The sequence below is a fragment of the Lethenteron reissneri genome, chromosome 49 (assembly GCF_015708825.2).
Source record: "Lethenteron reissneri isolate LAM-NWPU_2019-01 chromosome 49, ASM1570882v1, whole genome shotgun sequence".
In the NCBI taxonomy this organism is placed as follows: Eukaryota; Metazoa; Chordata; class Hyperoartia; order Petromyzontiformes; family Petromyzontidae; genus Lethenteron; species Lethenteron reissneri.
Genome location: NC_083827.1, coordinates 2,315,515 through 2,387,603, shown reverse-complemented (window position 1 = coordinate 2,387,603; position 72,089 = coordinate 2,315,515). Strand labels below are relative to the sequence as shown.

General features: G+C 44.2%; 1 protein-coding gene and 2 long non-coding RNA genes across 3 annotated transcripts; 1 reads left to right on the top strand and 2 right to left on the bottom strand.

The window, feature by feature from the left end:
- Positions 1-24,525: 24,525 nt before the first annotated feature.
- On the bottom strand, positions 24,526-40,011 carry LOC133354828 (uncharacterized). Its single transcript, XR_009756630.1, has 6 exons — positions 39,861-40,011; positions 36,906-36,962; positions 32,855-33,229; positions 30,073-30,297; positions 29,244-29,299; positions 24,526-27,578 (listed from the first exon to the last, which is right to left on the bottom strand). It is a non-coding gene; the product is annotated as an uncharacterized LOC133354828 (long non-coding RNA).
- A 10,627-nt stretch (positions 40,012-50,638) lies between these two features.
- On the bottom strand, positions 50,639-54,817 carry LOC133354885 (uncharacterized). Its single transcript, XR_009756641.1, has 3 exons — positions 54,682-54,817; positions 53,381-53,415; positions 50,639-51,785 (listed from the first exon to the last, which is right to left on the bottom strand). It is a non-coding gene; the product is annotated as an uncharacterized LOC133354885 (long non-coding RNA).
- Positions 54,818-67,461: 12,644 nt separating this feature from the next.
- Positions 67,462-71,817, top strand: LOC133354904 (leucine-rich repeat-containing protein 14-like). Its single transcript, XM_061572088.1, has 3 exons — positions 67,462-68,624; positions 70,356-70,498; positions 70,992-71,817. Exons 1-3 carry the CDS (start codon positions 67,576-67,578, stop codon positions 71,417-71,419), a joined length of 1,620 nt encoding a protein of 539 aa, XP_061428072.1. The 5' UTR covers positions 67,462-67,575; the 3' UTR covers positions 71,420-71,817.
- Positions 71,818-72,089: the final 272 nt, after the last annotated feature.

Here is a 72,089-nt window from a genome sequence, read left to right as displayed (position 1 = left end):
AAAATCACGACGTTTCGGAGGCAACACAAGCTTCTATCTTCAGGTGGAACCGTCACAGCCACGACAGCTGTATCAAGTAAATGAGAGATTGCAAGAGCTACCACTCCGTATATATAATGGTTGGAGAGGGGGGAAGGGCCAAGTACGTCACACTTTTTTATTAATATGGTAAGGTGAGGCTTAAGAGGCTGAGCCTTTGTTATGGAGAGGTACGGTTTGTGACTAAGCCTGGCCTACATAACAATAGTGTGAAAAAAGAAACAACTAAACATGGTTAAACAAGCCTGGCTGTCTATCAATAACCTGTAATAGTTGTCTGTCAAATAGGATGGTCCAAATAAGTGTAGTTAAATCTTTTTTGCATGGTTTATCACATCTTTCCAATGATTACTCAGTTTGTAACCATCCACGAGGTGAGATCTTGCATGGAGCCCCAGGCCAAGGGAGATTGACAGTTCTTTTGTGTTTTTTCCATTTGCGAATAATCGCACCAACTGTTGTCACCTTCTCACCAAGCTGCTTGGCGATGGTCTTGTAGCCCATTCCAGCCTTGTGTAGGTCTACAATCTTGTTCCTGACATCCTTGGAGAGCTCTTTGGTTTTGGCCATGGTGGAGAGTTTGGAATCTGATTGATTGATTGATTTCTTCTGTGAACAGGTGTCTTTTATACAGGTAACAAGCTCGTTACCTGTATAAAAGACACCTGAGAGCCAGAAATCTTTTTAATTGAGAGGGGGTCAAAAACTTATTTCCCTCATTAAAATGCAAATCAATTTATAAAATTTTTGACATGCGTTTTTCTGGATTTTGTTGTTATTCTGTCTCTCACTGTTCAAATAAACCTACCATTAATATTATAGACTGATCATTTTTTGTCAGTGGGCAAACGTACAAAATTAGCAGGGGATCAAATACCCTTTTCCCTCACTATATGTTGCTCGTCATCGGCGACTTCAATGCCAAAGTAAAGGGAAAATGAGCCATGTGCACTCAAAATCATAATGGGCCAATAGGACTAGGAAAGATCGAGGCTGGTGAAAAACTGCAGGAATTCTGTTCAGAACATGGCCTGGTAGTGGCCAATACATTGTTCAAGCATCATCCGAGGTGGCTGTACACCTGGACCTCTCCAGATGGACAAACAAGAAATCTGATTGATATATATTGCAGTAGCACAGCGATGAACTGAAAAACATATCCTTTTCCTGATTTGACTCAGACCATCACTTGTTGGTGGCAACCCTGAAGAAGGAAGAAAGACAAAGTCCGATCCCACCACTGAAGCCGAGGAACTTAAAGAATAGAACGCAGCACAGTGCATGGTAGAAGTGGCTAACGGGTTCAATGCTCTGGAGTTGTTAAAGGAGGAAGAAACATAATAACTTTAGAAAGCACAAAAACAGTACAGTTGAATGTTTCTAAGGAAACTCGGATCCATCAAGACTAGGAGATGGAAAGCCTGGATTTCTGAGACATTAAAGAGAAAAGGGAAGTGAAAAGCAAAGACCTCAAACGATATCAGAAGTTGAAGCCGGAGTATAGCGTAGGCTATTAAAAGATAAGCAAAAGCAGTTGGATGGTATGTGTGAAGAACTGGAAGCAGCAAACCAAAAAGGAAACACTTGTACACTTTTCCAGGCAGCCAAGTCGATCACAATAAAGTTTCAACCTCGATTGAAATGCATCCAAAATGCGATTTGGAGAAAATCTCACAGAAGCTTCACACATTACCAAGCGGTAGCGAGAGTATTGTGAAGACCTATGTGATGACAACAGGGGAAGTCTGGAACGAAATTACCAGGAGCACGAGCCTCCTGCTCTTCATTTAAAAGTTGCTTGAGCCATTCATCAGATTGCAAGTCGTAAGTCTACGGGTCCAGATGACGTCCCTGTGGAATTGTTTAAGGAGATGAGATGATACTTGACAGGATGCACAGAATGTAGGCAATTTGGGAAACTGGTGAATAGCCAGAGGATTGGACACTCTACGTTTATGCCACTTTCGAAGAAGGGCGATTCTAAAGTGTACAAATTACAAGACAAATTTTGGCTTAAAACTTTCGTGACTGCAGGAATTCATATTCTTGGTTCTTTCGGTAAAGTCACGTAAATAGAAAAAAATAATTTAAAATAATAAATTGAATTTATTATTTTATTCCTATTATTTTTTTCGATTTCCATGACTTTACCGAAATAACCAAGGATATAAATTACAGGACAATAGCACTGGTTTCTCATGCTAGCAAAGTCTTTAGGATCATCCTGGAACAGATCCACTTGAAGACAATACGAGAGTGCAGATGAGCAAGCTGGCTTCCGGAAAGGGAGTGGGACCAGAAACCAAATCCCCAATCTCAGAATCATCATGCACAAAACAGTAGAACATCATTAGCCAACTATATATGTGCTTTGTGGACTTCAATAAAGCGTTTGACTCTGACTTACTGGCAACTTTATCAAAACAACTTGCTAGAGTCAAAGTGGCGGGGACACTGTCAGAATGATTTTAAGTCAGAAAGGGAGTTGGACAGGGTTGTGTCCTTCATTCTTATTTAACATCGTCACTTAAACGGTAATGAGATATACTTGATGGTTTCTTTGGAGGAATCCAGATCGGAAGGAGAGGTCACAAATCATCGGTATGCTGATAACATAATTTTGCTTGCTGGTTCCGAGGTGGATCTGCAGGAGTTGACGGATAACTTAGATTGGATTAGTTGCAAGTTTTGACCGCATCAATGTGGACAAGACCAAAGTGATGGGCAGTAATGGAGCAGCCTGCAATATTTTGATGTAAGGCATCCAGCTGGAGCAAGTGGACACCTTTCCATGTCTTGGATGAGTCATTAAAGATGCAAGGTGTTAAAAATAAATTCGAACTAAACTGAGTAAGGGTCAAGCTATTGGGTCATCCCTGAAGAAAATTTGGAAGAGTCACAGCATCCCCATTGGAACGAAAATCTGACTTCTGCATGCCCTTGTGTGGCCTGTTGCTACATGTGGTTGTGGAAGTTGGACAATCAAGAAGAACGACGAGGCACGAATAAACGCCTTTGAAATGAAAGGAACTTGGGCGGATAATGGGTTCTGGAGAAAGCTGATGTTGACAGAAAACTGTTAAGAGGTGATACAATCAAGAAAGCTATCATACTAATGTCATGTCATGAGAAAAATGTAACTTGTTTGGAAAAGCAGATTATGCAAAGCACAATACCTGGTTCACATGCGAGGAAGACCAAGGATTATATAGATGGATAACAAAGCATGGAAGAGGCTCATGTGGGAACAGATAATGAAGTTAGCAGTAGAGCAGAAGTCAGTGGCGAAGGGTTGCCCATGGTGCAGCCAACCCTCTGATCGAGTATGGCTCATGACAAGACTTGATTACACTTTAATTACCAAACCAATATTAGGTACTGCATATTCTCAGATTAAAATGATCTATTGTAACGTATATGACTACATCAACACCCCTCTGTTCTTCACACTTGATAGGCTCACAGTGATGACATCACCTTTACTCGATTTAAGGACCAAAACAGGACGACTTTTTCACAATTATGGCTCATCACTTGATGAGGCTGGTTGTAATTACCAGCGAAACGTCGCACTCAAATTGTAAATGTTGTGGGTTACACTCCAACACACTTAAATAGTAATTGACACGTTTTGTTTACGTGACAATCCTTACCAATTGGCTGTTTCAGGGGGTTGCGGTTTTAATGACCCATGTGTACATGATCTAACCCAAAAAAACATTATGGATTATTTAATAATGAATGATAGGAAATAAAGGCTGTCATCTGTCGGTGACAAAAAAAACCTAAACTGTTATATATCAATTGATGTTGGTACAATATCAAATTATATATGCTGAAAAACCTGCATTGGGCTGCAATAGGTTTGGCATTTCAACAACGGCATTACATTAAATTGGTGCTTCTCTTGATAGCACGATTTTTTACAACGATCAATATTTTTGTGTATGCCTCGACCTTGGCATTTCCTCCCATGGACTCTTTTTTCCAAGTTCATACATTTCTCAATTCAAGAAATGTATTAGTGGTTCTTATGACTCTACACCTTCAAATTGTCCTGTTTGTTACTGGCCGCTTGGCGTCTGGCGACATCATGGTCCCACGCACCGAGAAAGTAGCGTTATGGCTCCCAGGCTGTCCATCTGTGGAACTCCGTGCTGTTTATGATTTGTCTCTCTTAACGAGTTCTGCACTATTAGACTCAAGACTGAAATGTTCAGTAAATCGTACAAAACACAACCAAAGAACCTTCTTCATAACCTTTGCCCTGCAATAATAACGCTGCGACCCTGGATAACCAATTATGACGACACAATGTAATTAAGTCCACGAGAAGGAAGCTTGGTGCAGGGAGGTTGGTGATTGGTGGGAGGTGAGGGCACAACCCAAGGCTGACAGATTTAGGGGTTTAAGGATTTTTTTGCTCCCACCTTAAATTATAAGGTGTGGTTGTGGCGATTTAGCCATACCCCCAAAGACATAAAGAAGCCCCTCCTTATTGCTACAACATCCGTGGCCTTCAGCATATAAAGGATTTATCTCGACATGTCTGATTTGCAGCGCGAAGTGCCGTGCGTCTGTTTCTTCCGAGTATGGAGTGGAGTCCAGTACCACACACTCGCTTCTAGTGCAGTAGAGGCATCAGCAACACCACAGGGCAGCACGGCCTTAGCTCCTGCGTTAGGCTTGAAATGTTTTAGTGAGAGTACATTTAAGGCTGCCAATACTTTTGAAATGCAGTTGTAGAGCGGTTATTTATCATTATTGGTCTGTTTGTTTCTGGGTTAACAGCTTTGTTTGTATTTACTGATGTTTTTGGTCATTTCAAACTAAAATCAGTTTTGGCAATTTACTGTTCTCAATAATTTTGGCAACTTCATGCCTAGTTTAACTGCTGATTTCCACTTTAGCAATTTTCTCATAGAGATGGATTATACGTGGTGCAACAGCAAAGTTAAGACTTTTAAACTGGACTGAAACATATCGCTGGATAATCCAACGTTAGTCATGTTGATAACCTTTTTGTTAATAAAACGTTCATTTTTAGTTGAGAGTTGTTTGTTAGTACGTCTAGCAAATTTGTTCATTTGGGTAGTGTTAGTTTTGTTAAATACATTGAGCTGATTGTTATGTAATTATGTCGATTATATTCCAGTAATCTCTAGAGACACTTACTAATTTGTATCTGTAAGGATTTAGAAATGTGACTTGGTTCACTTATATTATGCTGTATTCTCTATTTTAGCAACACTTTACTAGCTTTATGTAGTATTTGATTAGCTTTAAGTGACTTTGTGTTATGAGTTACTTTGTCTGCGTGTGTACTCATCAATCCATACTGGATGATCATAAAAGCATCAATGGTCAAATCTCACGATCACGTAGTTCAAACAGAACAATAGGCAACACCTCAAAATGGCAATATTCGCACAGAATACATTCTCATAAAATGCGTGTCAAATCATTAGAAAACGTAAACGATCGGATCTCACAATCACGTGATTTAAAATAAAACAATGGTCTAATTTATTATGGTAACACGACAATACACATTCCCCTTGTTATGGTGCGTGAGGCATACAAGCTGAGATTCTTATTGGCCCACAAGCTGTACAACGTTCAGGTAAAATAAAGTGAGTGTAAAATTAATGTCCCTCCTTCTGCTTCTTTCTTCTTCCTTCTTTCTGAACAATACCTCAGCACACTCGTGGTCAGACGTTAGCTGCTGCGGACGTACATTTGAGGAATACCTGCGGAGGTTGCAGGCAGTTTTTCACAAAATGCGGACTGCTAAACTAAAATTTAAACCACAAATGTAATTTGCTGCTAAGATCGGTCCGGTACCTGGGGCACATTATCAGTGAATCCGGGATATCGACGGACCCTGATCAAACTGCATGCATGCGCACATGGCCAACCCCCCAGTCGGTGGGTGAAGCACGTAGTTTAGTTGGGTTCGCCTCTTATTATCGACGCTTTGTCCCCTGGTTCGCTACGATCACAAAACCACTCCTCATGGCTAAGGGACAGATATTTCGATGGAGGGCGGAGGAGGAGGCTGCGTTTGCCATGCTGCGAGACGGCCTGGTCAACGTACCTCCACTTTGGTACCCCGATTTTTCTTTGCCCTTCATCCTGGATACTGACGCCAGTAACACTGGCATTGGCACCATCTTATCCCAGGTTGGAAATGGAGTGGAGCATGTGGTTGTGTACAGGAGTAGAGTACTGTCGCCGGCTGAGCAGCGCTACTGTGTGACGCGCCGTGAGCTGCTGGCTATAGTTCACTTTGTTCAGCAGTACCGTCCATACCTATATGGAAGGACTTTGAGGTACGCACGGATCACGCGGCTCTCCAGTATGCTTTACAAGCCGATCAGCCATCAGGCCAGCTCTCCCGATGGCTGGAGGTCCTTCAGGACTACTCTTTTGATGTCTCTCATAGGAAAGGTGTTCGCCATGTAAACGCTGACGCAATGTCACGACTGCCACCCAGTGATCAGTGTACGTGCCTTTCGGGTGCAGGATGATGCAAGCCCGCTGAGACAGCACCGCCTCGTACTGTTGTTGCTGCAGCAGACATTGCAAACACAGGCGCTGCTGACATACGGGATCACACACTTGCCCTCACCAATGCTGAGTGGGGGCGACTCCAGCTGGAGGATGCCTCCTTATTTAAAATAAAATGCCGTGTTAAGGACTCCGAGGATGGCAGGGGCAGACGAGCTTTGTCCACGATGATCCTGAGGGGGGTCTATTGATGAGATGGGACTGGGAATTGCAAAAATACAATGTTGTTGTTCCCTTACGGGGCAAATTGATATGGGCGATGCATGAACGAGTGATGCATCTTGGTGTCACGCTCGACATGCTCGGTCCATTTCCCACCATCCCGCGGGGTAATAAATATTTGTTGGTGGGTGTCGAGTACCTATCTCGGTGTCCGTTGGCCTGGCCAGTGCCGGACCTATCGGCTGTGATGATTACTGATGCATTCCTCCACGGTTACGCTTTGAATAAGGGAGCCCTGGAATGTCTTCTCACGGACCAGGGAAAAATCATTTTCTTCAAAATGGCTCAAAGAGGAATGCGGCTTGTTGGGTACCAAAAAGGTTCGCACCTCGCCTTATCACCCGCAGACTGACGGCATGGTGGAACGTCTGCACAGGATCCTGACATCTATGCTGTGCCACCAGGTCAATGAGGACCAGTCTGACTGGGACCTGCACGTTCCGGGTGTTCTCGCGGCGGACAGATTAGCTCCTTACGCTTCCACCGGCTTTTCACCGTCTTTCCTTATGTATGGGAGGGAGCAGGATCCACCTATTGAAGTTCAATTTAACCCGGAGCTGGTAAATATCAAAATGCCTAACTCCGTATGCCTTGCTCTCAAGCGCTTGGCGGAGGCGAGGGAAGCTTCTCGAGGAAATTCGGCCTTGCGGCAAGCTGCGAACGAACTGCTGGTTGGTCGCCAGGAATCTGCGACCAAATGGTCACCGGATGATAGGGCTTGGCTTCACTGCCCCCAAGTTCCGGTGGGTACATCCACAAAATTGTAGAAATCTTGGCGAGGTCCCATGGAAATTATAGAGGTTATGAGTCCGAAAAGTGTATGCATCCAGTTCGGTCGCAGGTGCTGGTTTGTGCATTCGTTGTGACTGAAACCATTTTGTCCGCCTTACGGAATCCCTTCATCTCCACTAACCAAGGACTGTGTGTCGGGTGTGCCCGATGGGCTGGGGTGCGTGTCTGCGGAGGTTGTTCCTCAGGGGAGTTCTGCTTCTCCCTTCACAGGACCCCAGCACCTAGAGCCCTTGGAGCAGCTGGTTGCACCGACCGGTTCTGGACTGAGAGGGGAGGAACGGCCATCATCTGCTCCTTCTACTCCTGCCAGACTTTCTTCTTCCTCCCGGGAGGGGCCATGCCCGTTAGGCCATCTTCCACCTGTCTCTGGGACCCCTGACAAGCCCACACTCACCCCGCCTGGGGGTTTGGCGACAAGGACCCGCTCCAAAACTGCAGGGTTTAAGTGACCCTTGTCAGCAAGCAAATCTTCTTTACATCGTGTGTTGTGGTCTCATGCACGAGCCGGATGAGTCATTGGCTGATCCTGGCCCCTCTCGTGTCGTGTGTGGTGACTCACATACGGGGGTGGGGTTATGCTGCTGCCGGGAGGTCGTGCTGGCGCGTTCTTGGTGCGTTCACAGTGCCTACATTTTTTTATTCTACCCTTCCCTTTGTGTCCCCCCGCTAGCTCCAATCTTCATCGCGACATTTTTAATCCCTTGAGGGGGCACTCGCTGCCTGGCGGTCGGGTCGAACCCTGTAAATTGCTGACGTTTCCGGTCAAATCTCTTTTTGTTCGAAACTCTTTTTCTATACATTCTCTCCTTTTGTTTTGTTACGGTCATTGTGTATATAATGCGGTATTTATTGCACTGGCATCGGTTGCGATCTTCGTCGCAACGCTTTTCATCATTTGAGAGGCGCTCCCTGAGTTATTTTATTGTTACAAACCTCAAGGGGGGTTGACAGCCACGACGGCTGGGGTTTAGGAAGGCGGGGGGGGGGTGATGTAGTGACGTTATGGGTGTCACTATGGCACTTGGCGCCAGCTACTGTCGCAGGAGTGGAAAATCACGTCGGGAGTCCTCTCTGCCACCAGACCATAGGTTGACATGGAAGCTGGCCACAGGGGGCATGGTTCTGGTGGGGGTTGGAGGAGAGCAAGTGAGGACGTGCTACTTCGTGTGAACTCGAGAGGGCACGTAACCGAGACAGGGTAGCAAGGGGGCTCGAGGGACACGTGACGGGGAGCCGAGAGCCTTCTGGCAAGATCCAGAAGGGGGCGTGGCCGAAGGCGGAGCAAGGCCGCACTCGGGGGGTCGGGGGGGTAAAGGGGAAGCCCTGAGAGCAATCGAGGCTTGTCAGTGAAATCAACCTTTGGTGCTGTGTTTCATCATCTCCAGGTCTTCGGTCTTTGCTCAGCATCGTGGGTCAGGCAGCATGTAGGCTGACTGACCCGTTCGTGTAGTTAACCCGCCGCTCACATAGTTAACTGTGTAGCTATCACTTAGCAGTAGAACCAGTGTACGTTTAGTGAGTTACCCTGTTGAGGAGTTGTTAAATAAACGTGTTGCCTCCAACTCCAGTGTGTGCCTCCATTCATCACACTACACATAGAACACTTCCACATTTACTTATTATATTTTTCGACCACGTAGTTCAATCAGATTCCTGCAGTACAGCCATGGAAAGCAGAGTGCTCATAACCAGCTCTGGTTTGACAGCAGAGGTCTCGAGCGGCATTATCTTTTCATCGGCTGCATAATACTGTGTGGAAGCGACCTGGTCTGTCGCTCCACACGATATTCGGATCTTATCGGTCACGGTCATTCCCTTCCTTCTCCATGCATGTGAAACGTGGACCCCTCTAATGGACCATCTACACCAGTCATACACATTAAAGCTGGCCTCCATTATGAGTTTAACCAGGCTGGATTGTGTGAGGAGCTCACAAATCCTTGAAAAATATGGACACATTCCCGTCAATGAGCTCTGGCAGGCAGGTCTGTGTTGGCTGGGTCATATTGCCCACATGCCCAGTCATCGCATGCAGATTCTGTTTGGCCAGATAGAGGGGGCTTAACGGGTGCGGCATGGACTGGAGAAGAGATGGACTAATGCGGTACAGGAGAAAGTGGAGCTGAGTGGACTTGCCAAAAACTTGTACCAGCGGTGTCAAGATCAGCCTCAATGGAGGAGGCTTGTGAAGGACACTACTAGGCAGTTAGAGGCAGTCCGCCCTCCAGTAATAACAGAGATCAGAGGAGTGCTGTTCACAACAACCAGCAAAGTGCGGGGCGGCTAAAATGCCAGAAATTGCCACATTAGGGGGGCACAGGTGGCTCATATGCCAGTCATCTCAGTCAGTCAACCCATGCCACCTGGGTCTGTCCCGTGACCTGTCAACGAGCCTTCATCACTTCACGTGGTCTCAGAGTGCACCTGGCCTGGCACAAGCGCAGTGTTGATGTCACCACCACTTAGTGGTGAATGGTGGCTGTTGTTGTGTGTCGATCTATGAGTGTTTGTGTGTGTCTTCACCCCAACACCCCCTACCCAGCAAGCGAAACCAGCCTAGTTATGAAGGTAATAAACATTAAAATAAAAAAAGTGTTACTTATTTTCATTTAAATTTCAGGTAATTTATTTTTCATTTTATTTACATGTGTATTTGAATATAACCGTCATTAACCAAAAAGGGTAATTTAATAGGTACAAATCTAAATATAGCAGGTGAAGTAGTCACATTAGGAACACCCCCCCCCCTTCTATTCATTCTTACGAGGAAAAATTGGTTTGATTTAGGTCGTTTTGATATTCATCGTGCCTTTCACTTTCAAGAACGCATCCCCGACGTAAACCGGGGTATTACTGTACAACATTTTGCAAAAAGAAAAATTCTTTCAAAAAATTACACAGCATCCAAACGGGCTGTTACCCTCTGTGCTCTATGCTGTTATGGTGCCACCAAGCTGTTTCAATTTCATCTGAGCCATCGGCAATAAAACAGGGCAGCAACAAAGTGACGCCTCTCAAAGCTGGACAAATAAAATAATTGAGAACTGTATCCTTTCTGGCCGACCTTGCAAACAAGTAAACATTGCATATGTATGTTACATTTACATGTAATTAAAACCTAACATTTAATTAATACTTAAAACTCATAATTAACGTTTTTGGGTTAGATCACGATATTTATAAATGTGTCGTAACCCTCCACCACCCGACGCTGCCAAACAGTAAAAAATGTGTCACATTTACAAAAGACAAATAGTTCACTACTTTAGCACACCGGTGTGTTGAAGAGTGATTTAACATAATTTACAATTTTTGAGTACGACGTTTCGCTGGCAATTACATCCAGCATCATCGGGCAATGTGCCAAAATGGTGAAGCCCTCCACTTGCTCCCAGTCTTAAATAGAGCAGCAAGGGTGACGTCGTCATTTAACCCATTCAGGTGCAGTGATTTGAGGCGGAGTGGGGTATTGTAATTATATAATAGATTAGTAATCAGTCAATTGTTATGATTAGTAATCAGTTGTAGATTAGTAATTAGTTGTAATGTGTATTATTCAATAGCTTAACCCAATTATTATACCCAAGCAGGGGCATACATCACAAGGGGGCGGTGGGGGGGAGATGGTTATTGTAATTTTATAATACGTTGGTAATCCGTTAGTTAGTATATGTTTCCCCTATATAAGGAATTGTAATACTGTATGTATTGTTTAATAATACGCTTCCAGGCCACACTAAGCCTGTAGCTGTCAGAGCGATTAAAATTATTTATATTTCTCTCAATTTCAATGGATTCTCTTCTTAGTCTTTGCCAATAATAATTCGTTTTACACAACACTTCAACGTTATCAAAATCATTGAGTGGCCTTGTTGGCAAGCATGTTCTGGCACTGCCGACAGTTGTGTTTGAGATAATTTAATATTTCTTTGGTGTTCTTTTACTCTTACGCTGATGTTACGTTCCGTCTGTCCAATATAGCATTTGCCACATAAATAATTAATCCGATATACACCTTCTGTTAATAATTTAGGTAATTCATCTTTAGTGCAAGGTACTAGTTTTTGAATTTGGTGTACTGTACCAAATCTTACTTTAATGTTTTGCTTTTGCAAAACAAGGGCTAATTTGTCAGTTACTCCTGAGATATGGTATTTTAATTGTTTTGACAATCTTATTGCTTTCAGCAGTGGTACTTTGCGATCGTGATTTGGCATTCAGTGCTCTGTTAATTTGAGCATTATTGTATCCGTTCTGTCGTAGTGCTTCTTTAACATGTTTAATCTCTCTCACTAGACTTTCACCATCTGACACTGTTTTTGCCCGATGTATGAGTGTCTTGATAAGAGATTACTTCTGAGCTGGGTGATGATGTGAATCTGCATTCAGATAGGCTTCAGTCTGCGATCGCTTTCGGTAAACGCTGTATGTTAGGGGGCATTGTCTCGTGTGCAGGATGGAAAGACTGACAGGAGAGGAATGAGCCCCGGAGAGAATGAGAGGAGGGAAGGAGCCTTGGGAGAGAGGGAGAGAGGATAGATAGAAAGACAGGGATTGGGCGGCATGGTGCGGCTGTGCAGCGTGACCACATGGTAGCCTCAAATTTAAAGTCGAGAGGGGGTGGAACGTGAGGCAGGCGCCTCCACCCTTTCAACTTGTGCTGCTGGTGCCTTGGGTCGATGTGGTGTGCTCGAAGAGCACGACGCTGGGCTGTGGGAGGGCGAGAGAGGGGTTAGAAGTAGCCCGATGCCATGGTATCAAACTGGAGACTAGAAGAGGAGAGCAGTACAAGCAAGCTGTTACGGCCAAATGAGTGAACCTCCACATGTAATCAGTTACTTGGAGGCCGGTGACTGCAAAATACATAGCTTCAAGTAGGGGTGAAGCCCAGCAGGGCAACAGCACGACCCAGTAGGGCATAAGTGCATCACAGGGGGGAGACGACCAGACGCCAACACAGCCCAGCAGAAAAACAGTGTTACCCGGCACGACGCCAGAGCGCACTGGCAAAGCCATGAGGGAAGATAACATAACCCAGCGGGTACCGGAGTGGCCCGGGGAGGCAACAGAGCAACCACATGTTTTGGAGCTCGGACCAGCCCAGACTCTGCAGAGAGACCTGTCAATCCAGCATGAGCGATGGGACAGGTCGGCGACCTCAAAACCCGGCGGTAAAGACCCAATGAGAACGACTGAGTGTAACAGCAGTCGGAGAAGGAGTTGCCCAGCGTGGGTGATGGAGCAGAATGTCGACCGCCTAGGGTGATGAGGGAGCTGCTGATCGCATGGTGTGGTGAGGAAACTAACCAGTGCGGGCGATGGAGCTACCCAGCACCGGGGATGGAGCGTAGGCTGAGGCAACGGATTTGAGAAAATATGGATGATACTATCAGCGATGTAAGTATGTTTTGAGGTGACGTAAATCAGGTAGTAGTGTAAAAAGGGTCCCTGGGAGGCGTCCATTTCAAAAAGGGTAAGTATTTTCAATTATAGTCGGTACAGTTTTGTTGAACCCAGCCCAGCTACACTCCACCTTGGTCGTCTTCTTGCAGTCTTGTCCCACTGAGTTTGGGCCCTGATCAGATGGTGTCCCGACGTGGACAGATCACCTGCTCTTAATTAACTCAACGTGTGCATTCCCCGATATTTCCCCTTACATTTCCCCATGCCTATGCGTCCACTGTATCTCAACGTGTGCCTCGACCATCACTCCGATATACAGTCCCCTACAATAGTATGAATAAAGTGACAACGCATTTGCGAAAAGACAAATGGGAGGGAGGCATGAATTGGGGTATTGCTGCAAATCCAAAATGAATGTAAACAAAGAGCGGTCCAGCAGAAGAGCAGGTTGACCGAGGCATCCAAGGGCAGGGGTTCCCCAGTTACATCCATCTATCACACGGTATGGTGATCACGTTTTGAGCATGAATTCTCGAAATTAATTAAACACATTTAAATGAAACACATACCACTGTAAAACTAATTGTTACTACTATAGTCATAGGCAGTGGAAAATACTATTAGATATTTTAACAAACTTCTAAACAAGAAGGTTCATCTAATCGATTCACTCACATTCCTGAAAAGATGCCGCGACACTAAGGTAATACCAATCGCCTTTACATTGACATCTGCTGCTGTCACTTCTCCCAATGCTAAACGGATCTTGTTCAGGGCCGGCTTAGCCTTGATCTCAGAGAGTATAAGATTGCTCCGATTTGAGCTAGATGATTTAGATAAGACTCTCCTGAAATCACACTAAACATTGACGGAAAAATGTCTACATCTGATTGGAAACATGTAGGTAACATGACACCCTCTTCAGCCACCTCAATGTCAGCTAAATGCAAAGATAACCTGATTTCCAAGTTCAACCTCCTTTCCAAGAAAAAGCCAAATCCACACGTTAAAAAGTTAGACGTTGACAAGGTTGTTATCAATCAGAGTAATAGTCTAATTTCTGACAGACTAAAATTGGTTCGAGCGAAAGGGTTGGATTTCGCAGTCACCCCTAAACACATCCCAGATGATGATATCATTGCCCAGGTTGACGTAGCCCTTAAAGGTTTGGGACACATTTCTGCAGACGTGGCAAGATCAGAAATCGCTGCAATCCTCATAAAAGCTGAGACACCTATTAGCAACATCAGTAAGGATGAGCGCTTTCAGCCTTATCAATTAAAAAAGAAAGATGACATCATCATCCTCTACGCCGACAAGGGCAATGCCACAGTCATCATGGACAAAACCACATACAATAACAAAATTCAGGACCTACCTAATGATGGTAGCTCTACAAAAATTTAAAGAGATTTTACCAACAGCCTCGTTAAGAAAACCAACAATATCATCACCGATTCGACGTATTTAATCGAACCAACCAAGCAGTTTCCTTAAAATCCTCTGCTGCTAGACCACCCAGATTGTATAGCTTACTAAAAATCCATAAAGAAGGTACACCCCTTCGTCTTATCATCTCCACCATTGACTCACCCACCTACAAACTGGCCGATTTGTATCTGAGACCTTACAACCATTCACTGGTAAGACCACGTCAGCTGTACTTAACTCAGCTCACTTGGTATCGTTAATTAAGGACATCTCACTATCTCCAAGTGTTTTGCTGGTTAGTTTTTATGTAGTCTCTTTGTTTACCAAAGTTCCTGTGCATGACACCATTGCAGTCATTGACAATTTGGTCCAACAAGGACTGAATGCTGATGTATCGGCCCTTATGAGACACTGCCTCACCAACACTTCACCTGGAATGGAACATTCTACAAACAAGTTGAAGGTACCCCAATGGGTTTGTCCTTATCTCCATTTGTAGACAATGTTTTCATGGAAACATTTGAGACAGATGCCATCCAGGCATCCACTCTACGTCCTTCCTTGTTGAAGAGGTACGTAGATGACACGTTCATCATCTGGCCACATGGCCGACCAGATTTGAACCAATTCTTCAACCACATCAATTCCGTGCACCAGCCATCAAATTCACCATGGAGGTGGAAAAGGATAGCAAGCTATCATTCTTGGATGTTGTAATCTAAAAGAGACCAGATGGCTAAATGGGACACTGTCTACAGGAAAGCCACCCATACGGATGCATATCTAAAACCTGACTCCCACCACCATCCATCCCAGAAGAATTCCCTCATCAAAACTCGACACCATAAAGCTCGATGTATTTCCGACCATCACCTAGCCAGTGAACTGGAACACGTACACCAAGCTCTCAAGATAAATGGATATTCAGACGACACAATCCGTAAAGCTATCATCCCAACCTTTGGGAAATAACTATCTGAGGACCCAATCAAAACCATCACCTTGCTATATATAGCAGGCGTCACCAAAAATATTTCCAAAATCATGAGCAAACACAAGATCCATGTTCGATTTAACACAGTACATAGAATTCGTGATCTGATCCCATCTGTGAAGGATGTGATCCCTGACATTTAATATCCTGGCGTTTACAAACTAAGCTGTGTCTGCAGCAGTAGTTACAGTTGGGAAAGTAAGCGACATGCCTCAGACCGTGTTCGTGAACATAAGGCAGATCTGAAACATGGTAGGACCAATACCTCGGCCGTGGCTGATCATTGTTTTAAATGCGGTGGGCTCACGGGAAATTGATTTCTCTAAGATGAAGGTACTTTGCAAACCAACTGGCTATCAACACAGATTCGTTCATGAAGCCATACATATATACAGACACAGACACAATTTCAACCGAGAAGATGGGTACAAACTGGGCAATCATTGTAAGGATGTTATCAACTAGTTTAAGTCTTAACTGGCTGTGATGTTCCCATCCTACCACCTTCCGATGTTAGTTGTTCATTAGCAGGTTCACACTAACACAGCCACTTCATGCGCCAACCTAAAGGTTGCGGCTCTGCGATCTTCCATTAACATGCTAATCTCTCACGTTAAGATATCCACCTCAGCACGTGCACCATGGAGGCCGCTCAACCAATCTTACATTAATGTAATGGTTTCAACTGAGTCACAGACGTAGACTTGGAGGCAACACATTCCAACACACAGGGTAACTTTTCCCTTAACAGAATAACAACCTATGGTGGTAACCACCAGGCTAACTACACTAGTTACAACGTAACTGCTACTGCGGACTGGGACCAACAGGTTCAGCCTGTGTTGGAGACTCGTTGAACGGAGAATGTAGATGAAGGGTTTCTTCTGCAGCGTGGCCGGCTCCGCCCATGGCCACGTCCACCTTCCAAAATCCTCGGGAAGGATCTGGGTCCCAATCACGTGACCACTCCTAGCCCCCTCTTGGGGCCCCTTTGTCAACTTAACTGGTCACGTGTCCTCCCGGGTCAACCAGAGTGTCACGGCCTAACATAACCCCATCCTTTGCCTGGGACCCACACACCCGGTCCTGTAGAGATGGCACTGCACGTAAATTGTGGTGCCATCTAGCGGTATTATTCAGCGTTCACCGGGCCCCTCTAGGGCCGGTACTACACCCACACCATTGTGGTATCCGCGATGTCGCTACACCGCACGCCATGCCTCTCTAGGGCCGGCACTGCACCCAGCATGTTGACATCCAGCGATGTCACTACATTAACATGATAATTTTCACCTGGCAGTCCTATGATTGGTGGAAAACCAACCACCATCGTGGTTGCTGCCCACAACTTACATGAACATTAGCTGCTGACATTTGGGCTACGCCCATTCCAAACCTTTATAAACAGTTTGCCTTTAAAAGCTAACCCCCTTTTCCTGATGATGACCGCTTGTGTTGCGATCAAAACGTCGTATTTTTATGTTATTTTCTTTGAGTCTATCTACATGACTTTACCGAAAGACCCAAAAAAACTACTATAGAGTCAGTAGTTACTGCTATAGAGTCGGTAGATACTACTATAGAGTCAGTAGATACTGCTATACAGTTAGTCTATACTACTGTAATGAGCGACTTCCGCGGCACGTCATGTAGAGCAGGCATGTCCAAAGTCCGGCCCGCGGGCCAATGACGGCCCACGGTCAGATTTTATACGGCCCGCAGCTTCGGTCTTATAATGTGTTATTTATGGCTCGCTAGCTCTGTCAGAATAAATACATCATAAAACTTTAAAGATGTGTAATGCGAGCGTAAATGGGGTTGCTGCTGGACTCTGGCCCAATCACACCACCCGGGGTATTGGGGGCGGAGCCCGGTATGGGGGGCGTGTGAGAGGGGCCGCCATTCACCTCGGCTCCAATGGGAAGCGAGGTGAATGGAGGTGGAGCCAGCAGGGCAGTATGGGAAGGCCGGATCTGACGATCCGGAAGGAAGGAGTCAGGGTCCCTTGGGAGAGATGATATAGAGGGGAGCCCGGAAGAGATCGGGGCCAGTTGATGGAGTGAAGAAGCGGGACCACATTGGGTGGCCGCCACGCCATCAGCCACGTGGCTGATGGGGCTTCGACACACAATCGGCCAGCGGTGTGCGGAGCGGGGAGGAGCGGAGCGACTAACGGGAGAGCGCGTGCGGGGCGCACGCGAGAAGGAGCTGACGGGGGAGCGTGCGTGGCACGCGAGAGGAGCGTGCATGGCACGCGAGAGGAGCGTGCGGGGCACGCGAGAGGAGCGTGCGTGGCACGCGAGAGGAGACGCTGGTTCCTTGTCAGGACCAGCGGGGTTGTGAGGACGAGTGGAGGAGCTAATGGAGGAGCGCGTGTGGCATGCAAGAGGGAGCGTGTGTGGGGCGCGCGAGAGACGACGCTGGTCCGTGGAGGAGACCAGTGGGGTGCGGAGAAGAACCTGAATAAAAGACAAGCGGAGACCAGCAGTGCCTGACGGAGTCTTTTATTACAGATGTAATTCCTCCTTTCACCACACGGTGGCAGCACCACTAGGGAGCTCAAGGTTCGAGTTGCCAAACGTCAGCCTCGAAACCTTAATGACTTGGAGAAGATCTGCAAAGAGGAGTGGGACAAAATCCCTCCTGAGATGTGTGCAAACCTGGTGGCCAACTACAAGAAACGTCTGACCTCTGTGATTGCCAACAAGGGTTTTGCCACCAAGTACTAAGTCATGTTTTGCAGAGGGGTCAAATACTTATTTCCCTCATTAAAATGCAAATCAATTCATAACATTTTGACATGCGTTTTTCTGGATTTTCTTGTTGTTATTCTGTCTCTCACTGTTCAAATAAACCTATCATTAAAATTATAGACTGATCATTTCTTTGTCAGTGGGCAAACGTACAAAATCAGCAGGGGATCAAATACTTTTTTCCCTCTGTATTATGCAATACCAGGTTCAGATTGCATCATTCATTGTTTTGCTCAAAAACAAGTACTGTCCAAACCCAGTCATAGATTTATTAATTGAACCAGTAAAATATTAATTTTAGTCATTTATCGTTTAAATTGAGATCCCTTACCTTTATAACTCACTTATCCTCCCCCATTCCCAAGTCAAGGCTCGTATATACTTACCCAGTAGGATATCTTGAAAAATAGAGACAATCAACAATTTTAAGCATAATTTTTATTCTGAGTGACCCAGAATTAGTAAAGTTGGACTACATTTATTTCGGAAGCATTTTGGCTGTAGACCAGTGTTAGCAGTATTTTGCTTTATCCATAAACAACAATTATTATAATTGGAATATTTCTAATACGCATATACATTTGTTAATCTGCATCTATTACTTAGTATTGAACATTTTCAGTAGCCGGCCCTTAAATTAAAAAGTTAAACAAAAATGCCCTAGCCAAGCTTGGGACTGTGTACCGACTGGGTATCAGCAGAGAGAAATTTTTCTTATCCAGCAAAAGCCCCACACCTTCCCAATGTGCTGGTTTATTGACAATTGTCACGGTTATATCCTCGTTATTCCAGGTTGCTCTGATCACCTCTCTACTGTTATGTTGCCACCAAGGAATAGTACTGTATACGATTATACTTATTGTAAATTGTTAACCTCGACGTTAATTTCGTGAAAATATCAGAAATGTATTAATTCAGCTTCATTCAACTACATTTCCCTCATATACCTCACTGCTTCAACAAGCAATTATATGGTATGGTTTGCATCTCCAGTGGTTGTGGCAATCCATTGGTAAAAAATCCACATTCCCATGGCTGGTCAGGTTTTCTCTTGTGGTTGCCAGCTGTCTGGGTTTGACATCTTTCTGGGTTTGACCCGGAGAGTTCAAGAATTGGCATTTCTACAAGTACCAATATAACAAATCCCCCCCGGGTTAGTTGCTGGATAGTGAAATGGTCCAAACACAATTGCAATTATTTGGGGCGGCATCATATTGAGTAGGTGCTTATTATTGGATCTGATAGTTTATGACCGGATGTAGCTCAGATACATTATTGAGTTCCTCATTAGGTGCCATTATATATCCATGCTTTCACATTATTATGGGCTGCTTATGAGCCCTTGAGCAGAGAAGCTTCTGGTGAATGCATTTCACACTTTCACGATGGCATAAAGCCATGTGTTGTGAACTCCTCGGGCCTGGCCTTCGCGAGTTATCACAACACCAAGGGGTGGCGAGGGTGGATGTTGGGCCAAGGCACAGTATCTCGGGGGCTGCCACGAAGTTCTTATCAGGCACAGCAGCACACTGCTACTCTTGGTTATGCTTATACAGGCAGACCTCGCTTTGCACAACCCAGTAGAATGCTGATTTGTTCTCTTTGTCCTGGAGAAATGTAAGATTAAAAAAAATATCCACAACGTACCCGCCCCCATCATTCGCTCAGCCAATGAGAGCGAGTTACGCTCTAAGCCTCGCGATTCGTTTATCACGATTCATGGTCATAATAAAACATTTAAAATATATATTTTTTAAATCAATGTTTTCAGAGTGCATTGATCAAGGTGAAGACTCACGAGACCAGGATAGAGTCTCAGGCTCCAGATAAAAGACATCTCACTGCTGACATTTTGACTCGGGGCATCACAAAAGACCTTGGATTGGGAGCGCAGCAGCTTCATCCTCGTCTTCCACCATTGCCTTGGAGTATTTCACATTCCAAACGTTGGAGTTGAACCTGATATGTTTTACATTAAAGCAAGTTTTACAATTTCCCCCAAACTTGTTGCTTCTGTGTTGGCTTTTTTAATGTACGTGTGTGTAGCGTTTATATCTTCAAATATTTATATCAATTATCGCGTCGTGGAATTACCAGGATTTTCACAAACAAACGTGTGAAAAATAAGTTGTTACTAGATATAGATTTTATCAAATATATTATACATTGTGTGTTCTTAAATCAATAAATGTGGAACATTTCCTCAATGGGAAATACGTATTATGTATGTGTAATGAGAGTGCGGAGCGAGGGTGGACGGTGTGTCTTCCCGGGATCATGGTTACGAATGGACGAGCTAATGAGGATTACTGAGCCGGGATCCAATGGCGGTGAAGTGTGAAAATGGCGGGGAGCGGCAGAGCCAGGTGCGGTGAGGAAGATTGAGGAATAGGGCGTGGCCTGACCGGGCGAGGATAAATAGCAGCGTGAGTGGAGGCTTGGGGCTGCTTGGTGTGTGGAACTGCCGTCCGTCGTCGCCTGGGATCGAGTCGTCTCTACATCGTCTGCGAGCTGTCTTGAGATAGGAAGCTGTGTGTTTCAGAATACAGTTGTCTCATCACCCAATGGTACGGAGTCACTCGCGATTTCTTGTTGAGTTGTCAATGGACTTTATTCTTAATACATATGTAATGCGGGCGTAAACGACCTCCCGGAAGTGACGTCATGGGGGGAGGAGTTACGTCACGTGGGGGAGAGGGTTCAGGTCTATAAGGGGGGAAACCGGAAGAGGAAAGGGAGTGATCGGAGACTGGGAAAGGGTGAGGCCACGCAGGGCGGAGAGTGAGAGGGAGAGTGGCGAGATCGCCACATACAAGGACCCCGAGGTTCGGCACCGTCGGCCAACGGTGACCGACCCCGGAGCCAAGGAGCAGCGAGGAGGCTGCAGAGAGCAGCGGGTCTGCAAAAGGGGAGTTGGGCAGCGGGGGTCTGCACGAGGAGTTCAGCAGCGGGTCTGCTAGGAGAGAAAGTGGGCTACGTGAGCGACAGCAGCCTAGGGCTGCCGAACGAAGAGTATCTGGGGGAGTGCCGTGAGGGAAAAGCATAAGAACCCAAATAAAGAACACGGAGAGAGAGAGAACGTCCGAGTTCTTTATTACACTGGTGCCGAACCTCGGGGTCCTTGTATGTGGCGATCTCGCCACTCTCCCTCTCACTCTCCGCCCTGCGTGGCCTCACCCTTTCCCAGTCTCCGATCACTCCCTTTCCTCTTCCGGTTTCCCCCCTTATAGACCTGAACCCTCTCCCCCACGTGACGTAACTCCTCCCCCCATGACGTCACTTCCAGGAGGTCGTTTACGCCCGCATTACACTACCCTCCCCCGTAGAGAAAATCCAGCCGACCTCGGCTGAACACAACTTCAACAAGCAATGCGAGCGAACACGACCGAATACAAAAAAGGACACGAAGCATACAATAATCTATCGAAAGAACAAGAACACAACACAACAGTTAACGAAATGTGAGGGACTTTGAGCGGGTGCGGGTCGCCGGGCCGTCCCGGACGGTCGGCGGCCCTTTCGGCCGAGCGGGAACGTGGCAGGGTTTTAAGAGCGACAGGCTGAAGTTCGTCTGTCGCTATTGGAGGCCTGCCAACGTCCCGGTCCCCTTTTCTCGAAGGCCCAGCGTCAGAGGTGTCCCGCAATCGCGTTCGTGGCGGTTTTGGAAGGGCTGCGGGTCTCAGAGTTTCCGCAGCCGTGGTAGGCGCACCCCGAGCCGAGTCTCCGTTCTCCTGCAGCGTCACAGCCGGCTTGTCTGTAAAAGGCACGACAGGCGCTCTTGCAAGGTCAGCGGGCACAGGCAAAGGCGAGTCGGCAGCGACAGACCCCGGCAAGGCAACCTCAGGAGATGACGCATCAGGTGGAGGGGCCACGTATGGTTTCAACCGAGATGTGTGAACGAACCAACGCCGAGATCCAAATCGAACACGCGCCGACTGTGGGTTGGGAACCTCGATGAGGCGAACCGGCCCTTGCCATGGTTTATGTAACTTAGGAGAGGTACCTGGCCGCACCTGTGGGCAATGGAGCCATGCCAGGTCCCCCGTTTTCCAGGGGCATTCCCCCTTTGAACGTCGAGCACACCGCTCGTTCCGGGCCTGGGCTTTGGCCGTAGCCATGCGGGCCCCTTCCCGCGCCACAGTGACACGGCAAACGGTGTCCTGAATATAATCAGGAAGAGGCTTAGCAGGTCCCCTCGCTCCGGTTCCCAACTGCACATTCATCGGCGGCACGTTTTCACGACCGTACATAAGAAAAAACGGCGAATATCCCGTAGCCGCATGCGGCGTCATCCGGTAGGCTGAAAGCACCCCAGGGATATGCAAATCCAAATCTGATTGTTTTTCACTAACCGTGTGACACAACATGGTGGACAGGGTCCGATTTAGCCGTTCAACCATACCATCCGTTTGTGGGTGGTAGGGAGATGTCCATATCTTTTTAGTTCCAAGAGCCGCACACACCTCCCCCAACAATTTAGACGAAAAATTCCGGCCTTGGTCTGTAAGGAGCCTCTCCGGCGCCCCCTTGTCCATAACATACCCAAATAGAAAGGCGTCTGTGATAGACGCCGCTGACTGGTCAGGCAAAGGCCAGGCCATCGGCCAGCGGGAGAGGTACTCCACCCCTACCAGCAAATATTTATTTCCCCTAGCGGATGGCGGAAAGGGTCCCAAAATATCTAACGCCACCAATTCATTAACTCGAGATACCTGAATAGATTGTATCGGCGGCGCATATGGATGTTTAGGTGGCTTCCGGCGGGCACAATCGGGACACGCGCGAACGTGCCCGACGACATCCGTCGTCATGCCGTGCCAATAGTAATCTCGCTGCAGCGTCAATAGGGTCTTCTGTACCCCCAGATGTAAAAGCGTGTCACAATGCAGAGTCCTAATCAATTCGTACCGCAATGATACCGGTACAACAAGACGCCAGCGTACCTGTATCCCTTCCCTCCACATCAGCAACCCATCAAGGAGAGCGGTTTCCGGCACACCCCCCTCACCGATGCGTCATCTCCTGAGGTTGCCTTGCCGGGGTCTGTCGCTGCCGACTCGCCTTTGCCTGTGCCCGCTGACCTTGCAAGAGCGCCTGTCGTGCCTTTTACAGACAAGCCGGCCGTGACGCCGCAGGAGAACGGAGACTCGGCTCGGGGTGCGCCTACCACGGCTGCGGAAACTCTGAGACACCCAGCCCTTCCAAAACCGCCGCGAACGCGATTGCGGGACACCTCTGACGCTGGGCCTTCGAGAAAAGGGGACCGGGACGTTGGCAGGCCTCCAATAGCGACAGACGAACTTCAGCCTGTCGCTCTTAAAACCCTGCCACGTTCCCGCTCGGCGGGAGGGCCGCCGACCGTCCGGGACGGCCCGGCGACCCGCACCCGCTCAAAGTCCCTCACATTTCGTTAACTGTTGTGTTGTGTTCTTGTTCTTTCGATAGATTATTGTATGCTTCGTGTCCTTTTTTGTATTCGGTCGTGTTCGCTCGCATTGCTTGTTGAAGTTGTGTTCAGCCGAGGTCGGCTGGATTTTCTCTACGGGGGAGGGTAGTGTAATGCGGGCGTAAACGACCTCCCGGAAGTGACGTCATGGGGGTAGGAGTTACGTCACGTGGGGGAGAGGGTTCAGGTCTATAAGGGGGGAAACCGGAAGAGGAAAGGGAGTGATCGGAGACTGGGAAAGGGTGAGGCCACGCAGGGCGGAGTGTGAGAGGGAGAGTGGCGAGATCGCCACATACAAGGACCCCGAGGTTCGGCACCGTCGGCCAACGGTGACCGACCCCGGAGCCAAGGAGCAGCGAGGAGGCTGCAGAGAGCAGCGGGTCTGCAAAAGGGGAGTTGGGCAGCGGGGGTCTGCACGAGGAGTTCAGCAGCGGGTCTGCTAGGAGAGAAAGTGGGCTACGTGAGCGACAGCAGCCTAGGGCTGCCGAACGAAGAGTATCTGGGGGAGTGCCGTGAGGGAAAAGCATAAGAACCCAAATAAAGGACACGGAGAGAGAGCGTCCGAGTTCTTTATTACACATATATAGAATGTTGATGTAAAGCTTTCGTGACTGCAGGGATTCATATTCTTGGTTCTTTCGGTAAAGTCACGTAGAAGGGAAATAATAAAATAATACAAATATTAAACAATATTTGTATTCTATTATTATTTCCCTTCTACGTGACTTTACCGAAAGAACCAAGAATATAAATATATAGAAGACAAGACGGCGTCTCAGAGAGCTACATTAAACATATAGGTTGAACTTATTTCACACTGTACGTAATCAACTGTGCTACAGTAAAATACACTTGTGAGTACAGTACAAAAAAACGTATGTTATTACAAATTTTTATTTCTGAAACAATGCTTACCATCTTTATTATTCTTAGTGCTAATTCAGATACCCCAATAAAGCCCTCATAGATTGTTCATACAAAAGAAACCAGGCGGTTGGTAGGATCTCTATTGGTTTTGGTATAGCTGACATCATTAAGTAGGTCCTGAACTTTGTTATTGTATGTGGTTTTGTCCATGATGACAGTGGCATTGCCCTTGTGGGCTGAGAGGATGACTCTGTCATCTCTCCTTTTTAGTTGAGAAAGCTCAAATGCGCTCATCCTTGCTGATGTTGCTAATAGGTGTCTTAGCGTTTTTGAGGATTGCAGCGATTTCCGATCTTGCCAGGTCTGCAGGAATGTGTCCCAAACGCTTTAGGGCGACGTCGACCTGGGCAATGAAATCATCAACTGGGATGTGTTTAGGGGTGACTCCGAAATTCAACCTTTTAGCGAGAACCGATTTTAGACTGTCAGAAATTGGGCTGTTGCTCTGATTGATGACAATCTTGTCACCATCTACATTTTTAATGCATGAATCTGGCTTCTTATTGGAAAGGAGGTTTAACTTGGAAATCAGGTTATCTTTGCATTCAGCTTACATTTACAAGCACATTTCTTACATTGACATGCTAATCTCTCACAATACAATGACCACCCCCACAGCTTCGTTTGTCAAGATTTCGATCTTACATTTACATGCAAATTTCATCTCTAGCCCCTCCCACTGACCCTTGGGCTACACCCATCCCAAACCCTTTATCACTCCTTACCTTAGCAGCGCTCCCACCATATATTCTCATCAGCTCTCCCGCGATATTTATCACCTGATGACGATTGCTTGTGTTGTGATCGAAGCGTCATGATATTGTTATTTTTTTTATTTGATCTATCTACGTGGCTTTACCGAAAGACCCAAAGAATACAATATTTATTAATACGCGTGTAAAGATCCAATCCCCCACCAGTAATCTGATGAATTATCTCAATTCAGGGTTAAGGTGAATTGTCACAATTGTAAAAAAAGCAGTGGAGAAATAATTCAAACACAAATCACAATATATTTGCATGTGGTGTTACATGTACCTTAAAACTCCAACACAGAATTTAAAATGTACAATTACACTTTTATAATGAACGTTACAATATCTTAAAGCTGTGAATGTAAATCATACTTAAACTTTTTTTTATGATCCCCAAAATCTATTTTAAATGTAACGTTTGTGTAATTACATTAGACTTGTGTCAACTGCTGGAAAATGATGCTTTCAAAACTAACTAGTAATTTGCTGACATTTTGGTTTATTTTCAACAAATATACATCTCACGAATACACCACATATCAAACTGGGCTTTTGAATAAATTCGTAATTATAAAAAAAGAATTTGCAGATAATTTCCCTGCACATAAATCGTGCACTATCATAACATATTTCATGTTCTTGGGATTCAGTTTAAAAAAATTATTAACAAAACTAAAATGAAAAAGTCATAATATATTTTCTTACCTTTAAAATTTTCCCCTTTCCTTCCCACTGTTGTTTCACTAGATTTCCCAAATATGCGATCAACATCGTGTCCCGACACAAAGAGCTATCAAATGGCACAATAAACGTTGACGATCCACCCACTCATGCATATGCACTCAAGCCCACCCAAAGAGTAACAAACCAGTATCGGATAGGCGCAATTTTGGCTTACATTATAGATTTTTCATACAATAACGACATAAATTCCGTTCTACCCATGAGTACACGAAGCTCGCCACGTTTCCATTTCCTACTAGCATCTGGACCAGGTGAGTTGAACCAAACTGACCCAGCCAATTCACCTCCCTTGCACATTCTCAAACTTCCAAATGAGGCTGTCCACATAATGTAAGGAAGTGGTGGGACACCTGCGGCCCGTGGAGCCCCCCCCCCCTCCCGCTTTTGGTGACCTGGTCTGTGTCTAAGGTGATGTTTGGAGTCACGATTAGTGCACAATCAACGATGTCAAGCTTGTGGCCCGCTTGAGGTGAAGGAGGGGTGCTCACGTGGCCCACTGACTCGTCTAGGTTGCCCATCACTGATGCAATGAGTGATGTTACTTGTGTCATCCGATTGAGTACTCGGAGGACTATGTTGCGTCTGTTCAATTGGCCTTCATTTTCTTCTGCATTGGCCTCCAAAACGATGCCCCCTAACCTGCCCCACGCGGTCGCGTGATGTCACTGGCCTCGCTATCCTGAATCAGCCCTCTGAGAGGGCCTCCCTTGGTAACCGTTGGTTGTAGTCTGCTCGACTAAGTCGGTGTGGACGCTCGGTCATGGTGAGCCTTCCAGGCGCCAGTGGTTATTTCTCAACACAGCTTGTGTCTCTGAGGAAGGTTTCTTATGTGGCAGTAAATCCACATTTTGTTTTGTCTCCAAAGCTGAAATGGGCCAAATTAAGCGACAGACCCATATGTACAATGATATTTGTGTTGTGCAGGCCATTGGCGATCATCAGCTTGATCCACTAGTGACCGAGATTAATTACATTTGGCTGAAATCAAGTTTGAGCCAAGTCGGTGATGCTGACCAAATACCATTTGGCTGAGTGCCCCTGACATGGCATCAGCCTAGGATATAGGAAGGATACTGCACAGCATTCGTAGACCTAGACTGAAAAATATATCTGAGTTTTGGTCTGTGGTAAAAGTGGCGACCCTACACCAGACCCATAAACCAAGCTAGTCTGCGTGGCTGCCTCGTTAACATTTAATGGTTTAAAAATTAATGCACAAAAATATTAACATTATAAAACATTTGTTTCAACAAATACATGTTCTGCATACGTTTTTATTCCACTAGTAAAAAAACATATACGAATAAAAACGTAGATATTATTTGTGTCAGTAATATTTGCAGTAAAGACATCCACATTTGTATCGAAGAAAGCTACAATTATTCCAGCTGAACAGAGGCGTAGATGGTTTTTTCTTGCTTCACTACTGCAGAGTTTTTTCTGCGGGTCTTCTGGTCCAGATCCAAGCTAGCATAATGGACATGGCCATCCACTTCAATATCCTGCAATCAAAATTAAACGCATGCATACATTGTTATTTGTATTGCACTTGTTTACCCAGCAATCTCGCTTTTTCACAAATATCATGCCAAGTTTTTTTGCAGATATTTCCATGCGCAATCCCAAGTGAGTGATTACCAAATAATGTTTCAAATACTGGGAAGTGTGGCCAATGCAAGTAACATTGCATGGTGTTTGTTTTAATCTGTTGGAGGTAACCAGAGAACTTGGAGGTTCCCCACGCAGATCAACGGGAGAGAATACAAACTCGGCACAGAAAGGCACTCGAGTCAAGAATTGAACCCAGGTGTTTCTTGCTGTGAAACACAATTACTACTACTGTGTACACCCTACCTGCATGAAACATGCAATAGAGCACTTGGTGCATTATGGGAAAAACTTACTCCCAAACATGATTCATTATGCAACTGTTCCATGACAGATCAGATAACTATTTATTCAAAGCAATTTGAGGGCTTCACTTTGGATAAGAGTAGCATAATTAAACATGCTGATAGAATGCATGATAACATTAAATGATAAGCGCATTGACTGGGTTTTCTCTACAATGAAAGTGATGGAGGTTATTATCACCCCACTCGACGATTTTTTTTTCAAGTCAGAAATGAAGAGAGTGACGTTTCAGCAGCTTGGACAGCGAAAATTGTAGTTGATTTCCATTTATTCCACTGTTGGATTATATTTTTTCCACCTGAGGACGACCCCTTGTGTTGCGATCGAAACGTCGTGATTTATTTTATTTTATACCTACTTGACTTTACCGAAAGAACCAAAGAGTAATAAAAAAAACCTTTATCATAATAAAAAATAATGTTGGAGACAGTACGGAACCTTGATATTCCAGAATTGATAGTGATTACAACAGGTTTCTTCCCGGTGTGACGAATATTGATGTAGTGGTACAGCTGTTATTTTACATTGAGGTGGTTAACGAGCCAGATGATAACGTCAGGGGTAGCGGAGTCTATCACTGTGATGATGACTCCTACGTTTTTTTATGAATCCGAGATTGTGTTCCATGGTCTGTTATATGACGGGCTAGCTAACTTCAGCACCTGCATATATAAACCACACACGTCTCAACACGGGCAAACTGCCATCCTTCCTATCATGTTGTCCTTGGTGTCTTTCATCTGCGAGTCGACTCAGCTACTGCTCTCCGTGCTTTGCATTGGCTCTCTTTCGCCAGCAGGACGAATAATACAATCTCCCGCCTTTGTCATCGCGCCTTCACCACCAATTTCCCACCGCCACACCTCACCTCACTAATCTCGCCTTGCACCGAAGCTCATGGCAGAGCCCCTACGCAGCAGCGTCACTAAAATGTTACTTAGGCCAACAAAGGTATCGAACTGTTACAGCCTCACGTCGGTTCTCTGCTACCGCCCCCTTGGTGTGGAACTCCATCTCCTTTTGCACATCCGCAACATCAAATGCATTCTGACTTTCAGGTTTTCGAGCAGCCCTGACTTGTCTGAAAAATCTGGTGCGTTATAGATGCCATTATTATTATAACATACCATTCATAATTCTGTGGTGGTATCATTCGTTATTAAGGCAACACCATATTTACAAGTATTTGCATGCATATATAATGGTAGTATTTACATGTAGTGATTGTTCTTTTGTTACTGTGTGACGCGTACCGTAGTATGTCCTCGTGTGAGATGGGTGTTCTCTCTTGGCACCGGTGTGGGAATTCCTGGTTTTGGAACAACAACTCATTAAAATTAATTTCATAAGGCGTTTGACTGGAAAATCCCACGTTATTAACGTCTCTGTGCGGTCTGTAGGGGATTGGTATTCGCCCATGTCCCTTAAATAACTCGCACTAACCAGATTGGTGAAGTATGGTAAAAAAAAACTTTACAAACCTGCACGACATGGGTATACCCTTATCCAGTGGTGGGTTGACAAGGGCTGTGCAACATCAACACCGGCTGCTCTTCACCACTGAGCCAGGATATATTGGGAGGTCTGGGCTGAGTATCCAACGCAGCCATAGCATCTGCATGAGCAACAGTCCTAAAACTTGCCCATGTACCCCTTGGTATCAGGAGGAGGGGGTATAAATTCCATAGGCACTCGGTCTACTGTCAGGTCAGAGGAACTGACCGCTTATTTCTCTAAAAAGTTTGAAAAAATTAGAAGGGCCATTCTGGTCTCCAACGTGCCTCTCTCTATGCATGCCCCGTCCTCTCCTCTTCCAGTGTCCCCTCTACTCGCACTCCCAATTCTCTCACCAGTCTCCCCGAATGTCGTACTTCACGAGCATCATTTCCACATTAATAAAAGACCTTCATCATCCTGAATCCCATCCCCACAACACTCATCTCTCTGTCGAGCATTATTAACATGCTACTACCTATGCCATACATTTTACGTGCATAATTATACCACACTGTGCATTTTGTATATATATAATCACCAACCACTGACTACTTATAGAGATGCCAATGTAATAGTTTTTCTTACCCTTTTTTTGCTTGACCAGTTTGAAGATTACCACGACCAACACTGTTATCAAAACAGCCATCATTGCAAGAGAGATGAAAAATAGCATCTTGTATTTCCTCAATGTGTTGTCACATTCAGTGCCTTGAGTTGTGTGTGAGTTCTCACAGCCAGAAGGACCTGAGCTGGCCACCTCTGAGATGCATCTTGATGGATTCGTGGTGACATTTCCCACTGGTTCGGTCCCTGTGAACATTAGCAAGAACATTAATTACACCACTAGAAACAACACACATTGCCTTGTGAATTGTTACACCGCGCTACTCACAATTATAGCCCGTTAACCTCACTGACCATAGAAAACTGTGAAACTATGAAATCCCCTTGAAATTGCATTGCTTAACAGTTTTAAATATAGGAATGTTGTTATGGATCACCAAAGTAGCTGACCCGACACGAGGTCACACTATAAGAGTTTGCACATCATTTTACACCGTGCCACCAAAAACCACAATTATACGTGTATGTGGCTGTATCTCAGAGGGTGTGAACGCAGCCAGTCGTCTGGAAATTTTTGAAACTTGCTAACACGGGGCCACTTTTACGTGACTGATCTTCCTCTTTTTCTGTAACTGCCTCGTCTATTAAAAGCATATACTGCATACATTGTATATGCCTCCTAGTACCCATGATTGGCATGGATAATCATCGACAACAGGATATGCACCCAGTGCCTTATATCAAAGTGGATATGAGGAGTCCCCACTGGTAAAAAGAATGCTAAGCTGTACGGTCATAGCCCATGTGTGTTTGAGCGAGCAATGTGATCGGGTAACGAGTACTCTGATTGCCTGTCTCAGCTAATCAAAAACAATGCAAATCAGCCAATTCCGGCACTAATGGCCCTGTTTTTTACGTAAAAAAATGTCAGTCAGGGGCGTGCCTGTAATAAATTCAGAGACGGAATTAGAGTTTTAGAACAAAAGCCAACGTTTATTGGCAGCATGCGTACACAATCTTGGGGTTTCAGTTCAACCCAGTTCTTCACGCATAACAGTACGCATTATAGGATTCCTCCAGTCTAAATAAATATGTTGGTTCTGATGTCCAATGCACCGCAGCGTCACACTTGTCACGAGAGCGACATAATCGCCGTTTTGCCACTCCCCAATAGTTACACCTCCGCAATCTTGCTCTGAACTTATTTATTAACTGTATACTCATTACTCTGTAACGGGTTGGGGCATCTGGCACATTGTGCCGGCCGACTGGCCTAACATTATCTATTATTATGATGCAAGAAAATGTGCTGGCTCTTAAAAATCCCACAGGCTTCTGTTGAGTTGCCTGATTATTAAGGAGTATCATCCCACCATCGGGCTCGGCGCTGATAAAATAATAACCTTGCTTACTTGGCTGGTGGAAGAGAGCATGTGATGGCCCTATCGGGGTAATTGTCTCAGCTCCTGCTACATATATGGGGCATGTGATAAACCAGAGGCAGCATTTGCTCAGCTCATCCTAGTTTTAAGTTTGACCAACACTGGCGTCTTGGCTGGCTGGCCAGGTCACCCTGACCACGTAATCTGGGACGCTGCCTGCGATGGTGGCTGTGTTCAGTGGTTCTGTTTGTGAGAAGACAATTGCTGTTCTTAAATCACCCAGAGCTCTGTTTGGGAATTGGTCTGACGGCGCTAAACGGGCCCTTTTGCAACCATATTTCCTCGCCAGTACCTACTGCCTTTAAATGTACATGCTCATTTGGCCCTTTCCATTATTGGATAACAAATTACTAAATTAAGTTTGAATTTCCCACCGCTGGACTATTTGGCCCAACCTCTGGCTTCTGATTCGTCAGATGGCCCATGGCTATTATTCTGCTCTGGCATCCCTCGTTCAGCCAGTCCTCCTTGACTCTACCCACGTGCTTCTGATTAATAAGTGAGCCTGTGCTGTTAGAAGTTGCATGGTTGTAATAGCGACGAGCCTGCTATTACAATCGCACGTCACGTATCGTTTGCTTGAATACTACACCTAGCCGTGTCGCACGATAGACTGCTACTAACAACACGACGATGTTCAGAATCAGAATCTTTATTTAGATAGGAAGAATCCGATGAGCCACACTTACAGCGCCAAATAAACTGACATTTAGCCGGCACTCACAGACCACTGCATGCAAGAATCCTTTTACACACACAACTCCCAAGTGTTTCAAGTGTTTATTCCACGTTATCAACTCCAATGGAGAAATGGGGGTTATTTGGAATGTCTCAAAATATGCCCACTGTGTCACACCTTAATCGTTAAGTAAATTATAAATCAAGCAACTGCGGACGTCAGTGAAATCAATATTAGCTCACTGCATGTGTAACACATATTTGTTACTATTTATCCTACAGCTGTGTGGACACATAGATATGGTAGGAATGCAATTGCAATGTTTGTGTTGACCCCATAACAAATAAAACAAAAATCAGGCCTGGATGTGAGGTTTCAGATCATTAGAAATTAATATCGGAATAATCCTCGAGCCTGAAGTGATGTCACAAATATGAGGTCGGCGCCGCGCTTTTCCCGCCAAAACTAGTTGCACGTGGCACGTCACGATTTTCTCCACAAATATGTTTTACATTCCTGGTGACTGAAACAAACAAGATCTGAGAGAAATTGTCTTTACGAATACAACATCCGAATTTATATCCCAAACTCATCACAAATACGAAGCTGTAAACGTTTCACCATACAGAAATAACGAAACCGTAGTCCGATGTTGGTTGCACAGTTCACCATTGGTGTTTACCTTTTTCTCTTATGATGAGTTGATATTCTAGTCTCTGCATGATTTTAGAAATATTCGTAGTGTATAGGCAGCGGAATGACCCCAGATTCTCAATACGTAAGACAGGTATCAGCAGAGAGAAATGGTGTTGGGCCTCGCAAATGATTGACAACGCGCAATTCCCATCCACACGTTAACAACCCAACTATTCAAAAGCGCATTCTCCGGTGTCCATATAATCGCTCTGAAGTCGTTTTGCTCCGTGTCACCATCCGTGTATCGTACATCACGACTCTTCTCCACGTCACCTCTTCAAGGAGCCATCATCAACACCACAGGGCAGCACAACCTGATCTCCTTCAGTCACCAATATGTCCCGGGTTTCGTTGGCGGTGCCTAGGAGTGGTGGGACAAGGGGCCGGGAAGACGAGGGATATAGCAAGGATTGGGGGGAGAAAAAAATAGGGAAGAGGTCAATATACATATATTTAAGCACATGCACACGTATATATTTAAAGCAGTTGTACCCCATTTCCATATGGAAATACTGTGCAGTATTCGGCACACATATGTGTACGACACAAATGAAAGTGTGTACATCAGAGCCCTAAATGGAATTGAGCAAGCAGTGTTCGCTTAGCTACATTTAAACGAGGATCGATCCATGTGTTATGATATCTTGTTTTAAATTATGTTATTATATTTATATGGGACAGGTGGATGTGATGTGACACAATCTCAGGGGGTCTGTTTTGTAATGTTATTAAACAAACGCAGCATGACATAGTGCACTGTATACAGCAATTATATTGGCTAGTTAACGTTATAAATGTATCATATCTTCTACAGCTTTAGTAATCTCGTTACTGAAGAACAACTGTAAGACATAAATAGGTTTCCATGATAAAAGTTAATTTTTTATAAAAACACGTAATTTGAAGTGGGTAATTTGTGGAAATGAACGCAGTATAATTTGTTATTATCTGTTTTTGTTAAGCTCATTCTATGTATTATGCTTACATTCAAGCAGTTATGTGACTGGTTTGCACGGTGGCCACTGGATCAATAACGTGGTCTATGAGCTGCTTTGTCCAAGGGTGCTGTCTACCCACAACCCAACACTCCCATTTCATTGCCCATCCCTTACCCAAGTAAGCCAATATATTACCGTCATGCAATTATATATATGTCTTGTACAGGTAGTTTTGATTCGACTTACGTTCATAAGGACATTTTAAATTAATTATATTGCATGTACACGAGGAAAGCTACATGTAACTTAAAATATGAAATTCGTTTGTCGTGTATGTGCAAGATCGTTAAAGTGCAATGCACATTTGTGCAATGAGCGCGCATCATCAGCAGAGGAATGTGGAATCGGCACGGTCAGGCACAGGGCCGCCAATTGAGATGAGCACGACTTCTGCCAATGTGAATAGGGGAACACTGTGATTTTTACGATGTGAATAGGGGGACATTGTGGCTTTGACTATGTGAATAGGGGGACATTGTGACTTTTACGATGTGAATAGGGGGACACTGTGGCTTTGACTATGTGAATAGGGGGACACTGTGACTTTTACGATGTGAATAGGGGGACATTGTGGCTTTGACGATGTGAATAGGGGGACATTGTGGCTTTGACTATGTGAATAGGGGGACACTGTGGCTTTGACACTTCAAAACCTAGTGGTGTGTGAGCTCTCGTAGGCCTAGGTTTAAACGTGAACACGTTTTGATATAATTATAAGCATAGACTGAACGATCGTTTAACCAAAGTTCATATTTTTATGCATGTTTCAATATCACTGAGGCATGTAGATTTGTATATACCGGCAAGATACATATAGATATTTATTGGATGTGGTATTAATGATGTGTCCACGTAAACACTCGTTGTTGTAATGTGCTGCAATAGGCTAAAGGGTGACTTTGGACTAAAATCTTACATTATTCACATACAAGTAATATATAGTGTACATTTTGTGAAACTTCTGTCTCACTGTACGTGTCCAAGCGTGCTTATCGAAAGTATAGTCAGTTGTATAATTACCAAAGCAGCAATACTTACTACAAATCCACAAACTAATTTAGTGCTGAAAATTGAATGTAGTGCGTGTTTACGATGAGTATAGTCACTCCTTTAATTAATGCATTTTTCAAGGTACCGACGCTATGGATAAATGAGATAAAAGTTGCTGCATTCACACGGGGTACCGTTTATACGTATGTAGGTGACTTACGACGATTGATCAGAACGGCGTGATCAGAGTTGTGAGTAACAATTCGAAGTACTGCATAAAGAATATATATGTGTGTGTGACTGATGACTTAGTGCACGCATTGAAGGGTAGAACTCGTGTGTGCAGTGAAGTTCCAATTGAATACTGTGAAATACAGTTTAACTCAACTGTTATTCATTGAAAATTTAAAAAAAGGTATGAATTCAAAGCGTATTGTAATGTTATTACATTATCTGATAGGAAAATAGTAATTAATTATTCCATTCCAATAACGTAAATAACATGGTTGTTCATCATAGAGGTGTTTGGGTTAGATCGCGTGAATATAAATGTGTCGTTAAACCCGCCACAACCTGACACAGCCAATTAGTAAGGTTTGTCACGTTAACAAAACATGCTAATTCGTTATTGAGTTCAGCACACCGGTAGCGTGTTGGAGAGTAAACTCACAGCATTTACCGTGACGTTTTGCCGGTAATTAACAACCAGCCTCATCAGGCGACAGCCAGAGTTTTGGAAAAAGCCTCCCGTTTCAGTCTTACATAGACCTTGTTAATTTATTAGGAACATTTTATTGATGGAGAATTCCAATGGGGATGGAGACCCCTCTGTAGTAGTAACATTTCGCTTGCCTAAAAACGCACGAGGGACTGCGACATCCCAAACGGTTTACCCCAAAATACAACAGGACAGCGAGCATTTGTTACTTCTCATGCCCTAAAAGTGCAACTAGCCTGGCACACGTGCCAAGGTGACACTATCGCCACTTAATTGTGAATTATCGTAAGTGTTGGTGGAGATCGGTTGAGTTGACCTGCGACCTGTATTTGTGCTTACAACCTACCAAGTGTAAGTCACGCACATTACACACGGTCACGGTGGCACATAGCCAGGGCAGAAGTAGAATATACATTACTTAGGGCCTCAAGTAGCTCATAGGGTGACCATGGGCACATTGCTTGACCATTGTTATCCATGTAATCGCTAACAATTCTGCAGAATTAAGTGCATGTGTGTTCAGTTGTCCATAGTTGATAAGTAACGACTATGCTGTTAGCATGCAAGCATTGACAGAGTTGTGAGAATTACATTGGCTTGGCAGTGAGAACCGTAAAGTATCATGAGCCTTGTTCGCACAACTTTAAAAAAAACACAAACTATTATTTGGCAAACAAGCACACGTATCATTACACATTTTAATGGAGCTGTTAGTAAGTATTTGCAAACGTCAGTCAGCTTACATGTTTGGTACTGTTTTCCACTCGATATTTTATAGGATAATGTTTTGTTTTGACTGAATTCTAGTTAAGAAGAAACAAAATATATAAACGCAGCGCGGGGAGGGTTCGGCTCGCGACAGCAGTGGTGGTCGTGTTTGTAAGCTACACTAAATTATACACTATTTTTCGTACCTTATTTTACAAGGTAAAGCCCACAAAGCTATATAGCTCTTTTTCAGAAGCGACCTGGCCACAAATGATAGCTCAACAAAGTGGCTTAATTATGTGGAAATATATAGCATCCAAATACTCTAAACGCATGTTGATTCTAAATGTGGAGGGAAAAAAATCCACCCGACCACAGGGAGAACCTGCAAACTAAATATACACCACGCATCAGGGTAGGAATCGAAACCACAACCATCATGAATAAAGGGCGAGGTAGTTAACATCTCGCCACCGTGGCGCCCCTCTCGCTAAGTAACTCTATAAATATAAAATAAGATAAGCTGCAGTGAGTGAGTGCGTACGATGGGCCTTCTTGTTTGTTCAGATCTGATATGTAATCCAAACTAATGGAAAACCTAAATTAGTTTAAATAAAACTTACTCATTGGAAACACCATGTAGAACAGAATTATATTTCCCAGAAAGTACATTTTTGAATCTGAAAAACAAAAAACAGAACATTTGTGAGAATCAAAGTTTTCCATTTGTTGTTTAATGTATGCATACGTAATATAATGGCAAACATTTCAAAAAGGAGCACTTGTTAACTAATTGTCGGCCAACACAAAAACACAACACAAGAGTGAAAATATGACGAAATTGTAAATGACAAAAATAGGTACCAGAAATGTTTTACTGGTTGCATTCCGCATAGCATTATGCAAATGCAGTACACATATAAAGAGGCTGCTTGCCGAGAACAACGGCGAACAATGGAACAACGCAGGTGTCCAGAATAAACACAACATCATTTAAGACCCAAACATTGCACCTCCTGACTTTCATATTCCTCCTCCTCTAAGACACATGTGCAACCAACAACTGCATCAGAGCATCAACAGGCTAGAATCAGAATATGTATTTATACTGGAAGAATCCGATGAGCTATAAAGCTCTTTGGTTCTTTCGGTAAAGTCTACGTGACTTTCAGTTCAACACGTAGGCTTTCGCGACCAATATTATTCATAATCAACGTTTTTGGGTTTAGATCTACGTGACTTTACCGAAAAAACCAAAGAGTAATTCCTGCAGTCACGAAAGCTTCAAATCAAGTTTGAGCTATAAAGCTTTTTTTTAATATGTCCAATAAGGGCGGGTCACAATGTTACAATAACAAACAATATTGGAAAGGTAAGCAAATCAATCACAAATACAACAAAACTAAACTATTTTTATTTTAACAGTTAAAGCCCACTGAGCTATTAGCTTCTTTTCCAGAAGCAACCTGGCCACAAATTATAGGGCAAGGGAGTGGCTTTATCATGTGGAAATTTATAGCAGCCAAATGATCTGAAAGACACAACTCACAGTCGTGTGATTGTTGCAATGCAACCCAACCTGTGCACCACACAGTCATCTCCTGTAGTATGTGCTCCTTTAACGGGGGAGGAACAGCAAAACTGCACGAACTCTCCCGAAAAAATTTCCATACGCAAGAATATAATAAAATACAGTACCTTAAAATATAAATAGTAAACCACTGACAATTGAATCTGTCCATAATAGAGGTGTTTTGGGGTTAGATTGCGTAAATATAAATGTGTCGTTAACCCACCACCACCCGACACAGCCAATTTGTAAGGTTTGTCATGTTAACATAACGTGCCAATTCCTTACTAGTGCAGCACACCCGTGTGTTGGAGAGTAAACCCACAACATTTACAATTTCGGGTACGACGTTTCACCGGTATTTGCAACTAGCATCATCAGGCGACAGCCAGATTTGTGGAGAAATCCTCCTGTTTCTATTATAGATAATATTGGTCGCGAAAGCCGACGTATTAAACCAATTAAATCAGTATTGAAAATGTTAACTCAATTATGGAAAGCAGCACGCCGATGTGCACGACAATTAACATTTCTGTTGTAACATTGTTGTGCCGTTTGTTGTCACGTTAAAAATGTATTTTGACCCGCTTCCAAATTTCCTACCTCGGCGCTTTTCATAGCCAACTCTGCGTCCCTCGTCGCCACGTTAACGGCTAATACGGTGATTGTGAGCGTTCATGACAACATCGTACGTTGTTCATGGCCTCAACGCATCTCAACGCAAGACGGTCACGACCTCGCGTCACATCGCCTGCCGCTCTTGATCCCCTCTTGCGCTGCAGCACAGGGGCCAACGGTTCATTGTAAGCGACTGACCTATTTCCGAGGGCCTCGCAAGCATAGGTGGCCCATATTTTAGTTTTGTGAAGGAGCCGAAATGGCACGTTTGCAGCCGAAGAGGTTGGCTCAGGGTTATTTCCATTGGATCCTGAATACGGCTCGGTTCAGACTATATTGCTTATGAAGGCATTTTTTCTATTCTACTTAAATAAGACGTTGATATCTGTTTCAAATTTTACTCCAAAGACACACCTACCATGTGGCCGTTAATGCAGTACACACTCAAGTTATTATTAATCGCCAGGTATTTATTTAGTTGAAGCCAATTACATCGCAAAATGTAAACATTTATGAATGCAATCCATGTGATTGCTATAGAGGTATAACCAGGCGTATTTATTGCCATTTGATGCCACATTTAAATGTGTAGTCATCGTATCTGCCTATTCGTACAGGATAACACATGTGGGGTATGATGTCAACTGTAGACGTATAGCGGAGGAAAAAATAAGTGCACATGGGACATTCATCCTCTTAATATTACGAATATGCAAAGGAAAACCAGTTTATTGTAACCGAGTGCATGCAACACGGTAAAGACAATTTTTTTTTAGGTTAGATTAATTAAATGTAAATGTCGTTAAACCTGCCACAACCTGATACAGCCAACTAGTAAGGTTTGTCACGTAAACAAAACATACCAATTCCTTACTAGTACAGCACACTGCTGTGTTGGAAAGTAAACCAACATTATTTACCAATTGAAGACGACGTTTCGTTGGTGATTACAACAATCAGCTTCATCAGGTGATTTTCCAGAATTACAAATCGCTATAATTGTCAATCGCCAGAATTGCAAATGGCCTGATGAAGCTGGTTGTATTCACCAGAGAAACGTCGTACTCAAATTGTGAATGTGGTAGGTTTACTCTCCAACACACCGGTTTTCTGAAGTAGTAACTAATTGTTACGGTTTTTTTACGTGGCATACCTTAAAATTTCCCTGTGTAGGGTGGTGTTGGTAGGTTAACGACATTTGTATTTACGCGATCTAACCCAAAAAAAGCCTTCATTGTGAATAATATTGGTCGCAAAAGCGTGTTAAACTGGTAGAGACAAAACAAGTCGACTGTTAGAATTTAAGATCACCTCATTGCAAAATCAGGAAAATATGAAAGTTTCAAAAGAGACGATGGAAGACTGAGAGAAAAGGGAGCGTTGAGCTTACCTTTTGGCTTAAAGCGGAGCATGAAACAATGTGGCTTGCAACGCACGCATTGCGTGAAGCTGCTACCAAACTACACGAGAGGTGAACTCTGAATCAGACTTCTGCATCTCTTCCTACAGGTGCGGGATTGTTGATCTTTGATAAATTAAAGCGAACGGCACTGCTGCCAGAGATTATCATCTTTCTTTTTTAGAGCCAGTTACTGGAAATATTGGTCACGTCTGGAGGTTTTTCCATTGCTCTCTGGTGGAAAGTTTAAAATGTTCCATTTCTGGCTTGAATGGAAAAAAACTGCTTACACGTGCTTAATAACACTTTTTTGGCATTTTATTTTAGAAATAACACTTTTTGATAAATAAATTACAGAAATTACATTAAAGTAACTATTGTTTGTTTTGTATGCAGTCATAATGGGGGAGGGGGGTAGAAAGAACTTGGCCAAATACACAAATCCAGCAAGAGCCACAAAGAGACCCCCAACATTCACGTGGACATCGAGAGAGACATGAAAACGACATAAAAATCCAACACAGTGTCAATAACAATATGACCTTGAACTGGCAACATACATGAAAGCACATTGAGCGGCTAAAGTCGGAGACTGCCCTTGTTTACAATATGGGGGTCTGATGAAAATTTTATTTAAACAATGCTCTCTAATGAACTATTTTGAAATAGGCATATGAATATTGACCTAATAATTGCTATTGAGTAACAGATACACTATTAAATTATCAAAAAGTATTCTAAATAAGCTCATATATGCTCAAAATAGCATGTTGTTGTCCTATTGCATTGTGGGAAGAAGTGTTCTTGTGAGCAGAAGGCACGATCTATTCAGCGATGCAATTAAATTTACATTGTATTTTTTTCGGAGGTATGTCCCAATCCACGGTGTAATGAATGAGTGGTGTTATTGTGACGGGTGTGGTTATGTTATCGGTCGGGCGTATATTAGCGCCACCTCGTGGCAATTGTGCGGGAATTGCGTAATAACAGCATGAGTAACACTGGCTCATGATTGGCCAAGGGTAGATGGGCAATAATTTAGGCTGCGGTCCCTTCTCCCAGATACACGTGGGTAGTCACGTGACCCCGCGTCAGAGCACGTGAGAGACGCATGGGGGATGTGGTGTGTGGCCGAGCCAAGTCATGACCTGGGATAATGACATTGCCGGCACGACTGGTGTACCGGCGTGTTAGTTTGCTGGCGTATTGGTGAGTCAGTGCAAATAAAAGGGCACCATTGTAGTTATTTAACATCTTCTGGGGCGCCGTGATGGCGAGATCTTAACTACCTCGCCTTGTATGCAGGAGGTTGTAATTTCAATCCCGACCCTGGTGCCTGTATATTTGGAGTTTGCGTGTTCTCTCCATGGTTGCATGGATTTTTATCTGGGTCCTCTGGGGTTTCCCTACAAATTTAGAAACATACATGTAGTTCAGTGGGCCTTACCTGGTAAATTAAAAAAAGTTTTGTTTCGTTAGTTTACTGGAGGCTCCCGGTGTGTGTGGTGGCTGAAGAGTGAGAGAGTGGCGCGCCGCTATCCTCGAGTGCGAGTGAGGAGCGCTGATGCCCTTGGGTGACAGAGATATGCGAAGCATGAGCGCTACTCATCTCTGACAATTAGATTTAACGATAATTGCGGACATAAGAACAAGACACAGTGGGCACGGGTTACATTATATCGGGCTTTTACTGCATCACTAAATGTCAATGTTCTCAATCACACAAATAAGAGACAGAAAACTCTGACATAATTCTAGATTTGAAGCTTTCAATTCTAGATTTTAAGCTTTCGTGAGCTCATGCAGTGAGCCTCCAGGAGACCCACCTTTTCCACCAACGGTCGGAGAAGCTCAAATGTAGTTCAGTTAGCCAGGTATTTCACTCCATGCATGCTTCCAGTAGTAGAGGAGGAGTATACTACTGAGGATTAAATTCCCACATCTCTGAACATGAATGCCCCCTGGGTCGGTTTGTTCTCATCAAAGGTACAATAGCGGAAAAAAATCACACTATGGAACGCATATACACCCCCCCCTCCTCAGCCAATTAACTCTCATCTACTAAAAATAATCAGCAAACTCCTACACCAGTGTTCCTCATTGTCCTGCAGGCCAAAAGTGTCTTTCGAAAACCCAAAGAGTGGCCCGTAAGCTGCCTCGCCCGTACACTATGCGTTTCGTATGTATTTATAATTTATAAAGTATTACTTATTTAATTCCCCTTTTCACGAGCTCAACTGTCACTTTAAGTGGTTCTTTCACCCATTTTTTTATTTAGCCAATCAAAAGAATGTAACCATATCTCTACTTTTCTTATTGGTTGTTGCTTTATAGAAGTGCATCAATACCTGGATTGCCCGATAATGCTGGATGCAATTACCAGCAAAACGTCGTACTCAAATTGTAAATGTTGTGGTTTCACGCTTCAACACACCGGTGGGCTAAAGCAGTGAACTATTTGTCTTTTGTCAACGTGACACTTTTTTACTGATTGGCCGTGTCGGGTGGTGGAGGGTTACGACACATTTATAAATAACGCGATCTAAACCCAAAAACGTTGATTATGAATAATACCTGGATTACACTGTTGAGCGCAATTATCCAGTAATTAGTTGGAGCGATAGAGTAGAAATTGGCAGCCTTCACGTGGCCTACTATGTTAAGTGAGAAATCATGAGTAATGCCATCAACGAGTTGACCGAAAATCGATCATCGATCTCCCGATCTCCAGAGCAACAACACAATCCACTACAATGGTCCTTTTCAGGGACAATCGACACGCCAGATAGGCCCTGGGACAAGGATCCTCCAATTGAACATTGAGGGACTCTCCTGGGCAAAGAACGAGTATCTCGCAAACATAATGAGACCCCTAAACATTGATGTCCTGTCGCTCAAATAAACCCATATATTGGATGCCCTATATGCCAGTCGTTACCACATCGATGTATACAACCTCACAACACAAGCACTGTGGTTAATGCAGACATGATTCCTTGTAAAAGGTTTTAGTTTGGTGTTTAAAAATCATAACACTTATTTTGTTGCCAGAAGAAAGGGGAAAACTCTATTGTCATATGTTGGTACTGGCAAAGGAGGTCTCATGATGTAGATGCTCACCCGAGCTCTCATTACTCTGATAATGCATTATCTTGGGGCTGTACACCTTTTGGCATCCTCTGGTCTAGCACCGTTTGAGACGAGGCTGAAAAGAAATCTGTCTCTGGTGTGGACCAATCAGTTTCAAGGACAATATTATCAGAGTATGTTTTTTGTTTGCATTCTGACCACAAGCATTGCGGTTAATGCAGACATGATTCCTTGTAAAAGGTTTCAGTTTGGTGTTTTAACATCTTAACACCTGTTCTGTTGCCAGAAAAAAGTGGAAACCCTATTATCACATGTTGTATTACGTTTCAAAGCTGCAATAGCTACGGGTAGCCAGGTGCATTTTTCTTATTTCAAGTAACTGCAAATGGTGATCAAGGACAGGACCCAGAGGCCCACGTGCACAGCAGAGAATGGGGCACGTCCCCAATTTAGATTTGGACGGACTCCGTGCTGAGGGACTGATCTGTGGTGTTGTGATGGGGAGGATGTGTCTGTTCATTAATGCAGAAACGCAATTTTTTTTCGGAATAAAGCTTTTCCGTTTCACAAACCTCTGGTGCTCTGGTGTTGTGGAGTCGCCCACTGTTCCAGAGGACAGAACACATCGCGAAGTATCCACTCATCGTCTCCGAACGTTATTACTTTTCTTGTCTATTTAGCTGACCTATCCCCCTCATTACGATTTGCGAGAGGAGAAAGATAGGGCGGACCGGCAACATGAGCAATATCTGAAACCGAGGAGGATGCACACCCTTCAATGAACTTATCGAGACTGCTTCCTGCCAAATTACAACAAGTGAGTCTCCAGAACTTTCTGAAGGCAATTTGAGCCAGGCCGTAGGCCCTCAACCTACACAAGTAAGGCCAAGCAAAAATGTGTGATGACAAAAAAATAGATGCTCTTAAGAACAACAGTGCACAGAACTTATCCAGTACGCTTTCCAGAGGGATCTACAATGAGCTAATGACGCGTGAAAGAAACTAAAAGCGTCCCCGAATTACCAGGAGTGTGTAGTTAATCATATTTTCAAATTGTATGGATTTTGGTGAAACATGAGAAGTCGTTAAGTCATGTAAAAATGTAAAGGAGTGCTTCATTGAATCTGTTGAAATTCTGTACGCTACATTTCCAAAGACAAAATACTGAAAGAGATCAGTCTCTTGTAACTATCAGACAACAGTTACAAGGTGATGCGAGGTTCTTGGCGCGGATGTATATGAAGCTCCAATGCATAATGGTAAGTTACATGTGAAATCTTGAATTCAAGCTTTCGTGACTGCAGGTCTTTCGGTAAAGTAATCTACGTGACTTTACCGAAAGACCCAAAGAATATAAGTTATATGTGGCCTAGTAAAATCACAACTTTCTGATGTGGTGGCCCTCCACAGTATATTAGTGGGGAGTACTGTCCTACACCAATGTGACCAAACACTCATTGCCGGAGTGGACTGGAACATAGCACAAGACCTATGGCTGGACAAAGCTCACCCCACCAAAACAATGTAATTATATTAGAGATCTCATTGCCCATACGATTGACCGATGGCAAATAACACATTCACAGTAAAAAGACGACACACATCTCAAGCCCTCAGTAAATCATCCTCCCACAGACAATTCCCAGCTCTATGACCATGCCCCTATTGTGTTCCGGTTCATATTTTATTCCCAAAATGCATGTCATAGGATCTGATCAATGGATCGCAACATGGAGGATATCAAGACCTTCTTGCCAATAGATTCAGCTCATCCCCTCCCCCACCTGCCACCTCCCCACTAATGGTATGGGGAGCCCCTCGAGGGAGCCGACTGGCACTCGGGGCTCACATGAGGAATGAGAGATGCAGGCAGATTCTTGAATTGGAAGTCCGCCTTTAGGTCCTCTACACACAGCCTCTACGTGCTCCGAAACACCAAAATTACAGCAAGAAGCCAACCAGCGCAAACTAAGGTTAAACCAGTGATTGAATGAGAACAATTCCAACATCTTCCTTAAATCCTAACTCATATTCAACAATCCAACAGTCTCCTCAGCAAGGTAGCTTGTGAGAATGGAGAAGGCCATAAGAGCCAACTTTCATAAAGCAATGATCAAGGATGAACATATTAATAATAATATAATACGAATGGAAGCACAGCGCTGAAATAAACAATTCAACCACTTCCACAATTTCATCTACTTCTCGGACAACCGAGGGACACACAATTCAATTATGTGTGCAGTATGTAGGAGAGCAGTCTGCAACATTGAACAAAATGCTTTCAAACACAAGCATGTGCTGAAGCAGTAATACATTAGCCACGTTTGTCCACCTGATGACGCTTTTACTATAATTGGCTGCGCCAGGTGGAGGAGGGTGCATACGACACACTTTTTACTTACGCGATCTGACCCAAAAATATATTTTGAAGCAGACCAAAATCTGTTCAATACCTGCTCAAAAATGTCCTGGTGTCCCAGTTGAAAATAGAGTAACTTTCATGTTTTTAATATATCTGCTTTTTACATTTATAAATTTCTGTCAGATGTGTATTGTTTGTGCAAATAAATGATACTGCTATACAGTATTCATATTTTCCTTCAGCAATTTCTCACTGTTGATTCCAAATTTTGGCGAAAAGGACAAAGGAAAATACAGTTGCAGGTTCAAAACATCGTCTTCTGAGATTACCCACAAACTTGAATTCCAAGTCAACATTTCAGCAGGTACATCACAATGGCTACAACATTATTCAACCGTGCCTGTGGAGAACAGCCTCTAGTTTTTATTAATCTTCACATTAAAAAAACAACTACATCAGAGTTGATGTTTAATATATAAGGAATACTCAGGAAATATGGACATCTTTGTAAATATATTGCATATGTTATATCAAAATATGTTGCAGGATAGCAGTGTGAACAATGCTTAAACATAAACTATAATTCTCATCAGGGAATAATTTATTCTGCCGTATTTTCTAGTTGTGTCCATCCGACAGATGTCTTCCAATTGTTTAGCAAACTTGTCGAACGCGATGTTTGTTGTGCTCATTTATCCCGAGCCCAATGTTTGTAGTCATCTTTATCAAGTTATCCTAACATACATTTCCTGAAGGAAGAATACAGTCCCACTCACCCCCATCACCCTGTGCGACTCCCCAGTCACCAATGTTGAGTCCTTCCGCTTCCTGGGCACTATTCTTTCCCAGGACCTCAAGTGGGAACTGAACATCAGCTCCCTTATCAAGAGAGCTCAACAGAGAATGTACTTCCTACGGCAGCTGAAGAAATTTAATCTGCCAAAGACAATGATGGTGTGCTTCTATACAGCTATCATTCAGTCCATCCTCACCTCCTCCATCACCGTCTGGTACGCTGCTGCAACTGCCAAGGACAAGAGCAGACTGCAGCGTATCATCCGCACTGCTGAGAAGGTGATTGGCTGTAATCTACCAACCCTTGAGGACCTGCACACTTTGAGGACCCTGAAGCGAGCGAGGAAGATTGCGGACGATTCCTCGCACCCTGGATACTCTCTGTTCCAGCTACTCCCCTCCGGCAGAAGGCTGCGGTCCATCAAGACCAAAACCTCACGTCATAAAAACTGTTTTTTCCCATCTGCTGTTGGCCTCTTCAACAAGGCCAAGGGCTTAAAATGACTTTTACACTTAAAATGACTGTTACACTTACTATAACATTTTATCTACATAATTACACCTTTCCATACTTACAACGTGTAATCTTATTTGTATTTTTGTATTTTAAGATTGCTTAATACGGCTAATTAACATTTTACATTCGCATTTTATAAGGTCTACTTATTCATAATTTTAAAGATTTTAGCCTTTTGGTATTACTTATACTTTGTAACGTTAGTATAGTTAGCGTGTATACCTTTTATATAAGTTAAGATTCCTACTTGTTCAATGTATGCACCGTCCCGCCATAGTGAATTCCTTGTTTGTGCAAACTTACATGGCGATTAAAACCGTTTCTGATTCTGATTCTGAAGTGAATGTTTTCATTGGACGTCACAAGGAGCGTGTCAAAAGCAAATTTGAGAGGGTTAATGTTTCTCTCATTAATATCTATCCCTTTGTGTCTCCAATTACGTGGTTTTCAGAAATTATCTCTTCATGTCAACTGTGTGAGTAACTTCGGAGAAAGCACTGAACCTTGTCTGGTACGTCTGTAGTGCCACAGCAATGGAGCACCTCTGCTGGCACTGCCATCCCGTCGCACCCCTCCACACAACACACACACATGCGCGTACATTACCATCAATACGGCCGCCGTTGGCTGCGCGGGTAAACGCGCGCGATTGGAGAAGCCGCGCGCCTACAGCCTTGTGAGTAATTAGGAGAGCTGCAGAGCTGCAGCGTAGGTGTGGTGTGAGTACGAGCGTGCATATGAAGCGCGCGTGTATTCAATCATAAACGATCCCTGACGCTCGCGTGCGTGTTTACACAGCGCGTTTACGCAGTGTGTTTATGTAGCGACGATCGCATTAACGGTGGGACGCGCGTGCATTACTACATTTACAGCCGCCGTCGTTTGCGCGTGTTTACGCGCGCGGGTGTGAAATAACCCCGGGTGGTGGTGAGCCAGCCGTGCAGACATGTCCCTCAGGGAGGACGCTGGTGCGGGGGGGACGATCACCCGATCGGCGGGGGCCCGGCGAGAAGCGTCCGAGGAGGAGGTTGGGGAGTGGAGGGGGTGGACGTCGCGCCCCGCCCCCCCCCGCTCACGAGGAGCGGGGGGTGGGCGTCAGCCCCCACACGTCCATCATGTAACATGAATGTGGCCCTTCACATTTTGTGTAAATGCATTATTTGTAACTACTCATATTGAGACCTTTATAAAAACTTTAATGAGTGGGAGGGGGGGGATTAGGGAGCAAATGTTAAAAAATTTACTTTTGGGATTTGTTGTCGAATCAAACTTAACTTTTTACGTGCAAAGCCTAAGCTCACCCCTGCAGACGATCGCCATAATTCAAATCGCTCAACTCCGTCACTCGCGAATTTCTGTCTTTACATCCGACTCCACGCACCACGTCGCAATCCCGTTTCCTTGCTGACGACTCCGATAGCGTCAGGACGGCGTGGTGGCATCGCGACGTTACGGAAATCGTGAGGGTGAGACAGCACCAGTCGGAGTTCTGCCTCACAATTGTGAAAAAGCCCAAGTACTGGGGCGCGGTGGGAGTCTTCATTGACCACAGCAATTTCTCACTGTTGAGGTCTGGACGCAAATGCCAGAGAGAGCCGTGTGAGCTCCGCCGTGGGGTCTTGTTTGGAGTCTGCTAACATACGGATGCCAGGGTGGAAGAGTGGTAACACTTGCGCCTCACTGCAATAAGTGTCTGGGTTTGATACCTGACTTGGAACGCCTGTGTGTAGTGTGTATGTTCTCCCCCCTGTTCCTCACGAGGTTCCTCCGGTTTTCTCTGGTTTCCTACCATAGCGAGAAACATACACACAGTCATTGGTGCTGGGCAAACGTTTTGATGCAGGACTCTCCTGAATCATAATCTTTGCGCCAAGTGTGACTTTACTGGGCAAATGTTTACGTATTTATATTATTGTTGGTATTATTATATGCATGACCTGTATGTGTAAACAACAGACAGTGTTGGAAATTTACATTGTGATTTAAATGTCGCTTTTTCATATTAACATTATTTGGCTATTATATAAAATTCTACCGACTGAAAAGTTACACAATAACCTTCAGAGATTTGTAAAAATAAAAAAAAACTCAAGTTACTGTCAGGGCAGAACTGGGAGGTCCTGTGCCTCTCCTGTGCATCATTTCTTGATAACTGCTTTTTGTCCTTTTCCCGCACCTCCGCTTAGCACGGTTGGCTACGTACGGTGCGAAAGAAGTTCAACATACATACATGCATAGTCTGTGGGGCCTGGTGGAGGGTAGTAGGCGCTTGCGAAGTGTGATTTTTATTGAATTTGCAATTGTTCTCTCAGTCATATGTTCCTCATGCTGTCTCTTGGTGTGAATTTCAGCATGCATCCCTCCGTTCGTCTTTGTATTTCGGATTCCGCTCCCCCCCCCCCATTTTATTTGCCAATGTCCACGTTTCTGATCCATGTCAGTAAAACAGATGATCAGACAGTGGCGGCTCCTGCAAAATCTCTCAGGGGGGGCAAATGTCTGGATGATTGATAAGGATAAGGTCCACCCATGCAATGGATAAATTAACAGCTTAAGCATGTAAAGGCAACTTCACTTCTTTAATATTAATGAAAAATAAAGTGACTCTTACAATACATCTTGTTTGTTTCTATACTCACTATTCAAACAAACCACTCAAGTTTATTTTATTAAAGATTCCACTCGGTGGCGATAAATTATATTGTTGGATGAAACGTGCTTACGTATGATGACGTTAGCACGTATGATGACGTAAGCACGTTAGGGCTTGCCCTCCCGGAAGCCATAGAGAATGCATTGGACCGCCCCCCGGTCGAAAAAAAACATCTTTCAATGTAAGTCTATGGGGCCACTCGGGGCGATTCTCAGCCGGAGTGAAATCGCCCAAAAAGAGGCGGTACTCCACAGAACGTGACATGACGCTGATTGGACTATATCCAGAGGCTGACAGTGACGGCTCGCGTGACTCTGTGGATCAATGACATTGGTGGTGCGTCGCCCAATCGCCCTAATGAAGAAACTGCCCCTGTGATCAGACAATACATCTTCAGATATCTGTTTCCCCACATAAATATGGTAAAAGCATTATTTTACAAACACCCATCGACCCAACAGCCTTCTGGGAGTGCATCATTTGGACAGCATTGATTTAACAGAAGCAAACTCTGGACCGGTGTTGCTATGTTTTATCTCTTCAGCAGCAGAGTCAGGGTTACTTGAATTAATGCTGGTGAACTGCCAGATGTTATAGGCAAGGACTCTCTCTGTTAGATATGGGTCCGAGCTCGACGCAAAACTCGATAATGTGTAACACAAAATTATGATTAGCGTCATTGTGGAGGTATCTAAATAACAATGTCAGCAGCCAATTGCAAGCATCTGTTCGTAAAAACCGTTCACATTACTAAAAGCTACAGCAACGACATATGCAAAAGGAAACTATTCCACCTTTCTATATTTTAACAGCTCTTTTCATCCCACTGCTGGATGAAGACTTACCAACACAGTGTCGGGTTCATCTTCTTGGTTCTTTCGGTAAAGTCACGTAGAAGGGAAGTAATAAAATAATAAAAATAAAACATAATAAAATAAAATAATTCTCACGACGTTTCGGCTACAACGCAAGCAGCCGTCTTCAGGTGAAGAAGACGGCTGCTTGCGTTGTAGCCGAAACGTCGTGAGAATTATTTTATTTTATTATGTTTTATTTTTATTATTTTATTACTTCCCTTCTACGTGACTTTACCGAAAGAACCAAGAAGATGAATCCCTGCAGTCACGAAAGCTTTAAATCGAAACAGTGTCGGGTATACTTCACCACGCTGGTCAGTGTAAGTAGGTACCACAAAGACCTCCACCGGGCTGATGAAACAGTCTTTAGTTCGCTTTGCGTAAACACACGTGTGCATTGAACGTATATGAAACAGTCCGGAAGATCAGGGCTCAAATGATGAAATGTTATTTATTTTTCTTTCTCATGCAACAAACACTTAAGCTCTTTCTTTGATTGATATACGTAGATCTTGCAAAACGTATATACTGTTTCCATCAACACAGACCACTTTTTAGCAATCGCGTCATAAGCCGAGGATTCGACGCGCAAATGGTGGGAGCGACGAGTCGGTCTATAGGCGTCCTCCACAGTCATTCTGTGAATAGACTTGCACCTGCCATAAGAATCTAGAGCTCACACCACTGGGCCAGAGCTCCCACTGAATGCCCTGCTAACAGCCTGCACTTTTTATTTAGCAATACCATCTGATAATAACCTTGTTGATTACATCTTGTGCAGAAGCTGAGCACAGTCATGACGTTGCTAAGTCACCAGATTATCACAGTGGTACAATTATTCCTAATTTAACGTAGATTATGCAAAACAGGAGGAGGGTCTGTTTAATCTCAGCACGAGTTACTCAAGGGCTTGACAGTGTGAATGACTGGTTGCCACCTGTGTCAACATGGCGGGAATCAAAAGGTTTCAGTTTGGTGTTTTAACATCTTCACATATTCTGTTTTATGGGCAGAAAGAGTAAAACCTACTTTTATATTTTGATACTGGCAAGAGAGATCCCAATGATGTAGCTGGTCACCCCGATCTCTCAATGTCCTTTGTGCTGTTTGCCTTTTGACGTCCTCTGGTCTAACACTTTTGAGACGAGGCTCTAAAGAAAGCTGTCTGTGGTGTGGATGAATCAGTTTCAAAGACAATGCATATATTACAAGAGCATGTTTTTTGTTTGCATGTTCACCACAAGTATATAATAATAATGCAATTTATAACGCGCGCAAATTTGCGGACGTAACGGCCGCAAGTCAGAGGCGCGGGTGTGACAATAGACCTAGGTAGGCTGATTTGGAAATGTGTCTGGGTTTAGTCTGTGTTAAAGGTGGAAACCCTCATAACTGGGCATTATAAAATGTGATTCATGACTTTTTTTAACATGTATAATGGAAATACTTTGCAACGTGAGAAGCATAATGTGTTCATATTGGCAAACTAGTATCGTAAACATATGGTTCTCTATATTGAACAGTTCAAAAAATCAGCGATTATTTACAAATGCTGGCCGCTAATTGACTCATAGGCTGAACAATCTTGCTGTTGTTTTTCAAGGTGGGTATAAAGATGTTTAGATTTTGTTTCAGAAACCTAAAAGACAAACACAAGTGTTGCACATTATTAGAACAAAGGATATTGCAGCATACAAAACAAGTAAAGTCCACGTGACAATAACAAAGAATGAATTTTAAAATGTATAGTTCCGTGCAAACGTTTGTTACTGGAAATAATTCAACTTAATAATGATCAATGTATGTGCACTGTTTTCGATTTCTTGCGTAACACAGTTGTTTTTCCATAATAGATGTTTTTTTTTGGTTAGATCACGTAAATATATGAATGTGTCGTGAAACCCGCTACCACCCGACACAGTCAACTAGTAAGGGTCGTCACGTAAACAGAACATGCCAATTCGTCACTAGTACAGCACACCAGTTGTTTTTGCCCTGCATTCTATTTGATTCATTGTTTCCATTGTTTCATGATATTTTGTTATTGTAATTGTATTCACCCAGGCCAGACACTCTTAAAAATGAGACTCTATCCAGGTCTTTTGAGTTCTTTCTTAGCAACATAAGGGTTAAAAACACCAACTAGGCGAGTTTTGCGCATTCAATCCATGTATGTCATTGTTGATTATTCAATTTTTCCTCCTTGTAAATAAGGTTATCCCCAGATTACTCACCTAGTCTACACCGGTTATTATGCACCCAATTAACGTAGGTATTATTTATCATTTGTAAGTTAAAGTATATAGCTAAATTAATAAAATGACAGTTATACAACTCTAACCATTTAGAATACATTAATTCATCATTTATTATAACAATGTAACACAATCTCGTCAATTAACCATATCAATAATTCCTCATAGTGCTAATCTTCATAATGCGAATTCAATTAACAATATTAGCCAATTGACGCTTATTTAAAATTACAATTGGATTAATGCTATGAAAAATAAGAACAGGTTTTACCCCGGTTCTCCCATAATGTCCGTGGTGTAGTCATTTTTAGTCTGTTGATGGTCGGCGATGCGGCAATCGACTCATCTCGACGAGCTGTACACGATGCGCTATTCAAGGTAGCACTGATTTTGGATTGATTGATACCCCAGTCGCGGAGTTAAGTACACCACTGGAAAAAATTGTTTCCCAGAAATAAAATATTTAATTGCCTCGGCCATTTTTTTTATTTGGTATCCCGGGGTACCGCCATAAGAATCAAATAGACACCTTTTTGCCAAGAATCAAGTCTGCACTAACCACACGTACTTGTGGTGAACATGCAAACAAACATGCTCTGATAATATATACGTTGTCTTTGGAACTGATTGGCCTACATCAGAGACAGCCTTATGACCGAGTCTCACCAGTGTCAGACCAGAGAACGCCAAAAGACAAACAGCTTAATGCAGATTTGATACCTTGCAAAATGAACCTATTTGACGTTTGGACATCTTAACAGCTGTTTTATTGCCAGAAATGGTAAAACCTACTCGTATTTTTCATACTTTGATTATGGCAAAAAGGTCCCAGGATTAGAGCTCAAATATCACGCAATATATAATTTACGTGTAGTTTTGTGTGTGTGTGTAGTGTTACATTTGTGTCAGGAGAATATAGGACTTTAGAACAATGAACTGGCTATGATATATGAAATATGTGATGTAATCGTCACGGTACTTGTCTGGCAGATTCTTTGACTTGCGCCCTTAAGCCTGAGTGAGACGAGAAAAATAAAAAGAGTTGGATAGTCTGTGAAATGTATCGGTAGTACGTACATCAGGAAATGTGCACCGATTAAACATTTAGATGCAATGGATATAACCGATTAAGTCAGTGTTTCTCAAACTTGTTTGGCCCATGGACCACTCCGCTGATGCAAACATTTCCGCGGACCACTCAGCCCCCTCACTTCTGGTGACAAAACGCTTTCACTTCTCTCTCTAAATACCAGTCGTACAAAATGATTCATATTACCGGAACATACAACCCTCTCTTTAAACACGGATATAAGTTTTATAGGGGTGGCATTTAGATATAAGGGTTAGGGTAGTTTAATCCAACGTAATTTACCTAACTTAATTTTTGTATTAAATATCATGAGTAAAATATCAATTAGTGTCCAAAACAAAAGGTATAATTAACGTCATTGTTTTCTGGTCAACCTGCGTTTGCGTCACAGCCCTGCGGACCACCTGGAGGAGCGTCACTGACTACCTCGTGGTCTGGGGACCACAACTCGGAGAATCACCGGATTATATGGATCTAATTTGCTGCGACACAAAATAATCTTGAGCGTCAATGTGGCGTACATAAGTAACGAAGTAAACAGACGAGATGCCTGCTTCCCATATCTGCATCCACGTAACAAAAAACATTTTATACACATTCCATCAGCTGTTTAGCCTACTGTAAAAAACAACTTAATGTTTAATGTGGTGGAACAGATATGTAGAGAAGGTCTTATATTCTCCACAATTACGACAATTATTATTTTGCTTTATTATAGAGTTTCGTGTCAAACTAAGACCCATATCAGAACTACTTTGTTGTTTAGTTTGTTGTCCTTCCCCCGCACCGCTGATTATCACGGTGGGCATATCTCACAGAGAGGGCCCTTGTATCTTCTTGGTTCTTTCGGTAAGTCACGTAGAATAGAAATAATAAAATAATAAAAATAAAACATAATACCGAAAGAACCAAGAAGATAAATCCCTGCAGTCACGAAAGCTTTAAATCGAAATTTAGGGCCGTTGTATATAAACATCTGGCAGTTCACCAGTACTGGCTCAAGCCAAGCCTGACTCTGCTGACGAGACACTGAATGTCAAACTGGTTCTGAGTGGCCTTATATTGAACCAATACCGCTTGCAATTAATCATTTCCAGAAGGCCATGTAGGTGATGGGATGTGTAAAAAATACTTTACATTTTTGTTTTTATAATCCGTTGCAGATGCTTCATGAGTGAAGTTCAACTCACTTTTCTGCGCATGAAAATATTTGTAGGCGAGAAGAGCCGACAAGAAGAGGCCAGCCACAGCCAACGCTGCGGTGCAAACAAAGGGGATGAAATAGATGCATTTGCCAGTTTTGGGCGGCGTGCGTGGTGGTGGTGGTGGTGGCGGTGGTGGGCACGCCTGCGCCGGTGCCAGGGGGCACCCCGCGGCACGGCTGGATGTCTGAGCCGTGCCCGCTTCACCTGCCTCTGCTGGGACATACAGAGAGATGACCATCAATGTGTTACATAGAAATTCGGTTCAAACATGGGGTTGTAATGGATAGTAATAACATCCGGTGTTTACCCTACGTAATTATTAGATCATTTATATAATCATCAGGCTTGGTCAGTCCACTGCTGGATGAAGGTCTCACCCAAGCTATGAAGCAGTAATCCTCCCAGCGCCTGCACACCAACGGCTTTCATCGCTACAGCTCCTCGGTTGACGCCATTCCATTCATTGGCTGCTAGTCTATCATCATTATTCCTGACCATCAGATCTCATCCCTTCTCGCAAATGTTGCGCTATGAAAGGCCACTTCGCTTTCTTAACATTTTGAATTCGGTAAATAATCTGCATATGTTCGCTAATCCATGTGTAGGGGTGTCAGGGGAAGGATTCCCACCAATAGGAGGGGGAGTGGGACGGTGACAGGAGAAGGAGCAAGTGAGGAGATATAAGGGAATGAACGGGCAGGAAGAGGGGGGGTTGGCGGGAACGAGATTGGGACGGCTGGGGACAGGTGTGGATGGGAGAAAATAAATAAAAGACGAACCCCCTGCAACCTTGTGTCGGCTCTCCTTTACACATGTATTCCGCGTTCTGTCTGTCAATGCAATACCAAGCACACGTGTCTCCATGCTTCTTTGGGCACTTTTGAGTTTTTGTTCCATTGTTAATTAATTGTGCAACTGGTTTATGATACAGTATTTATTTATCAACAATACGGTTAACATGGTAAAATCTTGGTCACGATTGTACATAAGGGTAGGTACCTGTCCTGATTTTGCCCAGACAAGTTTGAGAACTGGCATCTGTGTGGAAGTGGCGGGACTTGATTTGTACCGAAATCGGCAGCACAAAAGCAGGAATTGTCGGGAGGTCTGATAGCAGGAAGGTTGGAAAATGCAGAGCACATCACAAGAGGGTGAAATGACATAGTCATTACGAAGATTTGTTCAGGAGAACATTGAAGATCGGTTGGAGGGACAATCTGGGCATCAGCCAGCGCTTCCCAATGGAGGAGGAACAGCAAAATGATACGAACGAACTCTCTCCTAAGCCCTCTCCTGGCCAACAGCAGACCCCGAAATTGACATTTATCTCCTGAACATATCACGCACAAGAGTAGAATAGAGAGGACAGCATATGTCATTGGCATCAACCCTTAGTCGAGATGACGACATCGGTTCTTGTCTCATTCACCCGACGAGAATGAAGTATCGAGTCGACCACCGTCTGAAATGTAAACTCACGCCCTTCTAATTGCGAGCCGAGTCTTCCAAAGTGCTGCTACCAAGAATAATTACCATATGAACCTTGACATTTTTATTGCATCACTACAGCCATGACAGTGATATCCTCCTGTACATTGAAAAGATGTACAAGAGATCCAGAACTAGTAGACTGCTCTGCATTATACTGATTACTTGGGGCCTGGTCAATATCAACGAATTATTGGATGTCAGTGAGCTGTGATACAAAAGACATGAAGAACATTCCAAAGGACCAAATCTTGGTGTTTTAGACCTTCACTAGGTCCATTTGAATTCACATGCACCTCTATGCAGCTGTAATTTTCTTTTTGTTATAATGCTACAATCATTGTAATACACTTAAACATATAAATACAAACGAATATTTGCAGCGGCCACAGTTGTTCGCTCTCAGAGAGAAATAATTATTCAGAGACACGGGATATCGCAGGGAGGCGAGAAGGCAGCCATTAAAACCGAACTAAACTATTTTTTTTCAGGGAGGAACAACAGTTCCACACTGCCCACCAGGGATTATTTGTCTGTCTGTCGTGCATAGCCACGCCCTCGAGTTGTATTTCATAGAGCGCTTCGGGCGGGCTCAGCACCACGTGACGCGCCGCCCCACACAGCTTGCGCCGCATGACACGGATCGCAACAAATGTGCTGTCCGACCAAGTTCCTACCTGCCCACTTCGAAGTAACGTGTTTTATATCAGGCAAGGTCCACTGAGCTATATAACTCTTCAGAAGCGACCTCGCCGCAAATGACAGCTCAACGAAGTAGCTTACCATCTAGAAATTTATAGCAGCCAAATACTCGAAACGCATGTTTCTACATGTGGATGGAAAAGCCGGAAGACTAACAGAAAAAGCCATGCCACCACGGGGAGAGATACATGCAAACTCCAAATATACAGGCGTCAAGGGTCGGGATCGAACCCACGACCCCATGTATACCTGTCGAGGTAGTTAACATCTCGCCACCGTGGCACCCACAGCTGGCGCCAACAATTGCCCAAGCTCTGTAGCACTATATTGGGATAGTAGGCCAACTCCATAAATACTGAATCTTTATGCATGAGGGAGGAAACTGATGTACCTCCGACAAAAAAACCCCGCATGTGCGACGACGGTAACAAACACTAAATCCCCGTACAGATGTAAATCAATCCACTCGCTATACTGCCATACCCTGGCGAGCCATGAGATGGTGACCTCGCGGTCCGGCTAAAACTCCTGCCTGTGGATGCCATTTGCCTATTGGAGGCTCAGTCGCCTTTGGTGTAATTTTCAAACCCTCCCAGACTCTCTCTGTTGTGCCATTGGCTGACTGGTGGCTCATCGTCAGACCCCGAACTGGCTACAATCTTCCGTGAAGCTTCTGCGCCACAACCCCTCATTAACTATTTAAACCGCGTTCACTGCACAATGCACGACAGGCAGCATATGATGACACTCCACTGGATGCACAAATGTAATATGAAAAATTCGCCGGCAGTATGTGATTGTGCTCACCACCCAGAACCGAACCGCGGAACTCAATTCCCGATTCGCAAATACGAAGGAGGCGTCTTCACATCGATTCACGACTGATGCAATCATCTGGCTCAACCACCTCAATGTAAAATCCCACTTGTTGTTCTATATCAACATCAGCCACACGAAGGAGATGTTCTTGGTAGGGGAGTGCACGGTCAGATATATGTATTTTTAAACCAAATACCTCTATAAGGTTACTATCAAATATATACGATCCCAAACTGATACCATGCGACATTCTATAAATCAGCTCTCCATTGTGTTTGGTTATTAAATCTTATCTTGAGCAATCTGTATTGGATTTCAATGTGTTGCGGTGTCCCTGGGAAACTAGAGAATGAGAGAAAACCCACAGTGTGCGTGGAGATAACGTCCCAAACCTCATTCCGAAATTGTGGCATCACAGGACCGAAAAAATTACAACTTGGGGAGGCCTTCATCTAGCAGTGGATAGACTTTGGCTGATGATGATGGTCAAAATACGCAGTCTCTTTCGCAAATGGAAAGTTTATTTTTTTTAAAGAACATTTTCATTGTTAGTAACTATCAGTTGATTTTTATTCTTGACAATTGTAAAACAAAGCTTAAACAATGCAATATTTTACAGTATGTAAACAGTGAATGCACAAGCAAAACCCTGGATTTTAGGGATTTACAAAAAACTAAAAATGCTGAACATAAACATAAAATAAACATTGACAACTACATAAAAAGCAGAAGCTATGATAATAAAACCAAAACATTCGTAATATTTACACACACGTAAGCAAAAATCAGCAACACATATTTGACCACTCTGTTGAATAATGTTGTAGGCATTGTGATGGGGTGTAATATTTTAATTCTCTACAATCATTATCTTGTGTGCATATCTAAAAACGCGTGTATCGTTTTCAACACTTCTGCACTAACATTGCTGTTCAATTCATTATTTTCACTGCTCAATGATGACATAATACAAAAAACGCACGCTCAACACAACCCGCGCATCTACCACGGTGCCTCGTTTTTCTCAGCCGTCCTACATCCTATACGTCTTCATCGCGACTGTGCCAGGCTGGGTGCACACGCCGCTGTGGGCCGTCGCGCGATCGATCCGCTGAACCCGCCGCCTCTCGGAGTCGTCAGCAACGCCACAAGGGAGCACGATCTGGGAGCCCTCGGCAGCCACCACGGACGCGTAGGAGGTGTTCTCTTGACCTGCGGACTGACATCAACGTCCCATTCGTGGTGGTTGGGAAGTGGCCAGTGTTGGGAGAAAATACGCCGCAAAATTGCAGCTGGGCTTTTGAAAATACAACTCCCGTCAACGTTCTCCGTGGTAACCTCACGATGTGTCCCAGTAAACATGAATCGATGTGTTTATGGTGGGTACGTTTAAATATATAAATAATTATTTTATAATGTATAGACACTATATGGAGGTAAAGGTGTTTATCTTCTAACATATACTTTAAAAAGTTGAAGTGCATTTTCATATCGACACGATATGTATATATTACATTAATAACTGAAATAATGTAGATATATTACATCGTAGTACATCTGCATTTATGATTACACAATGTGTGGGACATATATATAGCATAGACATATTTTTAATATTCACACAATTATCTTTATTTCACGATGAATAGTATGCTTGATTTTAACTGAGTGTTTTAATTATCTTATATTTTATCATGAAACTGATCAGTGTACTCTCATTCAAACCCCATTCAGAATTGTTACAGCCATGTAGCATTGTCTCTTAGACGTAAACACAGACACATTAAACAGAACAGTGTCCCTAAATTAAACTTTTAACATTTTTATTTTACGATGTAAGGCCCACTGAGCTACACAGCTCTTTTTCAGAAGCGACCTGGCTCCAAATTATAATTTTATAAAGTGGCTTATCGTGTGTAGCAGCCAAATACTCTAAACGAACGTTTGTAAATGTGGAGGAAAAAAACGGACGACCTGGAGAAAAATACACGCTACCACGGGAAGAACATATCAACTCCAAATATACAGAGTCGAGATCGAACCCACGACCTCGCCACAGTGGTGAATCTATAAAACACGACACTGCACTTATTCATGCACATGCCGTAGATCGCATCGTTTGTATGGATTATGATGAGTGTTAGATCTGTAGTCCATAGCCGAAGACAACAAGTTATCAAGTTGTGTCTTTCATAGCCACGTGTTATTGCAAGGCTTGCAACATTGAGAACGCAGTGCATGGACTAGTCCTGTGCGTGCAATTTGAGCCGTAACAGTTGCCCGAGTCATGCATTATACCCAGGCAGCAATCAATTCGTAATCCATTAAATAGAGGATGTCATATTTTGAATCTTACATTGATATTACATTTTTTTGTCTCCATGCTTTCGCATTTACTTTATAATACGGTTATATTTTACACATTTAAATAGATGAAGTTTAAGAAACATTATGTGTTCATGCTGCTGCTGCTTTGGCAGTGGTGCACAAGCACAAACAACAACAACAAACTCAACACACTCGTCAACAGCAGTGGCTTTACAATAAATATATAAGTGCCGACGTTTCGGGCAATGGCCCTTCTTCACAGCACGCAGAGGCCAGAGAAACAGAGTTAATCAGGGTTGGAGACTGCACTGGTTCACAACATGGGGCCGGATAAAAAAAAATTTTCCTATGTTTTATCCGATGACCTGTTTTTAAATGGGCAGTGTAATGCCGTGATGTCTGCTTCTTATTTGTGGATCAGGCATTGCGTCAATGTACGTTGTGAGGTCTGTTCTGGACGACCACAGCCGCACCCTGGAGAGTTTATAATTTTCCACTAGTGCATCAGGTAGCCGAATCTGCTATGGTTTGTGCGGATGTGGTTTAGGGTGGACCAAGAGGTTTGTGTAAAATCAAACCTAGGGATCTTGTGTTGGGTCTTTCACAAGGTGTTTGTTTGTGAATTGTAGTAGCTTTTGAGATACAAGACAAATCTCCAAATAATCAAAAGCATTACTTTAAATAAAGCAATTTGAATTAAAATAAATGTATAAAATGTTGCTGACACAATGCATTTATTATGTTTATGATAAGTATTTTTTTCACCTTGAGGACGATTGCTTATGTTTCGATCGAAACGGTCGTGATCTATTAGTTATTTTTCTATCTACGGGACGTTACCGAAAAAACCAAAGAGTATGAATTCCTGCAGTCACGAAAGTTTCAAATCAAGATTCATGATATAATTTGCTATGTTGACAATTGTGATTATTGTGACTTATGTATTAAACATCATTGTTACACGTGTGAAACACGACCTTTAAATTCAAGGGGTCCATACCGCCGGTGTGTGTTGTAAGTTCACGTAATTGTTTAATATTTGCAATGACGACATTTTACAAATCAACAACTAGCCAAATCTCGCAATATATCGCATCTGTATAATAATAAATTATAAATGTATACCCCGTAATATATGTGTTAGCGGGCGGGCAGGCAGGCGTGAATAGATAATGCATAATGAACTCTTAGCTGTGTTCTGCTTCTGTTAATGCACAAAGGAATGCATGTAAATCACCAACATCCTGCAGAGATATGTGAAAGGCGAGACAGATTTACCACTGAAACCCATATTTTAGAATTAATATGTGCTTTCCCAAAGCATCTCAAAATATATGCTGGACAGGATGATCGTTGGAGAGGGCCTCTGCTCTGGCAAGACTGCGTTGTCACGTCTGGGTGAATTCACTCAACACAACCTGACGAACATAAGTTGCAGCAGTTTTCATGGGTTATCAAAAAGCCTTCAGATTTCTCTCATCATCATCATCATCTAAATGCTGTGAAAATTAACTGATACTCCTCCTATTAGCACGGTTGGCTATGTACAGTGCGAAAGAACTTCAACGTACTTACATAGGAAGCCAGAAGTTGTCTGCGACTGTCGCCCGCAACTCGTGTTACCCACATGGCCTCAAAGGGCCTCTGCGAAGGTTCTCATGATCCGTAGACACGGCCTTCCCACTATTTATCAAAGGCGGCACGGATAAGGCGAGTGTGGTAGCGCGCCCCTCTAATCCAGCACTGTGGAGGCGGCAAGTGGACATTGCGGTGCCAGACTGTTTCCAATGTATGGGTATTAAGCGTTGCCCCCTTGCGCGCGTGCGTTTTCTCTGGGTGCTCCGTTTTACTCGCCCGTGTATGAGCACTCATCATTAACGGGCTGAAAACAACTTAACATTTTAACTCAATCCAGAACCCTCCTGAAAAAGAGTCATATGACTTAGTGTGATTTTCTGGATAAAGAAGTAAAATGTTATATTATAATATAGAAGACGTCACGGGTGGACGCTACTTTATTCCTATTGACCGCGAGATCTGCAAAGAAGACGAAGCCTCGCTTTAGTCGGGGACCAAGACAGTGCCCTGATGGAGCCTGTAGCGTGTCCATATTCCCAATATGGATGTGGCAGCAGCAGTCATGAAGGATAAATAGCGCTGGCAGAAATGGCATTGATCCTGAGCTCCAGTTCTCAATCGACATAACTCAATTCTGCAGGACGTCATGCCTCCATCCACGCGAAATCTCCTACATCCACTTTTTTCCCTACCCCAAATGTTGCTGAAACCCTCATCCATACCTTCATAACTTCTCAACTCAACTATTGCAGTTATCTCCTCAACGGCCTCCCCAAATACATCGTCTCCAACCTCCACGTGATCCAAAATTCCACTGCCAGACTTCTTACCTGCACCCGTAAACAAAACCACGTTACACCAACACTCCGATCCCTCCACTGGCTCCCAGTACAATTTTATATCTATTTAAAGATCGTATTTGCCATTCTTGCTATCACCCTCTCTTCCTTCATAAACATCCAAAAACAGCCCTACCCTCCTTCCGTTCTTACGCAGCCTCTATTCCCTTGGCAATTATCCCTGAGCTGTGTTTAGCCACTAAACACAGCTCAGGGATAATAGATATTTGTCGATTTTTATTAATTGTGCTTATCGTTGTTACTGTTGACTGACGATTAAAATTAAAATATCATACCGCCGTCAAGATCATCCATGAACGAGAAAGCCAGGTGCTGGAGTTAGCGGTGAGGGACAAACCAGTGTCACCGCACCCATGAAGCACTGGGAATCTGTGGTTATGTGGGCTGCACACACAACCACGTGACACAAACAGTGGAGAGGTCATAGCACAGACACCTCATTGCAGCTACACCTGAACATATACAAATCTTATCCCCATGATTTATTAAACATCCTTGAGGATTCAGAAATAATGAGAAGAATCAACAATACCCTGTTCCCAGGGGGTGACAGCATTGGGGATAAGAGGATGATGGGTGGTAAGCGGTTGACATGTATGAGTTTAGGAAAAAAAGGTTACAATGTAAAATTGGCGTCAGAAAGCCTGATGGCAGGGACAACGTTGAGCTATTGGTGAACACTGAAGGGTCGCATGAGAAGCAAAGAGTGGGATGGAGATACAGGCAGATACAGAGATCCCCCGTATAGCCTTAACATATTTATGGGGCAAGTGCTGTTAGCAAGAAACATTTTTTTTATTGACCAGGTAAGGCCCAATGAGCTATATCGCTCTTTCCAGAAGCGACCTGGTCACAAACGACAGCTCAACGAAGTGGCTTATCGCGTGCCGAATTTATAGCAGCCTGGATAAAAATCCACGCGACCACGGGGAGAACACACAAACTCCAAATATACATGCGTCAGGGGCGGGTTCGAACCCACGACCTCCTCCTCTACATCAAACTGAGGTAGTTAACATCTCGCCACCGTGGCGCCATATAAAGGCCGGCACGACACACGAGGGGGTGGTGTCAGGACCACGCCGAGCCACCTTTGTCTCCCTCGTAGTGATGTTCTTGTACATCACACCAGGTCTGAATTTGAGGCCGAGTCGACCTAGGGGAGGCCTAGGACTGATTCAAGATTATTTTTGACTGGTGTTGATCGTGAGCAGGAATCAAACTCGGGTGGCCGGGTTCGCAGAGCAGCGTGACAACCGCTCCACTACCACTCTGCACTACTCACTGGAGCAAGTTACACACAAACCCACACACACACAATGGAATATACAGCACATGCAACAAGACGCGTGGATACACAATAAACGCAATGTACCCAGAAATTGTTGCAATGGTTGTCATACAGACATGCTACAATTATGCGTTTTTAAAGTATATCGTGCATTTTTTGTACTTTAACGACTTTATAATTAAACATAATAACGCGTAATAATTTCACACTTACCCTCTGTACAGCATGTGGCAAGCAACACAATAAAGCATCCGAATGTAGTCATCATGTCAGCCCTGGAAATAAATAAATATGCATTATGTTGCAATGCTTCGTGGTAAATTGTCCCGATCGCGCATACACGCAGGGATACGTTCCCTTTGGGAATGTATGTATGTTGAACTTATTTCGCACCATACGTAGCCAACCGTGCTAATCGGAGGTGCGGGAAAACGTTCCATGCCTTGGCTGCCACTCCATCATCAACCTTGACCGATAAACTTGCACTGATTTATTATTTTTTCTTCAGGCACATTGATGTTGCTTTTCCATGATCACACTCAGTTTTCCAAAAGCACTCACTGCACCACGCTCTCACTCCTTAGCCATATCTTTAATTGTTTATTAAACTTGTACGTGACTTGTGCGTGTATATATTGTGGGATATACAGTTTATTTGTATTCCAATTTTGGAGGCCTTTTTTTGTAAGTTCTTCAATCATTCCTTCGAGTTCATTTGAATTGGTTGTTATGACTATGTAATTCAAAGATAATAGTATGAAAATATGTTGATGTAGTTTCAATCAAAACGTCGCGTATCTATTTGCTAAAATTGGCTGAGGATTGTTCTTTAACTTCCCGGTGAGCTGAAATAATTGGCACGTTAAACACTTGTACACGTGGAAATAAAAAAATGTTTTGGCTGTGTCGAGTGGTGGATGGTCTTAACGACACAATTGTGGGCATATCATTCAGTGGCCTAACCCAAACATCTATTGTGAATCTTAATAAGACTGCAACAACGCATGCTTTACTTTAAAACATAATTCCAGCCTTTGTCAATCCACGATTTGATGAAAACATATCCATGCCGGTCATAAGGGCTGTTTGACCAGACTTCACCAGACTAGTCAGTGCACATTGGTGAAGTGAAAGGCCGGCACTGGTTCTGATATCACTCGCTACCGATGTTGGTCATGGCTCGTAATTAAACTCAGGTTGCTGGGTTTATAGTGCAGCGTATTAACCACTGCGCCACGGCTCCACCATTCATGACTGTCATCAGAAATTCTGAGAGTGTGAACATGTGCTCAATGCATGTCTATGCCTTTGTTCCTATCCAGATTGTGTAAACATCTTCTCAAGTAGCTGTGAGCATTTAAAACTTTCGTGACTGTAGGAATTCATATTCGTGGTTCTTTCGGTAAAGCCACGTAGATAGAAAATTAAATAAAATTAAAATAAAAGCAAAAAACCCACAATGTTTCGATCGCAACACAAGAGGTATTCATCAGGCGGAGAGAAAAGATGGCAAGCCTCCAAATGCTGCTGTGAGCAGCCTCGGTGAGCGTAATACATTTACGAAATGCATTAATGTAACGAGATGAAAACCCATCCACAAGTGAGTTGTACCCTTAAGTATCAAATAACTTCTTGAACATTTAATGAACCGTTCTTATTACCCCAAATCCCGTATGTGCACTACAACCACTAACTAGTTAACTTGCCTCGTACGATTTCATTCACGTGTGTACTGGAAGTCATACGAATGTGTAAACTGTTTTTAATGCATTAGAATTGTTTGTGTTAACATCAAAGCACGTCATGAATTACATTTGTGAAACAACAAGAATCAAGAGCGCACAATGGCATTTTTTTCCACCATAGCCTTATGTGAATACACGTGACAATTTAAATATATACACGAGTAAAAAAATGTTGCGTAAGACATTATTACCTTCAAGGTCCGCACAACCAGCCCTCTTGCGTGCTTACTCAACCTCGTGCACCCTGGATACTTGTCCAGGGAACGTCTTATCGTCAAACAATATCGCACCTACACACGTGTGTCGAACTTTCGCACACCTGCTCAGCGGGTTGTAAGCTGTGGAAAATCCCGTGCATTGCGAGACCACATTAGCCACAATTCTTGTGAAAGGTGGCGCCCTAATTTTTTTTTCACCCTTTGCCCATGAACAGCTATGTTTCCACAGTTGTACGCCTACCTACTAGTGGGAGGCACGTTATAAGATTGAGATGTTTCTTCACAATACAGCTAAATGACACCTTCATACGCATTACTGATTGTAGAGTTGCTATGATTAAGAGTCTTAGCCTGATGCTGAGTGCACTGCAGTGGCTCACTTTTAAGTAGAGCTATATTACATCTTACCGAGTACATTAAAACACAATACAATTGTGAAATACAAAAACACTTCATAGAGTGAAATTAATAACATTTCGCATCATGACAATTATATTGACATATAGTAATTATATAGTACACATAATCAGAATATGTATTTATACTGGAGTAATCTGAGCTATAAAGCACTTTTTCACAGATATCCAGTAGAGGAGGGTCAGAACATTTCAACAAACAATAAAAAAATACGATACGAGTGCAAAGTATAGGAAAGGTAAACAAATCACTTGAAACAAATATACACAACTGTATTCTACACTCCTTAAACGGAGGAACAGCAAAACACGAACTCTGTGCACTGAATGAATCCCTCTCGTAGTGGCGAACAAACCTCGACATCGGCACCAAACTCCTAAACCACATAACTACCAACACAAGGAACAATAACATTTAATTAAATCACGACATCCATAGTTGGGTGCAGTAGGTATATTGTTACGCCTGTTTGCTCGGGAGCGCCTCCCTGAGTCTCGTTTTTTTGGCTGCTATAAATTTCCACGTGATGATAATCCACTTCGTTAAGCTATCATTTAAATGTGACCAGGTCGCTTCTAAAAAAGAGCTGTGTGTATATGGTAAAATTAAAAAAAGTTTTAAGTATTCATATAAGGGGACGATGTTGATGCTATGTACATGTCATCACAATTGAGCCATTTGCAGGCAGTGTTTCAGAATTGGGATGTTTGGCCAATACCACTTACATTGGGGTTTTCTTTTAGCTATGGGAGGAGACCGGGGCGCTGTAAGGAACCTCTTGCAGATCAAGGGGAGAACATACAAAAACTCTCACACACAAAGTCGTCCCAGTTGGGAATCGAACCCAGATCCTTCTGACTGTGAGACACGAGTTGTTACCTGCGGCGTCAGCCTGTCGCTGCAGCTCGTCAACAACACTTTGGCTTAAAATACATAGCAGGCGACGTTTCGGGCAATGACCCATTCTTTGTCCGAAACGTCGCCTATTATTTATTGTATCTCTCTTCTGACCGATGTTACATTCACTAATGTATCGTAAACCATCGACTCCCGAAACGCACGGTTCGCTGCAACAACAACCGCTATTCGCCATTAAGTGGCGGTGACATCACCAGGGCGCTTGTGCCAGGCTACGTGCACGTCGAGGCCACGTGAAGTGTCGAACGGCCGTTGGCAGGAGGTCACGGGGCAGACCCAAATCGACTGAATGAGAATACTGACCGATGCACACCTCGTGCGCCCCCTACGGTGCCAACGTTTCGATTCGCATGCACGCACAGCAGCAAATGTCGACTACGGGAATCGATCGATTTATCTTTCCAATCACTCCGCTGAAAGTGTGGCCGCCGAGTGCCACTCGACCCACGGGCTGCGGCCTCGCGTGAGCGGTCGGAGGTGGAGGAGGAGGAGGTGGTGGTGGTGGCCCACGATTCATGGCAGGGCTCCCCCCCCGGGGCCTCCCCGTGGCCTCGCTGTGCTCGCTGTGCGCCCGCTCCCTGGTGTCCGACCACGGCCGGGCGCGCCACGAGCTGCGCCGCGTCCCGGACTCGCTGCTGCCGCTGCTGCTGAGCGCGGCGCTGCGCGGGGACCGGCCGCTCGTGGCCGGGGACCTGGTGCGGGCCTGGCCCTTCCCCGTGCTCGACCTGGCCGAGGTCCTCGCCTGCTGGGGCAGGGCGGAGGGCCTCGCACAGCCCAGCGCGCCCTGCATGCAGGCCTGCATCTCCGCGCTCACGCGTCGCCGCGTGAAGCGGGGCGCGGACGACGACGAGGTGATGATGGAAGAGGCCGAGGGGCCGGAGGGCCGAGGTGGGCCGCGCTCACCGTGCGCGCTCCGCCTTCTCGACCTCACGGGCCTGCCGGACGAGGAGAATGAGACGGCCCTTCGGAGAAGCACGAACAGCTGGTCCCGCAGCGTGGCTCTCGCCAAGGCCGTGCTCGGGGACGGGAAGCGCAGGTGGGAGGCCGTGGACGGGCCCGGCGGGTCCCCCCCGAGGCCTCCTACCCACCGCCGCCGACACCGCCGCGTGGTTGTCCACGCGAACCTCGTGGTGAACGTGAGCTCGTACGAGACGCTGCTGGCGGCTCTCCAGAGCAGCTGCCGGGCGGGCTCTGCGCTCAGCCTGCGCTGCCGCGACCTCCGCGTCGAGGAGCTGTCGCTGCGTCGTCTGTGCCGCCTGCTCGAGGCGCTCGAGGCGCTGGAGGCCCGCGAACCCGCGCTGCGCCAGCTGGACCTGGGCTTCAACAACATGGGGCTGCCGGGCCTGGCCGCGCTGCTGCCGCGCCTCGCCCGCTTCCCGCAGCTGCGGAGCCTCAACCTCGCCTACAGCAACGTGGACGTGAGACGTCTCCCGCAGGGCACGCCCGAGAGGGGGGGCGAGGAGACGTTCTGCAGGGTCGCGGAGGCCCTCAAGGAGCTCGGCGCCCTCAAGGAGCTCAATCTGGAGGCGTCCAGGCTGAGCGACCGCCTTCACCAGCTGCTGGCGTGAGCAGCAGCAGCAGCAGCGCCGTGAGCCCTCGCTGGGTTCTGTTTAACAATTGTAGATTTGAAGGTTTCGTGACTGCAAGGATTCATACTCTTAGGTTCTTTCGGTAAAGTCACGTAGGTAAACAACGCTCATGAGCAGACGATTTGGACAATATTTGGCGGTCATGCGACGAACATCAAAACTAAACAATTTTTTGTTATTTAACCAGCTCAGGCCAACTGAGCCATATGATGGCTCTTTTCAGAAGCGACCTGGCCACAAATGATAGCTCAACGAAGTGGATTTTCACGTGGAAATGTATAGCAGCCAAATTCTCTGAACGCACGTGTATACATGTGGAGGGAAAACCCGGAGGACCCGGAGAAAATCCACGCGACCACGGGGAGAGAGACATGCAAACTCTAAATATACAGCAGGCGGTCAGGGTCGGAATCAAACCCAAGACCTCCTGTATACCTGGCGATATATTTAACATCTCGCCACCATGGGGCTCACTTAAAAAAATACATTGAGTGTTTTACACATCCCATTAGCACACACGGTCTTCATTTGCTAGTATATAATTCAGAAGCACTGCACCGGTTTCGACATTCATTTTCCCATTAGAAATCAGGCTTTCTTTAACCAAATTCTGAACTGCCAGATGTTTATAGGCGAGGACCCTCTCTTGTGATATATAGTTCCTAGTCAGATGTGAAACTATAGACCACAACACGAAATAATGTGGTTCTGGAGAATGCCATATTAGTCGCAATAATCAGAACACACACCTTTTCATATTTATAAAACTACATACAGTATTGTATAATCATTGACAACGACACTCCATGGTAGATATTGTATCTAAAACAGTATATAAATCCCAACAGTAATATGTTTTGATGTATCAATGCATTAGCACTCAAGTTTGTTTAACAAGCCTTGTTTAACAAGTCTACTGGACATCGATGAGAACTATTTATAGCTAATCGGATTCCTCCAGTATAAATAAATATTCCCATTCTGATATTATTACACTCATTTACCTAGTAAAGTCTCACTGAATCTCAATGTTATTTTTCAGGAGGGTCCTGCCAAGTCTCTGAAGGAGGGGGCAATGTTATGTGTAATACTAATTTAGGTAATTTGTGGATAATTTTTCAACATTGGGATATTTGGTCAAGAGCAACTATATAGAACAGTATATTTTTTAGCTCATGAGGCCCAGAATATTGAAACCAGTTCGGATTTTGCTGCTTAGAACAAATTCTGCTGGAAAACCATTAGGCTGGAAGGCTGATGCACTAAATATATACATGTTAATACTGGTAGGAACCTGGTTACACCAGCCCACGGGATTATTGTGTCCGTCGTGCAGAGAGGGGCTGGGTGGGGAGGGAGGGGCCGGGTGGGGAGGGGAGGGTGGGGAGGGGCTGGGTGGGGAGGGGATGGGTGGGGAGGGCGGGGTGGGGAGGGGCTGGGTGGGGAGGGTGGGGAGGGGCTGGTCACCCTGTGGTGCCCTTATAAAACTCAACGTTTAACATATGCCGGCTTGTGCCCGCCCTCACAGTCGGGCATATTTGCGGAATACACCACGCCGCCATTGACCGAGCAACCCAACGTTCCTACCAGCTCCCTCCGCAGGAATGTGTTGTGTAAACATAGATGGAGGTTTATGATATGCATGTGTTTGTGTGATTCCTCGTATGGTATGAAAAACGTAAGTGTTGTGCGTGGTGTGTATGCAGTGGCATTGCTCCCCTGGAGAGTTTGGGGCTTGCTTACTGCTCCCTCACCCCTGGCGACATGGCGTCACTTACGGCCTCACACCACACGGAGAGTCTCCGCTGTCTGGACATCAGTGGCAGTGGCCTTGGTCAGCTGATTCCAGGTGACTTCCTTGCAGTGATACCTTGTTGCTGCAATGTGAATTTAAATTGATGTCCTACTCATCTTCTGATTAACAGCCATGAGCCAGTGACAGAAATTCTGCATTCCTATGTTGGGATCGAGTCTATCCATTGGACAACCACTGTGTACTTATCCACAAAGTAGGATGATGGGTTGAGAATCTCCAACCAAGATTCGAAGGGTGGTGTAACGTTACAAGTTCTCAAATGGCAACAGCAAAATGTTACTCGTTTCATTAAATAAAAAGTTACAGGCCCAAACCTATCTCGCATTTGGTGTATGTTTCCAGAATATGAGACAATACTAAAGGTAATGGAACATTTTTTAGCAAATATATATTTCAGGAATTAATTTCAGGTGACTTTTTGATTGACATGAACTCACTCACATTTGTTATTTGTAAAAAAGCCTACTGGATAACAATATCGATGTCTTGTCGAATCATATGCTAACTCTATACTATCTCTACTCAGGATTGTGTTCCTTGCTGGGACGCACCACAGCCCGTCTCCAGGAGCTGAGTCTTATTGGCTGTGGTTTGGCTGATCATCACATCCCAGCGCTGTTGGCAGCCCTGCCAGCCTGCCAGGCCCTGCAGAAGCTGCGTGCTCAAAACAACCCACTCTCCCTACAGGCCCTGCTGCAGTTGACGACCTGCCTGGCCTCCTTACCTGGCCTGCAAGCTTTTTATTATCCCGTGCCCTTAGAATGCTACGTGTCGGGCTTAGCCGCCAATCCCCTGGCTGATCAGTTGTTGGAACACCCAGTGCAGCTGGACTCTCATGCCCGTGCACACTCGGAACTGAGCAGTGTCTTCGTCAGCCTCGGTAAGAGAGATGTCTTGCTGTCAACCACTTTGTACCCCACTATTCTTGCATATGGCAATATTTCCATGAGCTGAATGCTAGCCATGAGAGGGCGTCAAGAAAGAGTTTGTGTAGTTTTGCAATTGCTCTGTTGAAGGAGTGCAGACTACATTGGTTAACTATATGGTCCATAGTTTGGGTTGTATGGGCGCAGTCTCACTGTGGCAGGTCTTTAATAATCCATTGATGAAGATATGCGCATCAACGTCTTAAATAGAGTATTGAGACTCCACAGTGAGGCTTCCCTGGTTAAAACAAGTGATATAATTAGTATTCATGGTGAAAAGTCGTGTGTTTAGCGGTTTTGATTTGCGGCGTTTTGTTTACAACCGTTAAATACCTCGTGCAATGTCATTTTGTAACTTACTAACCCACCCCTACTGGAAATTTGTAAAAAAAAGATTTATCCAGGATAAATAAAGATTCTTGTTCATTCTGGATGCTGCACTCATTTTCTGCAAATGTTGATGATGTATACCCGGGAAACTGGATAAATGGGAACATCCGTGGAACAAATAAAATCAACAGCCTCGACGGGAGATGCAATTGACCTGTCAAAATCAAGATTGCAATTCACAGTGTGCTGCTGAACCAGTACCACCACTGGCATTCTGAGTTCTGCTCGTGTCCTTGATGGAAGATCAAAGCGAGTCCTTGATTGAAGATCAAGAACGTGGACTTCACCGAAACTGCCAATTGCGGTGA

Excerpts from the sequence above, each read along its gene's own strand:
- LOC133354904 (XM_061572088.1), top strand. The coding sequence starts at position 67,576 with ATGGCAGGGCTCCCCCCCCGGGGCCTCCCCGTGGCCTCGCTGTGCTCG. Across the intron at positions 68,625-70,355 it reads CGCCTTCACCAGCTGCTGGC|TGGCATTGCTCCCCTGGAGA; the intron begins GTGAGCAGCAGC and ends GTGTGTATGCAG. Across the intron at positions 70,499-70,991 it reads CCTTGGTCAGCTGATTCCAG|GATTGTGTTCCTTGCTGGGA; the intron begins GTGACTTCCTTG and ends ATCTCTACTCAG.